Source organism: Anser cygnoides, chromosome 4 (genome assembly GCF_040182565.1).
Source record: "Anser cygnoides isolate HZ-2024a breed goose chromosome 4, Taihu_goose_T2T_genome, whole genome shotgun sequence".
Lineage (NCBI taxonomy): Eukaryota > Metazoa > Chordata > Aves > Anseriformes > Anatidae > Anser > Anser cygnoides.
Genome location: NC_089876.1, coordinates 7,935,694 through 8,006,254, shown reverse-complemented (window position 1 = coordinate 8,006,254; position 70,561 = coordinate 7,935,694). Strand labels below are relative to the sequence as shown.

The following is a 70,561-nucleotide window of genomic DNA, read 5'->3' as shown; positions in this document are numbered from 1 at the left end:
CGGAGGTACGAATTGCAGACCCCAAGCAGACAAACCGACTCCGGGCTCTGCCTTGAATAACTGTTACTCGCAGGGCCTCGGGCACCAGAAAGAAGTTAATAACGCTCCGTGCTCATGTTGAGTCACCCCAAGTATTGAAATGTCACAAGTTTGAGCAATGGGTTTGTCAGTGCCAGCTAAACAAACAGCGGGTGATACAGCACCAGCTGCTGGGGGCTCTGCTATGGGCAGGCTCCTGCCTCGCCCAAAGTCCTAGCATCACCCACCACTTTGAGACTCTTTAAAAGCCTTCATTTTACAGAAAATAGGGGGCCGTTCCCATTTTTGTTTAGAAAAAGCACATTTTTTCCACTACCAGTTGCTCAACCAGTGCTCCACCAGTGCTACCAAGCACTGCCCAGCTTCTCACCCCCACATCCCAGAGCTGCAGGGGATCAGAGATCATCTTGATTAAGCCGAGACTAAATAAAACTGAAGAGCTGCTCACAAGTCAGACCCTCAGCTGAAGTGTATTGGCATATATGGACACCAAGGGTCCTGGCATGATCTTTTCCCACTGAAAGCCTCTCCTCCAGAGCAACCCCATGTGTGTTTCACACAGCTTGCCCTGGGAAAGAGGGACAGGCTGGGGCCAGACTGGGAGAAACACGAACTTTTCCACGGTGCCAGCTGTGAGATGGCTGACAGGGGAGATGTCTGCTGGGCTGGCAGGTTCAGAGGTACCACGATGTACAGCCAGACACTGCTCAGCACCCAGAACAGTTGTCACAGACAACACAAACAGTGCAACAATAAGATTTGCCTTTTTTTTTATTATTAAACATCTGTCACCTCCATTAAATAGTTAAACCCACAGCCAGTGCCCATGTCCTGGATTCCAGGCAGACCAGATCTCAGCTGGAGATTTCAGATTTGAGACCCAGATATAAGTTCCATTGTTTGGAAACAACTGCTGATCAAAACACTGTTTTGGAAAGGATTTTATTTGTTTACAGAAATCTCCATAGAAACTCCAGCAGAGATTTTTCTACCAGATGTGATGCTTCATTGTTAATTAGTTCATTTATCAGAACAACAGCTTTTCTATCACGAGATCTGGGCAGCTAAAATTCGGAGTGCTAGCTCCAGGCTGCCCATCAGACGGAAAATATTAGTAACAGGCTCAGCTTTTGGAACCGAAAACCTCCCAGCGCGTTGTGCAAAGCAGCAGCCCTCGCCACTCTCCAGCTACCACCGTGGAAACAGAGGCAGGGAGGACCAAAGCAGCTTCTCCAAGCACACGCTACGACTCAGCACTTAGATCCCAGCACTCAAATTCAGCTCCCCATCACTTAAACCCCAGCTTTACTGCAAGATCCAACAAAAAAAGTTATTGATTAATGTTATCGATTATATTCGATGACATTCTGCCTCCAAGCTATGGGGGAGGTGGTGAACAGCAGCACTAAACAGGCTAGCAGCAGATGCTGCTGTGGTTGGGAAATAGAAAACAGCCAGCACACCTCCATCTCCTCAGCTTTGCTCAACACTCTTTAGGAGCTAGGCTGAGGATCTATTTTTAGACCAACATTTACCTCTCTTCCAACCCAAACATAATTCTCCCTCATCATACTGACGATGCTTTCAAAGGGAATGACAAGTCGTGGCGCCACGATTATAAATAAAACCATCAGCTGCTGGGCAAAGGCTCCCGCACAGCTCCTCAACACAAGCCAGGGTAACGCTTGCCACTTGCTTCCCAAATGCAGTCCCGGTGGGTTTGCTAACGGAAAGAAAGGCAGGGGCTGGGTGGTTTAGGTGCCAGAGACAGACAAGTGGTGGAACTTGCTGCATGATGGAACTTTGCATAACTAAGTTCCCAAATAACGTTCTCTCTTTTTCCTGCGTCTACCATGCAACGCTTTTTTTTTCTCTCTCCTTAATGGCACCTGTTCACTTAAGCTAGGGACAAATCCATGTCCAGAAATTCATGGAAAACATTTGGATTCCCTTACTGCCTGATGTCCTCCCACCCTGTGGGCTGCACAGCCCATTCCCACTATTTAATATGTAGTGTTTGCTCCCTGAAGCCAGAATCACATTTCTGCAAGTTTTGTTCTCTTCTTGACTAGCTACGAGGGAATAAGAGAAGCAGCTTGAAGAACTGGTACAAAACGAAAAGAGTTAATTGAATTTGAAAAGCCCAACATTTACTTACGGTGGGAGGGAACAATATAGGCTTTTGATTTTGGGGGGAAAAAAGGCAATGCAGAGAAACTATATTTCTTTGTAGATTAAATTGGACAAAAAAATTAAGACATCAAAACAAATTAAAAAGCGAAACTGGCTCGAGGATACAATATAGCTCAGCAAGCTTGCAAGACAAATTGAAGAAAAACATTGAAGGGTTTATTAGACAGCTCCATGCCATCCTACCACTTTTCCTCCAGAAGCATCTGAATTCTACCCTGCTGTTGCACAGGAGGGCTAGCCACCAGATCTGGGACTAGAGCAACACAGTAGCAGAAGGGCTTGAAGATCTTTCCCCCAGTCTTACATTGCAAGTCCAAGTGATTTAAAGAGATGCAGGGAGGAAAATTCACCACATTTGTGTCCCAAACAGCTTTTTTCTTATGCCTAAGGAGGTATATGACATGCGAGCACACTTGGTGATCTGTTGCAACCCATAATATGTTTGCTCCATCAAACTGTCACAGCTGCTTCTGGGACACTGGGATCATACGCAAGCTGGGCTCCAGCTCCATCAGTGCTCTGGCAGGTGACACCAGCCAGGAGCCAGCCTCACAGCCCGGCTTCTCCTCTCTAGCACACCAAGAGTCAGGAAGGACTCCAGGAGACAGATAAAGTTACACCACAACCCTCTTAAAGCCAGCAGGATTTCAACACTGGGAACCTCTATCCCAGCCGACTTAAAAAAAAAATAAATCTAGAGTCTGACAGAATTATGTTCCCAGTCTGCAAATGGCCACAGAGATGTTCAGAGTAAGACATCACTGGCAGAAGCCTGGTGGTAAGTGCTGAAAAGCAAATACCTGATGTAAACTGCTGTTAGTTTTACTGACGCTCGTATCACTAAAAGTAGGAAGAAACTCACAGAAATTCCTTCACTCCTGTGCACTATTTAGTTTGCCAGCACTAGGCATACAGGAAAGGAAAAGACATCTGTAAGAAAGTAAATGCTGTGACCAATCCATTTTACAAGCTCAAAAAAAATCACAGGAATCTTTCAAAACCAAAAAAGAATCAGTTATGCCATGATTGAATGACTTCTGACAAGGCTGAGAGCTCCTCGTTCAGCCAAATACAGCGTGCTGAAGCTAAATGCTTTCTAAGTTTGTTTTCTAATGGAAAAAGAGTATTAATTTCTCTTTTCTGCTTTAAAATATTGTTTACTGGTTCAGGTTGCAAACCTTTCCTCCAAAATGAGGAAAAACATAGATGTTCCATTATTTGTATGGCTTTCTTCTGTGCAATTTAAAGTGTTGGTTTTGGTTGTTTGTTTTTAAATGAGGGACAGAAATGAATTACATCTGCTTTGGAGTTATCAGTTGAAGCCTTAGAAGTGAAGCTGGTACATTTAAGTGTCCACCTGAAGTCACAGCAACTGATTCAGCCTTGCATGGTTCAAGTTTCACACTGAGATGACTCTCCTGAAACTCTCCCGAGACTCTCCCACGTTAAACTACGGCATTTCTTTAAGCCAGAGCAGTGCAAAAAGGACTAGAAAGTCAGAATGAGAAAGTCAGAAAGCAACCCTCCAATTCTGGAATCAGTCTGGAGATATGTATTAAATGCAACAGGGTTTGAGCCATGACTTCAGAACCTATAACAAGACGTGAGACCAAATAGTCTGTACTTGGACCACGAAGAGTGTTCTGCTGAAACCGGGTTATGATGGAACAGGAGCTGAAATGGCTGCAAAGGTGACTTTGGACATGCTAGGCAAGCCTAAGCAGTTACAGTTGCTTTGGAAGCCTAACAGAAAAAGGAGTCCCATCATAAACAAACTGACCAACATCAGTGCAGAGACTGCCTGCACAGTGGCACAGCTGAGAAGAGTCCAAGGGCAGCTGCATGCCCTTAATTAAGACTTCAGTCATATGAAGAACCTGGGAAATGCCATGAAAAGGTGTTAAAAGCCCAGTCCCCTGAAAGACCTTACTACAAACACATGAGTGCAGTTAGCTCACACAAGCAGGTTCAGGACCTTTGATCCACCCTGATCAACTTTGAAATAAAAATATCTCATCCCATATACTTGAACCAGAAACAGGCTGTCTGGAGCAAGAACTGTCACCCTCTGTTTGTGCAGCACCTAGCAATTACTTATATTTATATAAATATATATTACTTTAGTATAAATAAAGAAAAACAAGTGAACACAGAGGCACCAGGCAGTACGCTATTTCCCTATTATCTGCTTGCTGATGATAAATAGCAATAATATAACAAACCAACCAGCTTGATGCCTATCTGAAGGTAGTGTACTCTAATCTCATCCCACTGGAACACACAACTTTAGTACTGTGCATCCAGCCACCTATATTGTATGCTGTAAAGGTGAATTCTTCTGATGGGGACTGTCCAGCATTAGAGGAATTATAGTAAAAAAGAATGATGCTTTGAAATAGGGACAGTGACACTTAAACACTCTTCAACTAGGAATTATGAAATATTAGACTTCTTCTTCCAGCCTGTGAGTGTTAAATTGAAGATATTTTTCTCTGCAGGTGCAATATATAAGTTATCCCTTCTGAGCTGTTTAAAATGCAAAGGTCAAAGCAGCCCATACAAAGCAGCAAAAAAGAAAAAAGCCATGCACAAACTTGACAAGCAAAATGTAGTCATCCAAACTGAAAGTTAAGCAATACTTAGGTGATGAGCTTTGGTAATTCACACATTCAAAAACTCATCCTCTTCAGTGCACAGGCATTCACAGCCATCTCTATTCAAGTGATGGCTGTCACATACAGCCAGTTATCTTGTACGCAGGGAGACAACCAGCAAATAGGAGAGCCTCAGGCAGATTTCACAGCACAGTAGTCACAGATTGCAGTAGGACTGTGGTGTGCTGTCTCTCAACATCTTACTGAAGTGCAGTTTCCATTATGCAATATCAGTAAGCAATGAACAGCCACACGAGATGTGATTCTGGATAATACGCATGATAACGAGACCAAATGAAAGTTTTATCTGGTATGCTGCTCTCTTACTGGACTTGATCTGCATCCACCTCAGTCAGCAGATTGGGAACTAAGGTATATGCAATGCCCTTATATTCAAGGAAGGGAACAAATAAGTTGAGAGGCTCCTCTCCTTTCTCCACTTCACAGCTCTCTTCCCTTTATCCACTGAGATACTGGATCAGAGACAGTCTGCACACGCAGCCCACCCGAAGCCATCCTTGGACATTTCGCCCTGAAGGAACGAAGGAAGGTAAGGAGGGTGCCAGTACTCCCTTGTGCAGCATTTTCCTAAAGGTATACACAAAATGCCTGTAACTCCCCCCATCCCACATCCATAGAGCAGAAGGGCAAAACTAGCAACAGAGACCCTGTCCCACAGCCAACTCTAAAGAACTTGATTATATTAATTGGTGGTATGATACTACTTTGATAGCTGTAGCACTGAAGTTCCAGATAGCATTATCACTATTTATATACAGTCTGTTGGCATACACCACTTTGCAGCTCTTCATCCCTCCCAACAGGAATCTACTAGAACAATTGCCTTATTAGTATTTAGCACAAGTCAAGGACAATCTCTGCTTCTGCAGTGTGCTAACACACAGCCCTGTCAGTATTTGGAAGAGCAGCAGCTACATCTTGTGGGCAGATTTGGCATTGCAAGTTTATTCCTAATAATATGAATTTGTAGAGTTATTAGTTCAAGTTCAGTTTTGCATTAAGCTAGTCAGGGATTCTCCTGAAGTGACCTGTCTTTTTTTTTTTTTACCCCTTTTTGTGCAAGATGTACAAAGTGAATCTTCACAGCACACTGATCCCCTGCAAACCAGTTTCTTCTAATCAAACAGCCTTTTGCCTAGGCCAGTTAGTCCACCTAGATCATCACACCGCAGATGATCCATGATCCAACACCAGAGAGAAAAGGACTACTCTTTGTGGCTGCATGTTTATCTTACCTAACTACAGGCTAACATCAACCTGCAGCCTCAATGTTCACTGAGGACTTCAATAGAAATTAGTCTCCATAATTAAAAATGTGAGCAAGAGTTCACATTCAAACAGAGTTGAGGAATTTGGTACCTGTTAAGTCTGCTACCAAGGGACTCTCCAAGACACAGCTTGAAGTAATCCCCGTTATCTGAAGTTCAGATAGCAAGGCTTTGTTTTTGGACAGTCTGTTCTATGAACTATTTCTTCTCTGCCTCCATTTAGCACTTCCTGAGCAACACATTAACAAAATCTAGCAATTTCTGTGGGAAGTAGGTATTCAACATCATTGCTACTGACTTCACTTTGTAGTTTCAGCACTAACCTGGGAAAGTGAAAGCCAAAGAAAACTCAACACACCATGAGCTTTGAAGTGTTAGTTAACCCTAGAGTGGAACAGGTCTCTAGTATTCCAGCTACATACAGCGTCCTGTAAACATACTGATAATGGTAAGTAGCTACCTAGCCAGAGTATACCCCAGGTTCTATGATCTCTTAAGTACTGCTAGTCGTTTTTCCTCCTGCCCCAAGCAAATTACCCTTAACAAATAAGGGAAGGGCTCCAAGTACAGCTACGAGCACACCCAGCAGCAACAACCCTTCTGAGAGAAAAATGCAGCTACTAGTTCAGCAAGTGAGGGAATGACCTCCCAGTAATATTAAACAAAAAGCTGTAGCTTACCCAATGAGACAATCCTGTAAAAGGTCTGTTAGGTAATAACTTATCTGACATATCTACTACTGCCCTAATTAAAACTGACTTCATTACGACCTGTGACCTGCAGCCTACTACATTCCTCAAAGCCTTTCCATAAGAGTGGCATAGAGCTCTGGATGGCTGACTGGAAAGTCAATAGCATCAGACTAATGACTTGAAAAACATTATGGCAGTAGAGTAGCAAGCAAGTCTGTCCTGTTTTCCAGGCCCTTGGCTGCTTAGCCCATCTGAAAACAAATCACTTCAGCTCAGGTTTGTATTTTTATTTTAATAAAGAAAAGCTGAAGTTGAGATTTTTTTACATCACTAAGTGAAAAAAACATTATCCTACACCTTCCCCCTCCCCCCCCCCCCAAGTCCTGCTTGGAAATGAACAAAGTACAAAACACTCCTTTACAATATTCTGCTCAGTATTCACTTTCAAGATCAGTAATTGGCCTGATTTACTGCAAAAAGTGATCAAGTCTTCTTAAGGTTCACAACTGTCTCTTATAAAGAAGCAACATAAGTCACCACTGACAGGACATGACGCCTAGTCTGCTTAAAACTCCAGTTCTTTCTTTATAGCATTTGCAACAGGTCAAGTTCTGTTACAATCCTTTAACTTTGGAAAGTTTTGACTGAAATGACATAGCAGGAAGTGCAAAATAGAGACATGGCCTATGCTGACCTTCATCAGCAGAGCCAGGTCATCATCGAATCTTGGTGTTCTCACACAGGGAAGAGACTGAGGGTAAGATGATTAAAAGTTTTTCCTTCGAGTGACGTATGTGAAAATATGCAATATATTGATACGTACCAGAAGGGACAATTAAACTTCAGTATTTATAAACATGTCAGTACATTGACATTTCCTACAAGAGACAATAATATACAAGAGGAGTGCAAATCAGAAGTTTTATTTTTTTTCCCCACATACATAATTAAAAGAGTGAATGAACACACGGGACAGGGAGTCAGAGAAACTAGAAATATTTACAAAGACAGTTAAGCTATCCAATTTTTTCCATCTTCAAAATCAAGTCATCACAGATTTTTGTTAGTTCATCATTTTCTTTAGTCTGTTAAAGAAAAAAAGAAGAGTTACAGGTACATGTAAGCTATGCCACAGCCAAGTAGCAAGCTGAGTCACAATAAGTCACGTTTCCCAACACAGAATAAAAAGTCTGTTTATATGCTAGTGACTTACACAAATTTAGTCTAAAGGGACAGCCTACTTTATAGGTCTTATGGTACGCTTAAGAGGCCCAGGAAGTGAACCAGAATTAACTATAGTCTCTCTACTTGGACAGAATTCCATAGATCAATTTATATCTAAAAATTTTGGGAAAATTTGACTTTTCAGACTCGAGGTCATTTTGTTACGTATACTGAAATTCAAGCCGATAGCAACGGTTTGGATTTTAAACTTCACAAGACAACTTCAGACAACTCTGTGGGATGATGCTTTGGTACTTTTACTGACATGTGGCAGTAGTTTCCAGCTTGTGTTAATTGCTTGCGTGGTTAAACCATTTTAATAAGAGTTCCTAATATAAAATACAAGAAAATATAATCTTAACAGGAAAAAAAAATAGTTCTGTGCTAAATGGCTCATCTCGTCTTTCTAGTTACAGGCCTACTGTTTCCTCATTTATTCAAACCTTAGCCATAGCCGTAAAGACATAAATACAGGATTACTTTTTTCTTAACAGCAGGAATGCATCAGCATTATCTGTTTTTGAGTCTTCAGTGTTGGCAGAAGTACAACCACGATGCAGTGGAACTAGGAGCATGCATTTCCAGCAATATAAGTTTTAAACCTCAGAAATACTTCTGTTTATTTGTTCTAACAAAGGAGACTGATGTGGCTTTACAAAGCATTTCAAGACTTCATCCATGAAGTATATTTGATTGCAGTGTTTCATAAAGATTAAGGGCCTGAACAATATTGAAAGAGTTCAGCCAATACAAAACAGCTTGACTAGCGCTAATGGCTTACAAATCGTATGTCTACAAACAAGCTGAATCAGGCAGTTATTCAAGATCATTTCCAGATTCTGCTCTTGGATGTGTTTAAGTTTCAGAACACTAACTTCTTCAGTAGTTCAGAGAGCCTGCTGAGGCAGCAGCCTCGACTGGTCATTTCTGTGACCCACCTACGGGAACAAGCCCTTTTGCTCCAAAAAAAAATCTGTACATACAGATAAGGCACACGTCAATTATGTCAAGACTCAATTTCAGTACTTATTTCCCAACACCTACCTGGACAGCAGTCACCAAAACCAGCACAGTTACTAGGACTATTTCCAGTAGTGGTGCAAGGTATTTCTTCAGCTTGTCTAAGGCAATAGCTTAAAGAGACTCACTCATGGCATTTTGACTAACCTTTTGTTCAAGGCTCCTCTCTAAAGACTGGATCCTCATTTGTTCTTTGCGAAGACTGGCTTGGAGTGCTGCAGTCTCCGATTTTGCTTTGCTTCGTACCTGGGCAATTTCCTCATTTGCTCTGGAATTGAAGCAAAATGAGTTTTTAATATCACCTTCAGACAACACAGCAGAACTGTTCACAGAATCACACTAGATTCTCATACTTGAATATTAACCCCCCCCCAAATCAATACTTTAAGCCAAGTTTTGGCATCAACAAGCCCCATTTTACAGCAACTGGGCAGAACTGCATATTTCACTCCTAGTACTCGGTTTCTTGGCTTGGTACTTACTGATGCAGCTTTTCTTCAGCATGTGCCTTTAGTGCCTGATATCTCTGTTCCTCTCTCTTAATTCTAGCCAGGTATTCTTCAGCACATTTTTTCAAAGCCTCTTCATTCTGTCCCAGGAAGAAGTTTAGTTGGCTTTTTATGTACTAGCTTTGTGCAAAAGTCTTTCCATTTTACAAGTCAGCTACTTAACTACACCAAAGTGACAGTATTTAGCAATTGTTCCTATTATTCTAATTGGTAAGTCCCATAAGCTTTGAAACAAGTGCAAAGCCTCCCTACTAATTCCAGCTCTTGACTTTAGCAACTCACTGTCTCCAGGTGATGCTTTAACTCCGTGCTAAGGAAAGGGCTTTGGAAAGCAGGGTGGAGAGATGGAAAGAATGCAAGATGAAGGAAGTCTTGCATTGGTTTCTGCTGAATAAGTCTAAGCATTTTGTATAAGAAACCATTGTTTATGATCATCATTAGCTTCATTCTTCCGTCTCTGAATGTTTGACTTCACCAGCTTAAGCTAAAGAACATTCAGTAAAGTATATCATTGACTTGTAATAGAAAATCCTCTTCAGCAACCATTCAACGCTACGTAGGGGAAAACAAGCTGCCCTTATGCAACAAATTGCTACAGTAGATTTGTCCCCATAATTAACAGAAAAACCAACATGCATACAATAAGAAACAGCTCATTTTTGTTTGAAAAGACTTCGGCTTCTAACAGAAAGATCATTATCATACTTTAAGCCAGCCACTAAACATAATAGATCATTTTTTAATCTTTAAAGCAGACAACTTGTTTTACAGGCTGTGCCTCTACTAGCTAATTAATGGCTGCTCTAGAAATTCATAACTTATGATCTTCTCTAAGAGAAAAGGAAGCCGTATTTATCTTGGAAGAATATTATTTGCATTATAGCATCTTACTTTACGGTAACCCTCCAGCACTTCTTTCTGTTTTTCAAATCGCTTAAAGAGTTCAGAAAAAGATTTCTCCATAGAATTCAGATCTGAAATAACTTGCTGCTTCTCTTCCACCATCCTCTGGATTTCTTTCTTTGAAAGCTCCTTTTGCTTCTGAGCATCCTCTAAAGAAATTGGAGGTAACAGGGTTACACTCATGATAGTTATTGAATTAGTATAAAGCTAGATCCATAGTATGGACAAATAAGCCCCCAGATAACACTATGAAAAGAGATTTTCATAGTGTAATGTCCCCTCCAAAAAGGATGCTGGAAAGTAGCAATATTCTCTTAGTTTGCTACATATTCTCTTGTACTAACTCCAAGGCCATTAAAGATTGTGATTATCACAATAGTTGAATAACTGGAGAAGACTGGGATAACAAGACAAACTGGCCTGGCAAACCCTTCCAGGACAACTTTTTGCTGGCACACCTGAGCTACATTTCCCATAGGCTTACTTTTAAAAAAGCATACACACACAAAAAAAACGTAGCATACTGTTCAGTTTCCTTAAAGAACTACATTTAAGCAAGGCACAGATTTGGCTAATTCACTTGTCAGCTAGGACAATGTACCTATGTAACAAGAATTTTACTTAATGGTCTTCAAAGTTAGGAAGACAAAATTGATGGAAGCAAATGCCAGATCAGTCCAGCAAGATCTACTGACATCCTATCGCTTAATTAAGGCCAGATAATAAACCGTTAAACAAGCTACAGACATCTGGATCTGCCAATTTTAATAAAGTGGTAGTTCACAGTCCACTGGAGCGTCAGAGGATGTTAGATGTGTTCATGCTTGCCTCCCAATGTCATTATCATCATCTACTAAATCAACACACAGCCATGTCTGTATGAATATTCATTGAAACGTTACCCTCTAAGTACCTTGTCTGAAACCTTATTCACCCTGAAAGCACTTGAAACATTAATGACATCAGAAGTGAAACAGTATTAAGTTCAGTTGGCAACCTTAGGCTAAGCACCGCCCCCAAAATAATTTAAAATGTAAATTCAGAACTTACCCATCATTTGGGTTATTGTACCTTCAAACTCAGCAACTATTTTTCTAAAAACGGAAAACAAAAGTTAAACCATAAGATAGAAGAAGTAGCTGGAGTAAATAAGCAGGCACAGAAGCAATGCTTACCCCATTTCCTTGTATTCCATATGAAGCTTGTCATACTTCTTTTTCCATTCGAGAGTCTCCAACTGTTTATCTTGAACCTTTGAGGGAAAAGTAAACCCGTCTCTTTCTCAGGAAGTGATACAAGATTTGATACTAGGAACTGTCCAAAGGGTAGCTTAGTTATACTTAATTTTCCCCATGTCAAATTCTAACTGCTTAACAGGTTCGAAGTGAAGTGTTTCTTTACAAATTTGAGTCAAGTAAGACGTATGTGAAAACTAGAACTCAAACCACATGATTCCTAGTGTTACCAAATTTTCTCAGCTGGCAAGATCAGAGCCAGCTCAGTCCACCACCTGCCTGCTCTTATTCATCCTACACATAGGTCATTGCTCATGGGCCAGTAATGCTCTGTCAAGGAGTAACACTCTCTCAAGTGACATATATCCCCTTTTTATTTACAAATCAGATAAAGTAAGTCACATCTACTGACCATAACACAGGAAAGACAGCAAATACTGAAAGGCTATGCTGGTCAAGATTAAATTGCTGTTTAGAGTCATGTTTATTCAATAATCCCTCTCCCTACCACATTTCCAAATTTAAGACACCTCAGTCATCTTAAAAATAAACATAACTATTTCACATCAGTTTAATTAAAGCAGAGCTCACAGTAACAGCAAAGAGTGCTTTTACTGCTTTGCTTAATATTAAATACTTTGTGCCAACTCCAGGAATTCAGTTTTGTCCCAGGATTTCTACTAATAGCTATAATGTTGATAGTTGACTGTGCAGTGTGGGAGGCCTTGAACATCGAACAAGGCCCAGAACAGCCCTGAAATTTGAACAGGAGAAGGAAAGAGCACATGATTACTGCTGGCTTCCTCTTAAAGTTGCATGGTACACTGCAGTATACTGGTTTTTTGGCAGTTTTAAGAGTAAATGCATTTTAAGTGTACTGTAATATTTCAGATGGCAGGAAGTGAGCCACAAGTGAAAAAGAATAAAAAATAAGCAGAATCTGAACATTTCAGCTCAGGAGATATGCTTGCAGAAGGCATGAACAATAGTTAAGCTAGAAACAACTGCTAAAACAGCAAAAGCGTGTTAAGATAGAAGCTTTCATTAGCAAACTCAGCTGAAATGGTTCAGCAGACAAAAAAAGCATGCTTTCATGAAACAATGTATTTGCTCAGAAGGAAAATACATTTTCCCTCCTCCTCTCATCAGCTTGAGTTGTTTCACAAAAACAACATCTTAAATTCAATCCATCTTGCTTTCAGGTTAATACAGTAAACACAAGCACTTCTATCCATTTTTAAGTGCCCCAACAGCCGGTGTAACAGTCACATCTGCCTTGCTGCAACTATTTCTACATGTTTAATGGTGCTCTAATCTCTCACTTCAAAGAAGTATGTTCAAAACATTACAAGCTTTACTCCCTGTTCTTATCTAACATCTTTGTTTTAGATCAGTGCACTAAGAGCTGACCCCTGCCAGAGTCACACATTTCTCATTTCGTGTACTAGACAACATACTGGATAAAAAGTTACTCCCAGAAAAGGTAGTATTTTTATACTCCAAAGGGAAAGAAAAAAATGTAAAGCAGCAAGAGGCTGCAGGTCACCTTCACTAAGGGCATTTACTGGTTGCGATATTGTTCACTGGGAATTTAGAATGCTGTTTTCTTCTTTAGTTAATTTTGAAGTGAAAGCTAGCTTTATGGAAACTGATGCTTCAGTCCTGCTCTTACAATATTCAGTATTAGTAAATTCACATAATCCAAAAGCTATAATAAAGTATCCATATTTTTAAAGTGAGGGAATGCACTATTCTTTTGGCATCAGGGAGAAGGTGGGGTTTCAAAAGTGATTTCTGTAGTGATTTAGTTACAGAAGATAATGAGGAAAGTACCCCAGGCATCAATACTTGGCCCAGTCCTGTTTACCATTTTCATTAACAATCTGGATGATGGGGGCACAGCATACGCTCAGTGAATTCACAAACGACACAAAAGGGAATGACCAATTCACCAGAGGGTCATGCTGTCGTCTAGAGGGACCTCAACAGGCTAGAGACGTACAAAGCCCTGCACCTCAGGAGGAACAACTGGCACCAATACGTGCTGGGAGACACCCAACTAGAAAGCAGCTTTGCAGAAAAGGATCTAGGAATCCTGGTAGACACCAATTTGAACATGAACCAGCAACGTGCCCTTGCTCTTAAGAAGGCTAACGATTCTTGGATGCATCAGGCAAAGAGAGGCAATCCTTCCCCTCGCGATCCTTTCCCTCAGCATTGGTGAGGCTGCACCTGGAGTGCTGGGTCTAGTTCTGGATCCCCCAGTACTGGAAAGAGTCCAGCAGAAGTCCACCAAGATGGTGAAAGGACTGGAGCACTTATCCTATGAGGAGAGTTGAGACTATTCAGCCTGGAGAAATAAGCAGCTCATGGAGATTTCATCCATGTCTGTAAATACCTGAAGGGAAGATGCAAAGACCACCGAGCCAGGCTCTTTCCAGCAGCGCCCAGTGACAGGACAAGAGGCAACAGACAGAGGCAACACACAAAGACTGGAACACAAGAGGTTCCCCCCGAATATCAGGAAACAATTCTTTACTCTGCAGGCAACGGAACACTGGCACGGGTTGCCCAGAGAGGTTGTGGAGCTCCCCCCCCTTCAGAGAGCTTGAAAAGCTCCTGTACGTGGTCCTGGGCAGCCTGCTCTGGGTGGCCCTGCCTAAGCAGCCGTCAGACCACACAGCCTCCAGAGGGCCCTTCCAACCTCAGCCATTCTGTGAGTCTGTGTTTAAAATCCCACTGACTCTTTCTGCCCCTCCCAACTAATATTAGTCCAGAGCGAGCTCCAGATCTCCCCACCACTTGTTTTAGTAGCTGGACATACTGACATGCCTCCCTATTCCACAAAGAAGTTATCACCACACTGAATTAACATTACAGATTTATCTTGTTTTACTGAAGTAATTATATGAAAAGCTGCCCCCCTCCTTCCCACTGATAAGAACAGATATTTCCTGGGTAGTTTAATAAGAAGTATTTTTGATAACTGGTATCAAGCCCCAAATCATTTTATCTGATAATGCTTTTTAATATGGATCGGTTCTAAGGCAGAAAAGTGAAGTTTGACGTATTTGCTTAAATATCAGCTCTTCACGGTTCTATACTGATTGCTCCTATCAAGCACACAACAGGCTTTTGGGGATGAGATGTTTATGTCAAGTATGACTGATAGAACTGCCAAGCGTAGAACTCTACAACACATAATCTAAACAAAAGGGATTTTCAAGGCTATGCAAAGACAAATGTCACCATACCTCTCTTTTAACCAGTTCAACAGCTGCATCCATGTCTTTTTGGCTATATTTTAGTACATCTATAATAGCATCCACCGCAGCATCTGTGGAAGCAGCAAAAGGGAGCGGAGAAACGTTGCTAGTGAGGGAGTCTGGGATCAAGGAACCTGTGTCCTGTGAGGAGACAAAAGTTAAGTGATTCTGAATTTTTAATGCAATCATTAGCTGTGTGTAGATTACTCAATGTAAATGAATATATTCCACTAAGCCCCCCCCAAATACATCCATAACTTAAATTACCATAGCTTTCTTATCTTGTAGGTATTTTGTAAAGCTACATAGTTATCTGAGGTGTAACAGAGTGCTAGCCACCAATTATCTGCTGTGTTTCTGATAGTTATGACACCACACTATTCCCTATGAGTAAATAAAACACCTTTTCAGGATGAGATACCCTGTGCAATTCTGTTCATACAAGGGTGTTCATTGCTCTGAAGCTTACACTGTATGACATCAAGTTTAATCAAAAAGTGTTTTTCATCTCAGCAGGGCAATTAAAATACAAGTTTGTCTTATTTTTGTGGGTTCAGCTGCATGAAAAAGATTGGTTGATTAAAGCATTTTTTAAAAACAGCTCAAATTCTCCTAGACTATGTGCAATGTCACCAGTTTCCACAAAAAAGATTTGTAATATAAGAAAACTAAGTCCATCCAGAAGTTCAGCTTTGATATGAATAGTTATCCAACCCTTCTAGGACAACAATTTAAATAAGCCTTATGTATACTGCAATCTTTAGAAGCTGTGAAAGTCTTAACTCCAGATTCTGGCTGACCCCCTCCCCAAAATAACAACATGAAACCTAGCATCACTCCAGACATCCTTACAGAAGTTGTAAATGTTCCTAGAAGATCTAGTCCTTTTGGTTTTTCTTCATTCTGAAGACTCGCTGCAGGCTTTTCAGCTTCCTCAAGCAGTTTGCTTGGATCAGAAACAGGGCTAAAAACAAACACACAACATAATATTCAAGTGCTGCCTTTCCTTGTAACGCTACATACGACAGTCTAGATTAAATCAATACCTACCCACACTGTGGTGGAGCAGTCATGATGCTTGTACTTGTCTCGATGGTGCCAAAAATTGGTTTTCTTGGACTGTCTCTCAACAGAGGGTCAAACTTCAAATACAGCGATTGTTTCCTCAAAGCAGACTCTTTGAACTGAGGGGAAAAGGCATAAACTGGCAGATTTGCTGCTTCATAGAATAACACACACGCAAACCCCCACACAAATAACCCTCTGGAGAGAGGGTGAGCCTATTCTTCTGTGGCCAGAGTATTGTTCTCAGGAGAAAAATACATAAGCTTGTGGGCACTGAGTTCTTAAGTCCTTATGTAACATCAAGTGAACAGTCCTCTGCTCACAGATAGAACCGAAAGGGCAAACTTTTACTAACTATTCAAAACCAGTAAAGATGCTGAAAGATGGTACTGCAAACTGAATGAGCAGTCTTGTCTTTTGTTTTTGTTCACATAACAATAAGGACAAACACAGTATGACTAAAAGACAAATTTAATTTCTGTATATTCACTCTATACTCAAAGCCACTCCCACCCTAGCCCAAAGCAGGAGAAAAAACAACTGAACTGAATTGATTGAAACATGAAATAGCCAATTCAGAGTCAGATTTCCTGAAACTGCCCATGAAACGGAAAGGCTTAAAAGATCTTTTCAAAACAATGATCCTGCACTTTCAAAGCACGCTGTTCTTGCCGTTTGGGCAGAGATGGGAAATGTCATCCATCCAAACTTCACCACTGTAAGGAAAATGGCAAACTCTGCAAACTGGAAGCATAGGACGTCTGATCCTTTGCAGAATTGCTTATAACCATATTCCCCCCTCTCCATCATGCCTTACAGACACATTCCTATGAAATAAACCTGTATTTCTGTAAGCAAGTTCAAAGATACTTCACAAAAACACTTAAGGCTTGACAGCTTCCTTTCCACCCAGCCAGGGAAGCAAACAAAGCATTTCAATACAATACTTACTGATGAAGTTCCAAACTGCTCCAGATAGTCTATTTCATTGCCCATTCCTAGAACTGGAAAAGAAATGATATGACAACGTTGCATCTTTGTTATCTCACAGTGAAGCATCTACAGCTATGCTGGTGTATACAGCCAGTAAGTTTGTGCTCCTATCTTACGAGCTCATTTTCCATCTGCTAAAAGATATTGTACTTTTATCTTAAAAAGAAATAAAATAAAAATCAGGCAAAGATTTCTAAGATAAATGAATTTATTGCCACTATTTTTCCCCAGATACCTGTAAGAATATGCAAAACTTAACACAGTTGAAGAACTTCTGTCGTTCCCTGGTTAAAGTGATAAGCACACCCAGATATTCTACTCTTTTATACAGTGTCCCGTGAAAGAGTAAGACTACCAATCACACCTTTAAAATTAGTATACAGCTCAAAGCTCAACCATGAAGACATAAGCCATTTCGCACACTGATTCCACTCAAGTATTAAGCTGCAGACCGCATTGAAGTCATTTGCTCATCCTTCCACACAATGATCCTACAAGGAATAACCTTTCCAGGTGTTTAACACCAGCTATGTGGTACGTGTTTGAGATGCATGTAAGTGCAGAACGACCACCCACATAGCAAGAAGCAGTGAGTACTCAAGCAGTACTGAGGGCTTGCAGTAACCCTCAAGACTCACAATTACAGGTAGTTGCATAGCTCTAGTGTTCTCCATTTAGAAACCCCTTAATACCAGAAGTGATTTTAAGGCCAGAGGTTTTCTTCTTAAAAAAAAAAAAAGCTGCCACTGAAGCTCCAAATAGATTATTTCTACACAAGCTTAGGTTTCATCTTCACAGGCAGCTGATTGCTGATAGCCAGCTATTTGAGTTTAGTTTAATCCATTATTACAGAAAAAGTCAGAAGCAAGCTCAGGTACATTTCCCACCCTGCTAGTTACTGTGTTGGGCTTTCTTTTCCCCCCCAACAATCCTTCCAGAAGAGCAAAATGGAAGATGATAAAAGCTAAAATCAGTACTAAAACTGAAGAGAAATACATGCACAGAAGTTACTGTAACAATATCTTCCATTTTGCTCTGAAGGAGTATCCTTACCTTCTGCTGACGGTCTGAAGAGCTCTTCAGGTTCAGCGCTTGCTGTCTGCTCATCTGCTGTTATTTCAGTTTTGTGTGAGCTAGGTTTAGTTTCTTCCGCAGACGTTGACCTTTTCCCACTGTCAGCAGAAACTAAATTATCTTGAGATGGAGCATTATCTGGAGACACTTTAGATGGGCTTGTTTGCTTCTCCTGAAGAGAAAAAAACAATCCTTTTTATTGTTTAAAATAAAAATTTAAATGCAATATGAAAATCACAATAATAATAAAATTGGTTTGTCACAAATTAGCTGTGCAACCAGGATAATAAGCCTCAGTAACTCACAGACATAGGAACTAAACAGTACCAACACTAAGTACAGGAGCCACTTTTTAAGAATCCACACCCTTGTGTTTGTCCTTCTATGCAACTGCTGATCAAAAATGATACCACATACCAAGGCACCAATTGTCTGTCTCTGATGTTACCTTCAAAAGACAAGTCGGCACAGTTTACATTCACTCTAGAACTGCTGAAGCTTCATAAAGAAATATTCCTTGGATAAAATATCAAACATGGGTCTGACAAGGCTAAGTTGCAAAGAACTTTGTTCCATGGAACAATTTGGTAAGAGCTGGCTATCTTTTCTATACCTTACCATTGCTGGTGCCTCTGGACATTCAGCTTCTCCCTGAACCCCTGGAGTGTCTTGCATTCTTGGCTTGCCTTCTACCACATTCTGTTTGCCGATTTCCCTTGGTGGGGAGAGGAAAAAAAAAAAAAAGTCAAAATCCCAGTCACAGACAGTTCTGAATTTTATTTATCAGATATACTGAAGCACTGAATAAAATAAGCTTATTTGAGCGCTTCTACTGCCAAGTACAGGAAGCTTCAAGGAAGATGAGGATGTAAATTCTCTGTCTTGCCTAGTCACAACTTAAACGACAAAGCTCTACCTCCATCAGAAGCAGTGCTATCTGGGAAGCAGAAAAATCACAGCAGTATACTTGTTCCTATTCACTTAACACCCTTCTCATTTCCATTTGAGCAGCCCAACATTTTTATTTTCATTTTTAAACTAAAGATAGGCTTTTGTTTAATTAAGAGCAGAATTACAAGCAGACTGCTATTTTTTTCACCAAAGCAATGCTGTCATTCTTGGTGTAAGCCACAGAACTTCATTAGAGAGGTCCAATACTTCAGTTAATGCTGACAGCATAACTTTCCACTTTGGTAAACTGTAGCTGATTACAGTACACTGGGAGCAAGAGCGCAAACATTTCTGTCAAATCAGCATCTCCTGGCAGTCTACTTCAGGTGAGTTCCTGGCTGCCTATTGTAATGCTGACATTTTAATAGTTACACTTCCTAGGAAAAGCAACACAACATCTCCCATTCTCAAGTAGAAGCTTGCTTCATCTGGTGCCAAAAAAAATAGAACTTTCATGACAAGCATTTTTATAGGAGATAGCATTCAGATACCAAGAAAATGCAAGGAAGAAACAGCACCTCAGAGTTCAGCCAAGACACTAAGTATAGAACAGAACTGCCTAGTTCTTCCCTGTAGTACCTGATGTGCAACACTGCCTACTTACCTGTTCACTGAAAGATAATAGTAGTTACCTGATACTTCACATTTTACTTTAATCTTGGAATAGGCAAAGAGCTACTTGACCAAGGCATTAATGCTCTTCCCATGTAAGTCTACCCCCTTCCCTTCCTCCAAATTTAAGGATATCTTTTGCCCAGAGCTAGCCATGGTTTCTCCAATGAAATCTTAGCTGCCGCGACATGTTGTGTTAAAGGTCACCAAGTGCAATAAAAGAAGTGCAACTTCTACTTTCAGTTACACAGATTTACTTACGGACTTCTGGGTTCTTTTCTCTCAAGAATTTCATCAGTAATTGGTCTGTCATCCTGCTCCACTTGAAGAGGCTCCTTTCTTGGTGAGGTGTGATCCTGCTCCTCTTGCAGGTGAGCTTTCTGAGAGCTAGGTTCAGAGCATTCGGGTGAGGTGGAAATTTTAGAGCCTCCTCCAAAGGGATTAAAGTTTGGATCATCAAGTTTGTCCCAGTCAAACTTATAAGATGCTTTTGGAACAGGAATTTCATCTTCCACATTACTTTTATTTTGTACTTCAGTATTCTCTGGCTTTGTTTTGGTAGTCAGAATTTTTTTGGAAGGTGGTTTAATTCCAGGTCTTTTACCTAGTTTCTTTGGAGGTGGTTTTCTAGCACTGGTATTATCAAAGTCAAATTCCAGTTTTACTGGTCCAGCTTTGGGGACACCAGGCTTTTCTGAAGGTTCCCTTTTGGAGACAGCAGGCTCTTCCGGAGGCTTCAACTCTTCTGCAGAAGCTTTTTCTCCTACTGAAACATTCTGAAGCTTTGATTCCCCGGTTTTAGAAGAATCAGTTACATCAGAGCTACTAGGACCCAGATTGCCAGATTTATCAACTTGGTTTACTTCTGTGGAAGTTGACTCCTGCAAAGAGTCACTGATAGCTTGCTTTGGGGACAGCTTGGGTTTGTTAGACTCCAACTCTGTCAAGACAGATTCTTTTCCAGCAAAAAAAGTATTCTCCTCTTCACTTGGATGCTCAGTACTTGCTATAGCTGAAGAAGCTGTACTATCCAGTGGAAGAGAATTACTACTTTTTTCAGAAGTTTTCCCAGGGCTGCTAGATACTCTTACAGGAGACTTTTGCAGATTTCCAGGGGAGTTCTGCAGCTGCATTGAACTCTGAAAGGGATTGATGTCATTTAAGTTATCAAAATCAAGATTGTAGGAACCTCGGCTCTTTACTGGCATCTCATCATCTGGGAAAGCAGCAGCACTGACTTTCTCTGGCATTTGTGTATTTATCTCCGTATTACTTGCTTCAGCTTCAGTCTTTTGAAGACTCAGGCTGCATTAAAAAAAAAAAGTCAAATCACACATGATATAGCTATTTTTTAGATAGCATTTCACATCATCTTTAAAGAGATATTTACACAAGTAGCTTTCTTCAGATAATAAAAATTACTGGTGTAATAAGAGAGCAGCTGAGAGCAAAAGAATACCCTAAAAGCAAAAATTCAGCTGCCACCTAAACAGTCTGAAATCACAAGCTAGCACATACAAGCTACATGAAAAACCAATCTTTGAAGGTACTCTGTATTCTTACGCTCTCAGTTCTACACACAACTACCTTACGCCAGTCACCTCTGATGACCTGTACTCACTACAACATGCAGACATTTCCATGTCACTAAGCAGTATGAAATACACGTTGCTTAGGAAGAGTTATTAACAGCAAGGAGTTTGAGGAAAGGCACAACAAGTTGTACATTTTTGTGTAACTTCATCCATGAGTCATGACCGAGTCACAAGACAAAGACTAAACTAAATTATGATTCAGGTTCTCCCATTCTAGTCAATGCTCCATCTGGTCACCAACAGATTTTTTCCCCCCCTACTGAAAGTATCCACTAGGATATCAACTGCACAGGCCTATATGTCAAAACAGATCCTGCATTTCAGGCACTCTGAACTCAATACAACACAAAAGCTGAAGAGCAAAGCAGTATACAAGAGAATACTTCTCCAGTAAGTAAAACATAAGACTCTCTAGCAGAAGAAACAGGTTAAAGAATGCGTTTGTGTACTCACTACTGTTGGGTATTCTACAAGTCATTGCTCTCCATGTTATTTCCCCAAACTTGACTTAACTTTTGAGGCTTTGCCTCAGACTGCAGAGAGTTAAGCCATTACTTCCTGAAACAGGATTTCCTCCCATTGTTTTGTCCCTGCTCAAAGTAGCTATTTCTATGTGCCATTCATATCTGCTGTAGAGCAGGTCATGATTAAAAGCCCGTCAGTAAAAACACTACTCTGATAAGCCCAAAAGCAAAGGCGGGAGATAGAGTTCAGGAAGTTCTTCTCACCGGGTTGGAGTGCCTCTTCCCTGCGATAGTTCAGCCCCAGACTTGTTCAACTGCTCAGGCCCCTCCCATTCTCCTTCAGTGCTTAACCTAATAAATGCCAGCCCAGAGCAAGACACCTGCTTGAAACTTGGCTTACTTTGTTCAGAGACCAGTCAAAAGTGACCTTCTTCAGCAAGGCCCACTCCTTTAGTTTGTTTGCTACAAACAGATTCTTATATTTTAAATGTAGAAAAGATATGCACGGTAAACGTGCTGTCTTGACACACACTCATGCCCCTAATTAAAGCCAATCAGGTGCTAGCCTTTTTAACTCAGTTGAGCCATGCATGTACCAAATCTTTCTTTAAACAATAGGTTTGAGGCATAAACATAATTAAGTTACTTAAAAATTGAGGTGGCTGGCTCAGATGTACTTTTCTAAACTAGAGTGTATATACAAATTTAAAGCTGAAGCAAACCTAAATACTTAATGAACATGTAAGCATTCAATTTTTCTCCTTTCTCCCTCTACCAAACACAAGAAGTGGGATCAAATGAATACGATAGGGTAGTTGAAAACAAAAGGATGTACTTCCTTACAGAAGACAAAGTTAAGATCTGAGGCTTCTTGCCAGCCACTGGGCACTGTAGATGCCAGATGTTTGCACAAGTTTAAGAAGGGACTGAAAATTCAGTAAGAAAAATACGCATTGAGGCCTGCCTATTTAGATAATATTTTATCATTATACCATTATAGCAATACTTGTAGTAAAAGAGAGGTTGCAAAACCCTAAACTGTAACATTGCAGACACCTTGTGCTCTTCTCTAGACAGTTGCCACCAGCCTCCTTAAGACCCAGACTGCTAGACTGTTCTTACTTGGAATTGACATGATATTCCCTGTGTTATTAGATTTACTTTAATCTTAACACTCCTTGGCTCAAGGTGGCAATTCAAGCTAACCCTCCAGAAGATGTATCCTAAAGGGAAAGCCTAAAGAGATAAAACAGTACCTAACATAAAAAAGATGAAATTTTAAGGCTTGATTAACTTCAGAATAGTCATAGCCCTGCATGAAAACCTTACCGTAGGAAGCAGTTTCACATTCTCTGCCTAAAGTGCTTCTTTTCTCTTAAATTATTTATGCTTACTAGGATAAATATATACACTAAGAAATATATCTTGTTATAGTCATCTCTAGGAAATCAGTTACTAAAGGAATTAAAAATCTAGTTCAATATTCAATATTACAACCACAAGAAGGCTTTCTTAGAAGTAGATACAGTTATCTTTGGAAGAAGTTTGTGTATCAAAGTCAGCATTAATTTTTGCTATTTCCATCTTGTTACAAAATACAATATTACAGTTCAAATATACAGGTTTATAAAGGGGGAAATTAGCTTGCAGATGTCCCCCATTGCTAATGCTGCTAGCAGTGAATACTTACTCAATACTGATGGGTGCAGATAAAAGATCATCCTGCAAGGCTTCACTGCAATCATCGAGTGTGAAAGTAGACTCAAGTTTGTCTGTCATGGTAGGACTCAAGATTTTTCGAGTTTGAGGATCTCTTAGAGGAGTTTGAAAGGTTACCTTTAAGAAAGTGACGGGGGAGGGCAGGGGGAAGGAAAAAAAGAAGAACATGAACACCAGAACATTTTCAAGCTCCAAACAGCATACGCATTCAGTAGTGTAGCTCATAGGAGGAAGAAGAACATAATCAATATGAAAGCAAAACTTTACCTTCATAGCTTTTGCCACACTTTTTGGTGGCAAGTTTTCTTTCTGGGACAGGCGCAGAATGGAAGGTCTTCCTGTAGGTTCCGGTGGTGCAAAGCAAAAACCACAGTCTTCCGCTGCTAGATCATCACTGATGTTTTCTCCATTTTCTCCATTTTCTGCATTTAAAATCTGCAGACTCATTCTAGAATATCAACACATACAACATCACTGCATGAATGAGAGGGTGTGGTCAGCCAGATGCACTTTCAGATAACTGAAGTTGGAAGCCTAGCACTGGCTAGAAAAAAAAAACAGCTTCAAAAGCAGCGTTAAAAGCATTCAAAATCCTGACATGAAAAGGTACCTCGAGACTATGAAAGCATCTAAATGCAGCATTTGTCCGGCCCCTCTGCTTTTGCTAGTGGTCTAGGCAGTTAATTGCTAATATTATGCTTTCCAGTTAACATACTACCCTACTAATTAAGCTGCCCATCCTTTAGAAGGAGGTCTATCATTTGCAAGTTTCTTCATTCCCAACCCCTTAAAACCAGCAGTGACGTGCAGTCACGTCTCTTGTAATAGGGCATCCAGCTAAGCAAAATTACAGCTTTTGCAAGGGGCAGATGACAATCATTCCTCTATTTTATTCACATGGTCTCATTTCTACATTGTATATCAGCAAAAAACAAAACAAATGTGTTTAGTTAGGGTGTGTTTAGGATCAGAGTCCTGAATAAGATTATTCAGCTTTTTCCAGCACTGTCTGAACACATACTGCTTTTGTGAAGCACATATACTTAAGAATCCTTTGTTGTATAGACATTACTAGTATGTAAATCTGAAAAAAAAAAGTAATTAATAGATATTTCTGAAATATTGCTCTTAAATAAGACATGCACAAAGCTTTACTAGACCATACAGGCTTGTCTAATTTTCCTAGTATTTCAAATGTGAAGGACTTGAAACTAAAGCTTCCATCACATCTAAGATCAAAGATCAAAATAACTTAGGAATACAAAAAGAACACTCCAAGTATCCCAGGCAAGCTAACATGTTTTATGTACTTGAACTCAGCCTACTTTTAATTCCCATTGGAGTCTCCTCTGTTTTTAAAAATTAAAGCAACAATTCTCAGTGGTGCTACTGACAACACAAAAAACCAAAAAGAACCAGAACACAAGAGCCACTTTAAGCAAGACCTAGGTATAACCAGTGTCCATCAAGGATGACTCTTGAGAAGCACAGTTATCTGCCAGGCCTCTCGCCAAGTGATTTCTTTCAAAGGAATTAAAATTAGAAGGGATGAGACATGACTTATGCAAGATAACCAGGATCATCAAGTAGAGATGTTGGCTTTCTGCACCGGATAACCATTCCAAATGATCTCAAAAGCTTGATTTGAACCAACAGCTGACCATTAGCTTCTTTTTCCATCCTCCATCATGCAGTCAACAAAATTGGCAGAGGAAGACTCCAAATGATCATTTTAATTTTCATAAAAAGGTAACAAGAACACTCCCACTGAAAGCTTTAAGTCACGTTTTCAATCTCGTTGCCCTTGTATATTCAAATTTCCATATTTAAGTCTCTGCATACATCTCCCCACTCTTACAATAATCCTTATGGGAGAGTCTGCTTCCTACTCTCCACTGAGCTCAGCTGCTTTGTCTGAGAAACTGACAACAGCAGGGTTTTAATCAGCAATAGAATGCAAACAACAGATATGGAAGCAATGCAAAGTAGGCCTCTATTTGTTATTTCTTCATTCTTTCCTTAGCTTTCACCACACTCATACTTTAGCCTAAGTTATTTTACACACAAAATATTTTTACATTAACCTGTAGAACTTGAAATAAAGCACTTCAGTGCAAGCTAAAATTGGGACAACAAATCAACAAATCTTTAGTTATTTTGTGCAACCAATTAGTTTAGAAACAAAGCCTAAGATGTGATGAAGTTGGCAGCACCTTTAAAACAAGCTCCATAAGCATGGGATGCTCACTTGGAGACTTCAGGCTTGTTATTCAGCTACACGTGCACCAGATTCAGATCACTAAAATGGTTAACAAATTGATCCTGTATACATGTATGTATAGTTGTCCAGACTTTTAGATATTAAATCTAGAAGTCAAATTCTGCATTTATTTAAAATATTTAAGTAAAAAAAAAAATACATCTTTGTCTGAGGTGGTCAGTGGCCAATGCATGCAAGTAAGGGTTGTGAAAGACAAGTTTTTCCCCCACTATGACCAAAATGAAGATCCCAAAATGAAACTGCTTCGTGTTTCTGAAGAATATTTATCTATGTACAAGCAGCAGTCTTCCATTCTGTATTTGAGAACATAAGTCTGGTGACACCAAGTGAATCCAATTTATAAATTGAGGGCTTCCTGGCAGCTAACTGTTATTTACTACTGGTCCCAGGTACACAACACCCAATACACCAGTATGGTCTCAAATGCCTGCACTGAACATGCAAAGCAAAAGCAGATTGTTTTTTCCTACTTATTTTTCCTTTTGAAGCCCTCCAGCAGCTAAATACAGAGCACTCACCCCAGACAAAGTAATGCAGTACGACCAACATTCACACCCAGTATTTCAGGCTGGTTTTCACATGTTAACTGCAGCTCACACATAACTAAGTGACCCAAGGCACGTGCTGCTGTGTTTCCCCACAGAGCTGACAGCTATCTTTTCACAGAAGGGTTGAGGTTGGAAGGGACCTCCAGAGATCATTAGTCCAAACCCCCTGCTCAAGCAGCATCACCTAGAGCATGCTGCATAGGACCACATCCAGGCGGGCTCTGAGCATCTCCAAAGAAGGAGACTCCACAACCTCTCTGGGCAGCCTGTTCCAGTGCTCCGTCATGCAAACCGTAAAGAAGTTCTCCCTCATATGGCAATGAAGCCTCCTGCGGTTCAATTTATACCCGTTACCCCCTGTCCTATCACTGGCCACCACTGAGAAGAGTTTGGCCCCATCCTCTTCACATGGTCCCCGCAGGTATTTGTAGAGATTGACGAGGTCCCCTCTCAGTCTCCTCTTCTCTAGGCTAAGCAGGCCCAGCTCACTTAGTTTTTCCTCAAAAAAAAAAGTAAAAAATCTTTCCTTTCTAGCACAAACAGCTCAGCACCAGCGATGACTTTTCCCGTTAACAGCCTCCTCCACAATCATAGCCTGCCCGACTGCAGAGGCCACCCGACTCCCAAACCGTTTGAGGGACGAGAACCCGCAGCAGCCCCAGCACAGAACAGCCGTGGGGGGCAGCAGCCAGCCCCCTCACCCCACTCCCTTGCGGGGGACCAAAAGGCGGCCTCAGCCCTCAGCAGCCGAGCCAGAAACGAGCATCTCCGCTAACCAAGCCCCCCCCCCAGCCCCTGTGGACCCCAGGCTCACAGAGCCAGACCCGTACCCCCCTCCCCTCAACCCCACGCCCCCCCCCCCCCCGAGACCCCCCTACACCGCCCCCAAAACCCAAGGACACCTCAAGCCCTTCCTGAGCCCCCCGCCGCCCCCTGAGCCCTTCCTCTTGGCCCCAACCCCATAAAACCCCTCACAAGACCCCCACACACACCCACAAAACCCTCCCAACCCCCCCCCGACCCCCAAAAACCACAGAGGGGCCCCCAAGCGCCCCCCAAAGCGCAACGAGGACCCCCTCACCCCCCCCGGCCCTACCTGCCGGCAGGACCCGGGACCGAGCCCCCTCAGCGCATCCAGCGGGACCCGACAGGCACCAACCCCCCTCCGCCACTGCCTCAGCCGCCGCCGCCTCAGGATTTCAAATTTCAACGGCGGCTCCAGCCGGCGAATGGGGAGCGTCATTCACAACGCCTTAGCCAATCGGGAAAGCGCGCTGCCAGGTGGGGCGGGGACCGAGGGGCGCCGCGCCAATAGGGCACCGCGGAAGGGGGTATTGCCGCGTGAGGCATGCTGGGAAGTGTAGTTTGCGGCGCTCCGCCGTGGCGCCGCGCTGCGGCCTGTTATGGCTGAATGGCTGAGCGCTGCTTCCCGCTAGGGCATGCACCTGCTGGTTCTGTGGGGAGAAAACTCAGTGTTTGGTGCTCTTCAGGATAAATTTGTGGTGTTACTGACACCCTAAGCTCGGGCCCCACAGGACTGAAGTGTAGTCACTTCACCAGGGCAGAGAGTCGGGTCCGTAAATCCTGTGGTAAATAACTCCACTTTTTGGTGTGACATTTTAGAAAAAGAACATTTTCATTCCCAAAATCCACTTGCAGCAGAAGGAAGTGAGCTAAGAGGGCTGCTGCAAAGTGCTGAAAGCCCATACGGATTTTCATGGACCCAGGCGGGTGCCTGCCTGTGCACATTGGTCTGTGCTACGCCCCCCCGATGTCCACACAAAGCAAAAACGGGTAAAAAATTACAGGTATAGACTAATATTCTCTGTGTAGGTGACTGGAGGAGTCAGGTCTGAGCCAACAGTGGGCTGGCTTTATGAGGGGTCGCTGGAAATAAACCCAGAGCATCCCCTGAGAGAGCTCATGAAATGCTGTTGTGTTTTTTTTTCCCGTTAAGATCCTTTAAAAGAAATGAAACTTGCTGATACAGAAAATAATGCAGGATCAGCTCAGAAGTTGGAAAAGTTTTAGGTCCATGTTTAAATTTTGGTTCTGTTGAGAAATCCGTGTTGGTAAATAAATCCACATGGAACTTCAGGACTTTTGCACAACTGTCCCACATAGCTGCTTTTGCTAGAGTATTTTGCCTCTCCTCCCTCCTCCCGCAGGCACAATAACTTCCACAACATCTCAGCTATTCTGCTTCAACATTCCTCTGACAAAAAAAAAAAAAGGCTTCACAAGCTTATTTTTATTGTTAATCTTCATAGTCCAGCCCACGAATTAAAACGGTTCTTGCAGCTGAGTCATTAGACAGCAACAATGAAATGATTGTTAAAACAATAAACTTTGTAACAACGCTGTCTTTTAGGATGAAATAAGATGCTCGCAATCCAAGTTTAATTGTATTGATGCAGCAATCTTATTCAAGAATCACTAAACAACCACGAATTCCTGATCCCCAACAACATCAGTAACACAGCAACCATCTGCCAGCATAAGATTTCCCATTGTGGGGGCTGCATTTCCTATTTACTTGGTTCCTTCTCAGTAGCAGCTTAAAATGTTGCACAAGGGTTTCTTTTCTGTCCTTCTCCAATTACACAATTTCCCCTTTCTTTATAACAGACAAATGTTGCAGTTCAGGGTTACTACAGGGTGCAGGCAGGGGGGTTGTTGCATTCTGAGAGAAACAGCGGTTCTTGTGGCTATTAGTTATTTATTTTTTCTATTTCAGGAGTAACCAGAAATCAGAGAAGGGATTCTACTGTGTTTTGGAGTGCACAAACGTACCTTTAAATCTGTCTCCCATTAAGGTCTGAACTGATCATCCCCTAAAGAAAATATTACATAAAACACAACAGGAAGCCCAGAGAAAAAGTGGGTGTTTTTTTGTTGTTTTGTTTTTTGTTTGTTTTTTTCTGTGTTGTTTTTTTTTGGAGCCGTAAGTAGAACATTAGCCTAATTCAGAAGGATGTTATCTTCATACGGCACTGTTCTGAGTTTAGAACTCTAATTAATTTCATCCGCCGGGCCTGCGCAGCGTACAATTAAACGTTTATGAACTTCACGAAGCTCAGCACCCCCGCCTTCACGTGCCTGGCTGCCGGGGATGGAGACCGCAGGTGACGCGACAAGATGAGCCTTTGGGTGAGGAGCAACCTCAAGCCCTCCTGGCCCTGCCCAGCCTCCCCACGGCCATCTCCTGAGGCCGTGCCGTGCCGTGCCGTGGCAGCAGAGCTTTGGCGAGCCCGCAGGACTACATCTCCCAGGGAGCCTCGCAAGGCCGAGCCGAGCCGTGGCGAGCTGTGGCTGTGCCCCGGTGGCTCAGCATGGAGAGCCCGGCGGTGACCTTCACGCTGGCTTACGTGGTGTTCGCCGTCTGCTTCGTCTTCCCCCCGGACGAGGTGCGCTCGGCGGGGCTGACGGTGCAGAGCCTGCTGGCCGCCTGGCTGGGCAGCGAGGACGCGGCCTTCGTGCAGTACCACCTGCGGCGCAGCACCGGCACGCTGCTGGCTCACTCCCTGCTGCCCCTCGGTGAGAGACACGGCTTCGGTGGGGCGTAAGGGGCTGGCACCCGCCTCCCACCCTTGGGTGCGGGAAGGTGGGCGAGCTCCCTGACGGCGGGCGGCTTGGGAACGCGGCGCTTCGCTGCGGGAGCTCTCCGGCTTCTGTGGAACGCTAAGCTTTGAAACTACCTGGCTGCATCCGTGCTGTTACAAAAAAGAAAAAAAAAAGAGGTTTTTATTTAATCAGGAAACTTAAATCGGCTTCCTTGAGTGATATATTTCTAGTAAAACTCAGTGACAGGTAAGGGTACGAAGTATGAAATTGCTTAGGACGACAGATACCATCCTACAGCTGTCCTGGGGGTGAGCTCACTGGCTAGATTAACTGTAAGATCCAGGGGTGTGTCTTTACGTGCGTACTTAACTGCTTCCTCTTCCTTGCAGGTTATTACCTTGGTATGTGCTTTGCTGCACCTGAAAAACACCTTTATTTTTTCTACCTGGCTTCAAGTGGATGGAAAACTTTCTTGTTTTTCGCCGTTCTCTTTCCAGCGGTGGCTGGTGCCCTGGCATATTACTGGTCACGGAAGGGTTGGAATAACCATCCGTTAGCCCGGACGCTCGCTGTTCATGCTCTCCCACAGTCAGGATGGAGGGCAGTGGCTTCTTCCATCAATACAGAATTTAGGAGAATTGACAAATTTGCTACTGGAGCCCCAGGAGCGAGGGTGATCGTTACGGACACATGGGTGATCAAGGTGACCACCTACTGTTTACATGTTGCCCAGCAGCAGGACATTCATTTGACAGTGACAGACTCCAGACAGCATGAGCTCACCCCAGACTCAAATATGCCTGTGCAGTTCCTCACCATCCGTGTTGCCAGTATTAATCCCTACGTGAAGGCGTTTGATATTCGGTAAAACAAAATATACTACCCTGTTATGTTATATATATATGGTGTTTGATGGTGCTAATGGAGCGTGTTTGTGGCAGATCTGAAGTCTCCTTGCTCCCTGCCTGGTGTTGAGAGATGCTGCGAGCACAGTTCTACCACACAGTGTGTCGAAGAAAGATTGTTTAGAAAGATTCATGTACTTAAAATAATAAATGCACAACGGTTAAACAGAGGGACTGCCCCGTTTGGTCCTCTCTTAGGAAAAGGGTTGTTCTGGATGCAGAAAGAAGTAACTGGAAAAACTTAGGTGAAAGGTGAAGAATAGGAAAGAAAGGGAGAATCTCTGAATCTTTGGTCTCGCAAATTTTGGGAGTGAAGAAATATTGATTTGTCTAAAACTGGCTGTTGTTCACCTGTGTCTTTTTTCCCCCTTCTGCTGAAGGCTTGTAGCTTTGTCACTGGACAAAAGAGATCTCACTGAGCAAGCCAACTATCCTTAAAGCAAGGAAATAATTTTGGTCCATTTATGATTTATGCATTCTCATAGCAGTAAATCATAGTAAATGTTCTGTGAACTGTTATGGATTGTTTTCCCAGGGCCTGTGCTATTTTTTAGCAGTCTGTCTGCGTAGCTGGGCAAAAGTACAAGATCTGCAGAAACCTGTAACACTGATTAGAACGGTGCTAAAGTCTTTGTTGTTCTTGTGTCATTAAAAGGAGTGCACAAAGCCATGTTTGTGCTCCTGCAACTACATATTTGAAAAGGTATTTGAATGCCTGTTTGCTGTAAATTTGTAAGTCAGCAGCATGTGTTTACCAGGTAACTAAAAGTAGACATTACCAGACGTTTAGGTGAACAGAGGGGTCCTGGCAAGCATGAGGGAGGCATGAGATGATTGTATTAGACATCCAGGTGAACGGCTCAAACTTAGAGGTTAGCTTAGGTGAGCATGACAGAATCCAGTGAAAAGAGGATGCTTCTACAGGCCTGTGAGAGTGGTGACCAAATAAGTATTAAACAACTAAATGATCTTCTTCTATAAGTGCTTCAGTGTCAGCATGATAAAACTACGTCCCCTGCTGAGAAAAGTGTGACTTCCTTGGCAATTCCTTTTAGGGGAAAAAAATTCCAAAAACCCAAATTCTGTGGCTGAACAGAACGGCACCAAGAAGACTGTTTAGAATTTCTTGTAATAAGACATGTCAAAAAGAGCAAATCAGTTAGACTGCAGTCATACAGTATTTAAGAAGAGTGCCATAGGACAAGAATCCCTTTTTTAAGGATATAGGATCATTGTATATATGCAGAATCAGAAGTAGATACAGTGGGATGTTTCTGAAAGAAAAATGCTTTTGTGTAGGCAGGCCATGTTTCTCTGCGTGTTCAGTGTGAGTTCATTCTCTGGATACAAAGGTCTCTGTTATTTGCACAGACACTGTAGTCAGCAAACTACGTTATCCTACAGCAGTTAAAACAATGGAGACCACCAGGAACGAAAGCTAAACTGGCCTTGCATTGCTCTGCGCTGCAGGAACCGAGCTAGTGGCAGAATGACCGAGGAATTTCAGGGCGATGTTCCCAGGGTTCCTTCATGAAAGCTGTTTAATGAGTGGAAACACTGAGATGGGGACTTCTGAATCTACAGTTCAGAGCTGTTACATTTAAAAGGGTAACGACAGTAACGTGTCACTACAGGATCTGTACAAGGTCTGGTGCCACGTAAGGCCTGTGCAACTCTCTTAGGGAGACTTATTTTACTAGAGGCAACCTAGTGTGAAACACAGCCTGCTGCTGCCTTAAATCAGAGCATGTCACATTCAGCAGCCGTTTGTAGCCTTGTGAAATTACAGTTTTAATCTATAATTGTGTCACAAAGTCACAGACACTGATACCAATTGACATTCTTCTGATACTTACATGTACTGTTTCGGTATGTGATACATGCCTCATCATATAATAATTGTAATTTCTGTCCTCAGGAGTTAATGAACTCTAGGGAACTATATATATTATTATAATGAACTTGTTCTATTGTATAAGTAAATAGGCATTAAAAAGATGGACAGAAACTGTGCATGCAGTATTTTCTAGTTAAAGTATGATTTATGTACCAGTATTACTTTTATTCATGCGAATGACTTCAAAAGCCTTCCTTTTATGATGTTTTAGCTGATCTCTGGAATATCCTGTTGGCAATCTGATAAGGGTATGATGAAGAACCGGCTGGACATGAAGCCTGAACTTACTTACATATGCAGGTTGGGATCCAGGCAGGATGACATCATGTTTCAAGTTGTATCAGAAACAAACAAACAAACAAACAGCAAAATAAAATAAAATAATTGCTGTCATATTTATTCTGACCAGTATGTACCAACCTACATGGCTTTTCTGCGTATTCACTAGTCTGATGTTAATCTCTGCACTGTACTATCAAGGTATTTGAATGGATAACCAAGGTAACATTTTGTTCCATCTTTTCTTCTTCAGGCTGAACTCCACAGAGTATGGGGAGCTCCGAGAAAAGCTCCGTGCTCCCATCATCAATGCAGCTAATGTTGTGATCCGTCAAAGCCTCAGTGATTTATTTCTAGAAACCTTTACTTCTCTGGTGGAAATTAACCAGCCTTATTCTGTTCCAAGCACTCAGGTGAGACCTTCTATCTGTGTGAGACTGTAATAATTATATTTTTGAATATAGGTGAGCCTGTGATTACTGTAATTGGTAACTCTGTTTACTTAGGGCTCACCTGTTTCAGTAAACATTTATTATGTAGATCCGGCTGCTGCTTCTGTTCCTTCTACTAAGAAATGAACTGTATTGTGAACATTATATTTTTGAGACATGAGAAATAGCACAGTAGAAGAAAGTCCCCTATAATAATTTCCATAAAACTTTTACTTGAAAACATTTGGGTATGGTGAGGTTGTATTTTCAGAAGGTTTACAGAGACCTAGAATAACAGCTGTTGTTACTGTGCTTTAGGCAGTTTGCTCTATTACAGCTTGCTTTTCGAGACAGCCAGGTTTTGCTGGATCTTCTCCTCTAATAAATTAAAGATACTTAACTGGGGCTTGCTTTAATTGTAAATAAGGCCATGGAGTCCTTCCTTCAGTAGCATTTGTGGAGACCTGGTTATTATTATACTTGTGCTGTAATCATAAGCGTGACTAAAGCACTGTTCAGTGTAACAGAGGCAACTGATTGAACTAGCTCTGGTGACCTTGCAGTGAGACTGTGGCAGATGTGCCAGCTAGTGGAGTGAGTACTTGATATCGTGGGCAGTATCATGCAGCTTATATTATCTGCACTGCATGGTTACGTGCAGTAGGTAAAATAAAGCCGGATCAGACATGTCTGCACATGGTGAGGTTGTGCATTCTGATTGCAGTGCCAGCAAACAGTGTGAAGACATAAAAAAGAAAAGATACTATTTATTTGATAGAGTTGCTTTCTTTCAGGGCTTTTAATTTGTGACATATTTAAGTGTCAACTGAGCTACTGAATTTTGGTTTGACATTGATTAAAAAATGTAACAAAATAATATGATGCAGACATTAAAAATACGTGTGATTTTTCCCTACTCTAAAGCTCCATGAACGTATTGAAAAAGTTAATTAATCTTTCTGCACTGGAGTTTTTCCTGCCCAAAAACTAAGATAAACTCTAATTTCTCAAGCTAAAACCTTATATAGCCCCTGAAAGAAGCAGTCCTGCATCCTACACTCTTCCTTTCTCCATGTTGACACAAGACTGTCAGCAGTGAACCTGACTGAGGGAAATGACTGAGGTGTAAAGAGGCTAAGAAAGATGACTAGTTTTTGTCTGGATCTGTTCCACAATCAAACTGCCTGTGTGGTTAAAGGAAAATGTGCTTTGGAAGTGGTAGCCAGAGACCACAAAACAGAGCTGCTTTTTGTTATATCAGTGCTATTTTACATCAATAGTATGGCTTTACCCTGCTGTGAGGATAGTTTTGTAAATGCTGGTAAGCACTTCAAAGTTTTTTCATTTATGCCATTAAAAAACTTTTAAAAGGTAAGTGATGGATAAGTATTTCCATTTTTTTAATATAAATACAAAGTTAGGTGTTAAGATGCCTTTCTCAGAACTTTATAAATCCATGATAGCAGTATGAACAGGATTCACATCTCCTTGCCCGTTCAGTGTGCTGTCTTTTGAACTTCATCAAGTTCTTGGAGAGCTTTAGCTGGAAGACACAAGGGAAATGCTTATTATTGTTTATCAATTAATTAGTGGCAGAGGGGTTGGAATTAGATGATCTTTAAGGTCCCTTCCAACCCAAACCGTTCTATGATTCTAATTGCTAAAACACTTCAGAGCAAGATGATCTCCGTATGCAACTGCAGGCTCATGTGGCATAACTAACTGTGGGGAAATATCAATCATTCTAATATTTTCCAAGAAAAATTAAGTAAATTTCTGGTTCCTCAAGACCAGTGCCTGTTGATTTCAGGAGACCCCATATTTCCTGTTATTCATGTCTTTTATTTACAAACATGGAATATAGGAACCACTTGATGTAACAAGTGGTGAGAACTGTTTGCTTTGCTTATTTTCCTAACTGTGTATTTCTGTGTTATTTGAAAAAGAGCATGTCCGAATGATAAAGATGGCTGCTTGTTTACCTTAATGTGCCTGCTGTATTCTGGAAACAGGTGGAGATCTTCAGAGACCTGAAGAAAGTCTGTTTTCAGTCACTTGTGCTTAATCAGTTTCACGCAGCAGTTCTGGAATTTCTGTCTATAGAGTAAATTTGTTCTCATTCAATAGTTTGTGTTCTCATGGAAGCTCTGGAGACTGGAAGCACATGCCATCTTCTGATGAGGCAGTTCTGCCTTGAGGCTCTGCCCAGCTCAGGTTCCTGCTGTGCTTGTATGCAGATAATTTTCAGAAAGCCTTCTGAAGAGCAATAGCAAGCCTTTGTGTGCAGTTCATAGTTTTGACATTATTCTCCTTCAGGAGCTGGAGCCATGCATAGGGTGTATGCAGACTATTGCAAACATCAAGCTCATCAAGAACTGCCAGGAGCCAAATGAAGGGGAATGTCAGCAATGCTACTGTCGTCCTATGTGGTGCCTCACTTGCATGGGCAAATGGTTTGCTAGCCGACAGGATCAGCAGCACCCAGAGACCTGGCTGTCGAGCCGCGTGCCTTGTCCAACTTGCCGAGCCAAGTTCTGCATTTTAGATGTTTGCATAATACGTTGAATAATACTTGGATATGCTTTAACTTTTTAAATCTGAAGGTATTTCATAGTGGTTTTGGTCAAACGGCCTGTTGGAATTTTCTTACACTTCACATTCTACAGGAATTCAAACTCCAGAGCTTTCTTTTACAGCCTTTAAAATGGATGTTGATCTTTTCAGTTCCTTTCCATTTTTACCTGTGTCTTTGTTTTTTTATTCATCAGATGTCAGTTTCTGGAACTGCAATATTTTGTTTATGTCGTGGATGGAATAAGGTTATCCCATCCATGTTTGCAGTAGGATTCTCTTTTTAACATAGGTATTTCTGATTCTTTCATAAAGGGCTAACTGAAAAAAAATGACTTTGGTTAGTCTTCATTGATACCTTTGTTTTTATTTAATCTGTTTGTCAAGTTATTATTAATCTTGGCAAGTGTTCACCAAGCAAGTATTCCAGTTGAGTTCCTTCTGCGGGTCCCCTCCATTTGTAAAGGGGATGGGTTTCTGTAAACTCAGGAATTGAATTCCTGAAGATATGCAATTCCCACAGGCACTTTTTATTCCAACTGCCTCTAGTTTATTTTTTGATGGACATATTTATTTCAAACAACATAAGGATTCAGAACCGTACCCTGCTTACTTACACTGCTAATGCTGTGCGTCATTAAATCTGTTGGTTTCCAGGAGCTACATTGCTTAGGGTTTCAGTGTTTTCTAGATGATGGATTTTTTTCTACATTTGAAAGGAGCACAGCAAATATCCAAACCATCAAATTACTCTGAAAGAGTGCTCAGCTTTTTCAAAGCCTTTAAGTTTTGAAAGGTAACCTTTTCCCTGAAAGAGATGCCGGGATCACAGAGGTATAAGTTGCCATGCTAGATGCCCCAAGAAAGACCATCATTCATTTCACTAATCAGAATTTTTCAGGTGTGCACTTTCAAGACTGCTCATAAGCAGTATTCAGTGTTTTAACATTCAGAGGGTACTGATGCACACTTCGGGATACGGTCTGCACCAGGATAATTTGCAAATTTAAATCAAAGCATTTTCCATAAATTTAAGAGAGTCCTTCTCCTGGACCTAAATGCCATGCTTACTGTTTTGTATGTCCATCAGACCCTTCAATGAACAATTGCTTGTCACAATGCTTGGTGAAAAGCTTCAAGGTGCTGGAGAACGTGTGTTTGAGTTCTCACACTGATCTGTGCACTGCAGTGGCTGAGATGCAGGTATTTGCTTATCCAGGTAGTCCATCTTAGAGGGGCAGTAACCTCTGGCAGACAGGTGGGGCAAATGGTGAGAGAAAGAAGTCATTTAATGCTTTGGTCTAGGAGAATGAAAGCCCTAATGCTTCCCTTATATAGTGTGTAATCAGAAGGTTCTGTGAATCAGAAGCACAGGTAACATGCCAGTGGCTAACTGAAAAAGTCTTGATGTCCTTGAGAAGCAAGACTGCTCTGAGAAGGAATAGGTAGCAGGGTGTTAAAAATGGTACAAGTACTGGAAGTGCAGCCTCAAAAGATTTTGCTAGTATCAGCCTAGCCATAGGATGTATGCTGAATGCACCAAACTCCAATTAAAGTAATGTGGTCAGGAAATGGTTATGTATGTGGCTTTAAGCTGTGTTTTGGAGAGCGAAAAGGAATTGAAAACAGATTTGACAGCATCATTTGAGATCTGACATACTATATTGTATTGCTGGTGGAGGAGCTTTTTTTTCTTGTTTGTTTGTTTGTTTTTAAATTTGCACTTATAAAAGACCAAACTTGAGTTTAAGGACACTAACTGAGTATATCTCAGTTGTTACATATACAACTTTTACTACACAGTTATCTGTACTGCCTATCAATAAGAGTGTTTTTTCTGGTTTTCATAACCTGTTGTTTTGGATCATAAAGAGTAAAAATTTAACACTGAGACTGGCAGTATGATTTTATCTTAAATGGCATGTGCCATCTGAATAGCATAAAATTGAGTTTCGTTTTTGTTGTCAAGTCTGAAAATTAGTAGAAAATCAAGGAGCTGATGAGTGAATTTTCCAGTACTTTTGTAGAAAAGTTATTTGGAAGTATGAAGTAGTCTCTCTGCAGGACTTTTTTAACCTTTGGAAGAGTTCTACAGGGCCAGCCAGGTGGTATCACCTGACATGCACCTTCTTACTATACAGTAGACTTTATAAATAAGCATTTTGAACCATTTACTTAACGGTAAGTTTGCATAATATGGCACAGATATAAGGGATATGGTCCTTGAAATAGTTGCAGAAGGGAAGGTAGGATTCTGGACTCTCTCACTGACAGTCAATTCCTACATCTCTTTTCCTGATTGGAATAAAAATATTTATTGTAATGATGTATGAAGTTAAAATCATAAAGGCCTTGAGAACTTTAGACAATAAGCACATGTAGTTGCAGATATTTATCAAAAAAAAAAAAAGTCAATTGCCAGTAATATCTCATGTAGTAAAAGCTCTAGTCTCCCAATTGCTTGTGCAGTAGTGTTTTTCTTTAGGTAACTCTATCTTCTTTGTATCGATTGAAAGTTTTCCTTTCCGTGGAACTTTGATTTTACCCATCTTATTTCTTTTGCCAGTATGACAATATAGCAAAGTAATAGTCATAAATGTATAATACTGTTGCATCTTTTTTATGGTAGTGTTCTGTCCACAGAAGTGCCTCTAAGAAAACTTTGTAACAATTACAAAAATAAAATAATGATTTATGTTAATAATACTGCCTGTCTTAAATTCCTTAAAACAAGCGTTTTTTCAAGTTTAAATTCTTGTAGTAATCTGGCATGTCTCCAAAGCTGGTAAGCTTCTTAAAGGCTATGTTACAGAACTAACTTGTTAAAAATCTGTATGACATTTTCTTCTAAGAGATCGTAGAAGGAAAAACCATGACAGGTTTCTTAACACAGGTCTTCTGATAATCTTATTTGTCTTGCATAATTCACTGAACATGAAATTTATATAGCACAAAAATAGGAATTTGTCTTCGTGATAGCTTCAGGTCCTCATTCTGCTTGCAGTAAAAAAATAAATACATTGCCTCTCACCCAACCATGATATGCTTCTTGAACGTAGGGGTAGGGTTTAGAATTGTTTTTTTTTTTTTTACAGCAATTTTCTGAGAGAAAAATGAACTGAGTAATGTTATGGGCTAAAATATTTACTTTAAGAATAAAAACTTCTTGAATTAGGAGTGACTTAGAGTTCCTTTTTCAGCTGCGTGTATGTTCTTCCACATCACTAACCTGTAGGTAGGTAATGTTAGTAAACTGCAGGTACATTATGTAATGTCATTACAGTAAGACAACCTATATGTGGCTGCATAGTGTTGGTGTAAATACCACATGTATGTAGACATATATAGCCCAGATTTCCATATGCACTGCAGCTGAACAGGTGTTTCTGAGAACATGGGCAGTGGCTACATGTATTATTTATTTCCACAGTTGTGATTTGTTTGTTTTTCTGTGATTGTAACATTCCAGATAATATTGACAAAATGTTTGTTAGTGACAAGCATGATTCGGTAACCCACAAAAGGCACGTTGTCTAAGCAGGATATAGCTGGAATCCATGCTATAAATGCAGTTGTTTACCAGGAGGCTTGCCAAAACCTGCAACAAGAATACCTGATTATTATGTGATCACTTCCAATTGAGTATTTTTGTTGTGCTGAAGTGTTGTAGACTGCAGCTATGTAGCATTCCAGTCAGCCTAAACTTACGTGAGCAATCGATGAGTGACATTTCTTAAGAAATTTTGACTTTGAGTCATTTGAGGAGGTGAGATATGAACATTCAAGCTCTGACATGCACTATGAGACATTTTCTTCCAAAGATATATCACAAGGTTTGTTATTTGTGTTGCTTTTTTATCCAGTGTATCTATTTTAAAACAGAGTTATTGAATGGCCTTTAAGTTAAAGGCTTAACGACTACAGGTAGTTCATTTTAAAACTTTGTGAAGAGATGAATAAAAATACAGTCGATTTTATGCAAGACAGACTATTGTTTTTCATTTTTAAGTTATGTTTAGCAGTTAAAAACTGCGTGTGGGTGGAAAGCAGACCGATTTATTGGTGTGGTTTTAGCTCAGAATGTGACAGTGGAATAAGGGCTAACATTCTGAAGGACCACTTGATAAATCCTTCTTTTATACATTTCCCTAGTATAGTATGAATGAGGAAGGCTGCATAAAATAAGTCAAGCGAACGCGGCCCGCTCCCCGTCTCCCCTCAAGCCGCCATTACCGCGGCTGCGCGGTGCGCCAGGCCGGCAGCCATGTTCGGCGGCGGCGGCGGGGCTCGCCTCAGCCATGTCGGGCGGGCGGCGGGGGCTGCCGCGCCGCACTGGCGGCGGGGGGCCCGGCGGGCTGCACAGGTGGGAGCCCCCGCGGAGGGCCGGGGAGGGCTGGGGGTGAGGATGTCTCCTTCAAGGCGGCTTCTGGGGGGGAGCTGGGGTTGTGTGGGGGGCTCGGTTCGTGGTCGTGAGGAGGAAAGGTGCTGCTTTGCCTTGGTGGTGTGTTTTGGGGTCAGCGCTGAGGGGCGCGGGGGTTTGGTTGGGGTTTGTATGCTGCTTGTTTCAGGTGTTTTAATTGGGTAGTCATTGTCACGGGTGACTAGGGAGGCGTTTTGTCTTTTAACCATCTTTGTGAAAAGGAATGTGTCGAAAGCGTCCTTTTGCCTGGATTCACGATGAGGAGTAAATGTGGTGTGCGAGTGACTTTGAGCCCTCTGGGAGCCGGGACCTGCCACAGCGAGTCTGGGTGGAGGAAGAATGCCTAGGCTGTTAATCCAGGATTACAATTACAAAACCCTTTTCCTCGCCGCTTTCACTTTTTGACTTAAAAAGGTGCAGTTACCTTACGGGGACAGGGTCTGTGTGCCCGGAGTGTGGAGCCGGCAGCACGGGCTCATCCTCTCAGGGAGGTGCTGGCAGACCTGATGGTTCTTACCCCAGCAGCCAGGGCTGTGAAGCTGTTTTATTTAGTAACCTATCATTTAAGATGTCAAAGCCGCCAGAACTGAGGAGGAAGGCAAGGAAAAATTAGGTAACTTAATCCTTCAGCAGTCCTCGGCTGTCCTTTCAGTCTGTTACAAGTGCCCCACGCTACCTCCTTCTGTGCTTGTGAGGACCCCAAGGCAGTGTCTGGTAAACTATTTCCTGTGTAAAAGTGTTTCCATGTCAACGTTTGACGTAGTTCTCTTTAAACGTGCTGTTTCCTGTGTTGAAGCGATAATTCTGTATGTTTGGCTCTTCCGAGAGTTAAATGATGAATAGAATAGTATATAAATGTAAAGTGATGTGTTGCAGACTGTCTGTGAATTTTGGCACATGTCAGCAGTTCTATAAACACATATTCAAGGTCTTCAGTTGTGTTTTCCCCCTATTTTATTGCAAACAGAGAAAGGGTACTTCTGCTTTTCTAAAAATGAACAGTCTATTTTAAAATTCAGCTGTCATAACTGCAATAGTAAAAGACCCTTTTCTCAGTAATTGCATTGTCTAACACACTAAGTTAGCATCGCTTGAATGAATAATTTGGCACAAATTGCATATCTCTGTGCCAAAGTAATCAGCATTTTGTAACTATAAATGATGATACTGTGTTTTACGTAGTCAGTGTTCAGTGACTCCCTGTGACTTGATGAAAATTCTTATTTTCTAGTTATATGCAAGATCCAGACTGCTGGCAACGAGAACAGAAATGTAGAAGCTGGAATGGTTCAGATTCTTTGGGGACTGGTGAATATCATTGCAGACATTTAGACCACTGGCTGGAGGGGTAAGGAATACATGTCAAGTTTGTTTAAATACTCACTTGGCACACTTGTCTTAAGCAATTTGACGAAGCTTGGGATGTGATTGAATTAAATGTTTTCTTATAATGCCATAGCACAGAGTTAGCAAACTATATCTGCGACAGTAGACCATTCAGTTTGGCTGATTGAAATACATGCCATCACATCAGCAAGTAATGCTTATGAAAGAAAGAAATGGTATATACTGAGGCAGTAGCTTAAGCTCTTTATTATTGATGTTTTCAGTGTTAGTATAAAAATCCATGGAAGCTATGTGCTGTTAATTTTTATGCTTAGCTTGTTTGTACATATTTATGTGAGTGGGGCAAACAATGATGGAGTCTCTTCTCTTGACAGCGCATTCAGCTTTACTGCAATTTTTAGTAAATAACGATTTCCTTTGCAGTCTAGTGTTGGTAATAACTTGATGAAATTAAATATTATGGGTAGGTAGTTCCATGAGTATTTTGCTTTGCTTCTTGGATATTCTAGACTAAAGACCTCAGGCAGAACAACTGATTGCAATTGGTGTCTTAATGTCTGACAGGAAGTATGAGAAGTGGTGAATGCTTGGGTACCTGCAGAATACTGCATAGAACGTAAGTTAGGAGAGGTTAAATATTTTACTGAAGATACATGACGACTTCTGTGTCCTTTGTACATCTCTGAGTACTGCATTATACGAAGGTGGCTCATATAATTTCCGATTGTATGTTTGATATTGTTTCAGTTAATAAATAAATCATTTGAAGAGGTTAGGAAAAATAATCTTACCTTCAGGAGTGTTTCCTATGTCTCTGACGCTGTCATAAAAAAAAATAATAATAATTGCATGTTATGATTGTGAATCAAAACAGATGTGTTAGCAATATTTTAGGTTTTTTTAGTTGAGTAGGTAAGTTGAAGAAAAAGTTCTTTTTAGTTGAGTAGGCTGGATCTTCATGCCATGTAGTGTTAAAATTATTTTAACAGCATCGATGGTAATTTCAACTCTTGATGCAAAACAGTTCAGGGAAGTTAGACTGTAAACTAAATCTACTTTATGTTAAAAGTTGAGGCATTAGTGCTGAAAGAAGTGGACAGACTTCAGTGTGAAAGGAAAAGTTCTGACCGCTTTAGAATATTGCTTCATTATCCAGTTTTCAGTGTTTCCAGTTTTCATTATCCAGTTGTACTGTGTTTTTTAACTGTAACTGGTGTGTGTCACTTCACTCAGAAAATATAAATCCACTAGTTATTAAGCAGCTTCCTGTCTCCCTTCTTGTCCTCATGTAGCAGAGTTTACATTTTTGAAATGGTGTGCCAGAAAAGTATGAGATGTTACAGGTATCTGTCAGGATCTTAGTTCTGCTTGGGTGATGGACATATTTCTAATCTACTCCATTTCTCCTGTGCTTTATGGAGTCCTTTGCCAATGAAAGATATTTGACCTTACATAATTTCATTTATTGTTCTGTTTGATGGAACTGCAGTAGAGAACTACTTGCAGTAGCTAAGCTGGGAATGTTTTAAGAGATTAAGGTCTATGTTTTGATATAAAGTTTTGACTGTTTTCTTTTCCTGAAAAGTTAAGCCAATTATTTTACATCGCCACAGAAGGTGACAAGCTGAGATGTTTTAATTTGTTTGACTTTGAACTGAAATGGAGTAGGAGCACTCTCGTGGTATCACAGTTAGGGAGGAAGCTGTGTTTGTCCACCGCTGAAGGTTCTGTCACTTAAATACATTTGAGCAACAAATGTTCATATAGAGTTCTGATTTTACAGCTCTATGACAGCAGGAAATTCTCAGCCTCTTTATAATTGCCCCGACTGGGAAGATGGAATTGAAGAAGGCAAAGCAATGAGAACGTCGGCTAGGAAAATGACAAAGTAAGTATTGAATAATTACTAAATTACTGTTGTGTGGTTTTAGCAATAACCATCTGATGATTTTCAACTACTTCACATGCATTAACGAAGACTTGAAATACGGACAGGCTTTTTCATATCAAGCCTGAAGGAAACCTTAAGTAGAGAGTAGCCTGGAGAATTCAGAAGCTGTTTGTGTGATCATTGCAAGTTCTCTTCCTTTTCAGGTTAAATTTCGTATTCATTACAATTGTCTGTACAAGAAAATAGAGATAGTGAGGTGGGAAAATGAAAACCAATTTTCTAGGCTTAAAGAAATGGCTATGAGGTCATTCAAGCCTTTATATTATCCATCTTGTTTTACTGGGTTGAAGATTTTTAATATATACTAGGAGGTTGTTACACATGTATGCAATAATCATGCACAACTTGATTTCCTTGTTGTGGGACTAGCCGTAAGCTTGTTGTAAGGCAGCTCTGGCACTAAGTAGCATTAAGTATATGTCTGCTTATTACAAACCCGAGCAATTGCATTAACCTAGGAAACATTAGTCAGTTTGTTCTAGTGGCTGCTTTGGTTAGTCCAACTTTTAGCTCTGTAAACTAGAGAAGTAAGAGTTGTGCCCGCTGTCTGTCATTGCAGTTGCGGAGTATATGTTTATGTGACTTGAAAAGCACCTTAATAGCTCTACAACAGTCTCATTCTAACTTTTATTTTTAAGTTCTGTTTCAAATGATTCTGCTAATCCATCTGAAAGGGAAACAGATGAAGTGGTTCTGAGGAGAAGACAAAAACAGATCAATTTTGGAAAGAACACACTTGCATATGACAGATATATTAAAGAAGTTCCGAAGTAAGTTGTACCGTGTTGCACATTTCCAAATACTTTGTTTTTTTTTTCCTGACATGTAGGTCAGCACACAGCTTTAGTTTGCTTGAAGTAATAGGAATGATAAGTGAAGAAAACTTGAATCAATTCTTTTCCCTATAGAGAAGCCAGGTATTTTTTGTATAGGAGCAAGATTAGTTAGTGAAGATTTAAAGCTAAATATTGGATTTGTGTATTGCTGTTGGTATAATGGCAATCATGCTTGAAAAAAAAATCTGCATTAATCGGATTTTTAATGAGACCTTTCTGGTGACTGTTGGTAGGCCATTATGAAGTTAATTGATACCAGGAAATGCTGTCTTTGAGGAATGAATGAAGCCTTGAGTTTAAGTATTGGTAAGAGCAACCAATCTTCAATGATTTGTCAGTAACTAACTGAAACCAAAACTTGGATTTCTTGTCTCCTTTGTCATTCCACTTAGAGCTTTTTTATATGAATTGTGGAAGTTGAAGTCTTTTTAGCTAGTCCCCTCTGCTTACTGCAGACCTATCAGGATACAGAAACTACTCTGCAGTAACATGTGGATGTGCATCTGTGTTCTTGGTTTTTAGTTTTGGGGGTTGTTATGTAGAGTTTTTGGTTTTAATGTGACTTGATACTTAGAGTTGCATTCTCTCGATTCTGCCTTGAAGAGTCTATGGTGAAAATTGCCAGTGCAGTGAGTGCAGCAAGCTTTCTGTTGAACAAAATATTAAAAACTTGATTAAATATCAACAACAGATGTCATAAATGATCACAGATATTCCACAATATCATGATCGCATCTTCAGTAAAGTTCTTTCTTCAGCGTTGCAGACTGCCTTCTGAATTGTGGTTTTGCTTGTCTCTGTGTCATCAGTGATAGGACTGCAGCCAGTCTTACAATGGTGCCTGGCTGCTGTGTAGCTGTGCTGTGATCAGTTAAATTGTAGGTGGAAAATAGGAAAAGGTGAGAACAACATTGAGGAGGGGAAAAAAAATGGGTGAACTATTTTAAAAGTTTTCTGAGTGGCATTTTAACAGGGCAGTTAATAATACTGTTCTTAAGCAGGGATCTGTTTATCTTACAAAATGATAGCAAAACTGCTGTGGATGATTATATTCATCTGTGAAGGTGGTAGGGAGAACTACTTGAGGTAAAGGTGCTTTGTGTCATTTAAAGCATGATTGCGTTTTTGTTCCTATGAACAGTATTTTGTACTGGAGCCAGGGTTTGAGTGAACTTACCAGTGGTGGTCAGGGTCTGGGTTGGAGGCACCATCTGAGAAATACTGCCTCCGGTCACTGGTTGATCCCAGCATTGTTACAGCATCTGCCCAGTGGTGATTCAGGAAGGGCACACCATTTGTGTATTACCTGGAGCGTGTTGGTACACGGCTCTCCACGCTCCCAAAGGAAAAATGTTATTTAGAAGTAGAGCAATCCACCTTGTAATAATGCATGGAAAACAGTGGAAGAAGTGTTCAGTGAAGACACTTGTGGGTTGACCCCTGGCAGCCACATACCCACACAGCTCCTTGCTCACTGCCCCTTTCCCAGTGGCATGGAGAGGGAACAGGGGGAGCAAAATTAAGAAAACTCATGGATTGAGATCAGGGAAATTTAATAGGTGATGGAAAGGAGGAGGGGGAAACTTGGTGGATGCAAAGGCCATCACTTACTGCCTCCCACAAGAACACTGATAGTCTGCTGGTCTCTGAGAAGCAGCCACTTTGGAAGACACGTCCTCTTCTTCCTCTACCCCAGTTTTTGTTGCTGAGCTGGATGTTATATAATATGGAATACTGCTTTGGGCAATTTGAGTCAGCTGTGACAGCTGTTTTCCCCTCTTCTTGCCTGCTCCCAGCTTACTGGCTGCAGGACGGAGCTGGGCAGATTAGGGAAAAAAAGAGTCAAAATATTAGTAGTCAAAATAGTAGTTTCTTATCAACATTGTTTAGCCGTAAATCTACAACGCAGCACAGAGGGGTTCCTATGAAGAAAGCTACCTCCATCCCAGCTATGCCTAGTACAATAGTGAGTACAAAGAACCTGGACGAGATTCACAAAGTTTGAGATAAAAATATCCAGAGGCTAGGATGCTATTGAGGTATGTTTCTTTGGTTTCATGTTTGTGTGCAGCCAGTAGGCAGCTGCCTTGTTGTATTGCTGGACTGGATGAACCTCTGGTCTGATTCAGTGTTTTGTTGTTGGTTGTGCAGTCTGTTGTCAGCAATGCTTTAGAATATACCTATCTCAGTGTAAGTGTTTAGAAATAGGAAAGCTATTAGACTACTGCTGCTTGCTTTATCTGATGGACAGGACTTTTTTGAAGAACAAAAATAATATCCTGAAGTACAAACATTACTGTTCACAGGAATCAACGAATACCAGGAGTGCATCCTAGAACACCCAACAAATTTAAGAAGTACAGCCGTAGATCCTGGGACCAGCAGATCAGGCTGTGGAAGATAGCACTGCACGCGTGGGATCCTCCTAGTGAAGAGACCTGGGATCTGCAGCCAGTGTATGTATTGGTGAATTGGTCATCACGCCTACTGCTTCACAGGAAGACTCTGTGTTTCCATCAGTGTTCCTAACTGGGAGCAGGAGAAGAAATGAGTCTCAGACTCAGGAATGGGAGCCTACTTGAAAACCTTGTTTTAATTTTTGAGTTCTGTTAATCTTCAAGTCCATTTTATTTAGTCTAAATTCATCTCCAGTGAATTTCTTTCCACTTGAAGGAAGAACGCGTTTGGTCTCTTTGCGGTAGTACACACTATTCCCCTGTGTATTTACACCAGTCATCACAAGACAAAATTATCTTAGAAAAGGATAAGCATAAGTAGAAATCTGGTCGTTACTGTTCCTTGACCTTGACAAGCTTTCCATCTTTCCTTTTTCTGTTGTCAGCAGAATGACTGTCCTGTGATAATGATACATGAGAGATTTCAAGACTTCTGTGAAGATTAGAGAGAGTTTTGTGCTCTTTGCTGGAGAGTGGCAACTGTGTTCAAGATGGAAAATTATTTTTTTTCATACCTTTGAATTTTTGTAACAAGGCTAGCTTCATTCACTCACACCAGTTAACATTTTACAAGTTTTGGACTAGTAAAGTGGGAGTAGAAGAATGAATGTACTTTTGTAAGCACTGTAACTGCAGTGTGTAAATAGTTTTTAGCTGTGTTGTGATTAACCTGCAGTGGTTTGCACCGTTTGGGTGTTGTATCAGATGAGCCATTGACCACTTCTTAGGTGTCGTCTTCTTGGAGCAGTAAGCTAGTTGGGTAGTATTTTAAATCCACATTTTTTCTTTGTTCTGTTTTTAGTAATACAGAACCCTCAGGCAGCTCTCAGGAATGGTTTTGTGGAGATCATGATGATTCTGTTTTCCCCATATTTGATGAAAAACTGAAGAGAAATGAGTGTGGAAACCAACACAGACAGACAGACTATGCACCGGAGAGGTATGAAGTAAAACTTCTTTGATCAGCTTACTGAGATAGCAGCAATGTGTATTTAGTTGTTAGTTTTTTTTTGTAGGAAATGTTTTGTGAGAGAGCAGTTGATGCTGGGACTGAGCTTCACATTTACACTGCTGAATGTAGGCCATCTCTGGTACAGAGCATTGAATGTGGAAAAACTACCAGCATTACAGAATTGTATGATGAACGGCAGAAGAGCAGCGTTCTTTCTGCTTCTGTGTTTTAGCAGTACTGTGCTTGTCAGCAGAACAGCAGGGAGTGTAAAACTGAAGCACCTCATGCACTTACCTCTCTTCTACTGAAGTACGTTGATTGGGGGTTGTGTGTGCTGAAAATGGTTCCACTTCCAAGCTCACTGGAGTTTCTTGGGCAATTCCGACTGGGTTCAGTTTTCAGAATACAATGGAGTGATTACCAAATTTGAGCCATTTTCTTCTTCGGTATTCCTCTGTTATGACTGAAGGATCACACCACGAAGAAAAAAAATCTTCCCGTGTGTCACATGCCGTTACTTTGCAAAACTGATAAACGTTTAAACACAGATGAAAAATACTGTGTAAAAATCCACATCTTATTTTTGTAGTTCCTGCTCTCCTGATTGTTCTCCAGTATGGAAACGCAGAAAACGAAACAATCCTGACCCTTCTGTGGTTTCAAAGGGCAAAAGCCATTATATGCATATGTACCATGCACTGGAAAGGTATGAAATGATTCTCCATGTGGTGATGCATTCATATTACAAACAGACTTTTGGAATATAACTGGAATTTATCCTTCCATTTGCTAATAGCTCTAATTTTATGTAAACATGTGCAATTTAATGAGGACAGGAAATCATTCCAGAATAATTATGCTGTATAATTGGAGATACATACAGTGTTCTATTGCAAAGTTGAAGAAAACATCAGGAGATACAGCACAGGTTATTTTGGGGCAGGTGTTCTCTTGTGTATATGTTTAGGTGACATTAATGTCTTGCTCTTGATTCCACGTGGAATGTGGTTTCTGCTTCAGTGGTTGTAATTTTGAAATTATTGTGGCTCTGCAGTAGTTACTTCCTGTACGTGTTACATGCGCTGCATTCTACCTTTTGGCATGCAGAAGTTTGGCTATATAGAAGTTAATGAATGTTATAGTGAAGGAATGGAATGCACAAAATGCATTCCTAAGTCTGTAAGCAAATATTGAAACTTGCTGCCTATTAATTTACTACCCTGTTACATTTACTACAGATATTATAGAGAAATTTTGTTTATGAAAAGTTCTCTTTTCGTATCCTTTCTGTATTTTGATTAAGTTTTTCCCTGCTTATGAAAGGTAGCATGAGAAAAAAGTGCTTCTGGAACAACAGAATTGGTGACCCAGCCTGGGACTAGGACAGAGTCAGTTTAATGTTCAAAAATGCCTAACAGAAAGGTAGAGTTTTTCAGGCTAACACCTTTTTTGTTTTAAGTTGCTCAGGAATTAAATTTCTACTCTAGTGGTTGGTTTTGGTCTTATTTCTTCTTACCCCTTTGTAGTTTTGGTGTAAAAGTCTTCCAAGAAAGTAAGTTAATAAAGGAGAGTGTGGTTTAGCTCTATATAAAGTTGTGTCAGAACCACAAAAAAATGGAGCAATGATTTAAGGTGGGGGGGGGAGGTAGTTTTTTTCCCCACACCTTAGGAAAAATACTTATACGGTTGTGTTTTTTCTCTGCTTAGCACTTATCCTGTGAAGAATTAGGAGGAACTATGATATAAAGCTCTATGGTGTCAGACCTTTTCGTTTTATTTTCAGTTTTACTGAAACAGGACATCAGAAGGCTTTTTCGAATTGTTCAGAGTGGGAGACCTTAGGCAACAATGATGAAGTAATGACAGTACAACATGGTATAGAAATAAGGTAAATACTATAATGATGATCTCTGTTAATTGTTTATGCTCTGAAGGTGTTCATGGCTTTTTTTTTAATCTTGCTTTTCCATCCCTGTTTAATACTGCTTTTTTCTCCTTCCTGCAACACATAGTTAATTTTGTTCTTTGAATTTACTTGGCTTTTCCTAGTCTAACTCCCCGCCTACTGCTTTCTGCAGTTAGGAAATGCTGTAAGATGCTGACAATCTTTCCCCGGTTGTCTTATGGAAAGCAATGGCAATTTGTAGAATTGGTCCCTGTGGTTGTTACCAGCCTGCTAAGCCTAGGAGCTGAAAAGTTGCTTCTCCTCAGAGGTGAAGCTGCTCTACAGCTGATAACAATGACAGTTCCTTGTTTTTATGCAGTGACCTGATTCCAGCGAGTTGTTCCTCGGGATGGAACGATCAGAAACAGAAAAACACAAGCATCTTTCTGCCTGACAGCAAAACTTTCAGAGATTCAGACTGCAGGCTGGAGAGGTATAAAATGCAGCTTATCAATTGTTTTTTTTTCCCACGTATTAAGTTAGAAGCAAGCTTGCATTATTACTATATTCCAATCCAAGCTTTCATGATATTTTTTTTATTATTGGTTTTAGGGATGTGTTGTGTGGTAAAATTCTATCCTTACTGTTCTCTTGTGATAGTCTATTAGCTTAAGTAGGAGGTTGTCGCTGTTCTTAGTAGAAAAAGGTTACTGTAGTAAAGCCACCTAATCATTTTGAATTGAAAAAGGGATACAGAAGGAAAATATGTGGATTTTTATTTGTAGGCTTAAGCTTTGTAGCAGTTTACTGGAAGGACATCAGTCAGAATACTCTGAAAAGGGATGGGGAAGCACTGAAGAGAGAATAATGACAAAAAGAATTTAAATACCAAGGTGAGGTCATGGTGACTGCTTATTTTACCTATTCTGTTTCATTAGCCCATATGCAGCATTGTTCAACAGAATCCAACTGTTCAGCTCAAGCTGATCGGTTTCTTTTTTTATTCCTTTATGATAAGTATTTTGTCTCATCCTCCTGTATTTAATGCATTACCTTGAAAGTTCTAATACTTCAAACTTTATCAATTGACATATTTATCTGTTTGGTTAGAGAAGATGTCTTATTACCCAATTGCCATTTTTTTGAAAACTATTTTAATAGCAGATTTTCTGCCCTTAGTATTTTGTGATGAAATCAACTCTGCATTTGCATCAATAGGTTTCAATGAAAGCTTTTTCTTTTGAACTGTAGATCCTTTTGATGCGTTAATAGGATGGTTTGTATCTTGAGTCAGTTTTATGAACATAGTATTTTATGTAATTTGATCTACGCTTAAGGAAGACTGAAATACGGAATAGGATACAGATGTCTTTAACAGTCATTATCATGAAATATATTGCATAATAAAATCATTAAAATATCGCCTCATTAAAAATATGCCATGTAACTAGTTTTACACTACTTAGATTTTGCATTCCCCTAGGAATACGAGGAAAAGGCAGGTAGCACCCTAATAAAAAAGCTGCTCTACTAGCATTTTTTTTTGCTGTTGTCTCAATTGATTTTAAGTTAAATTCTTTCAGCATGACTAAAACCTAATGTGTTATTTTTTCTGAAGTGCTAATTCAGTATTTGTAAATATTTAGTCTGTCTTTGTATATAGAACTATCGAAGAAGGACTTTCCTCCTGTGACAGAATGATTTGAAGAATAGGATATAGCATGAGATCAGCAGATCAAGACTTGGAAGACTGGTAAACTCTCATAAATTCTGCGCTGAAAGAAGACATTTACAGTCAGCGTATGTGCAATCAGCACAAGGTGAAATGAGCAGGTGAAAAAAGCATGCATCTGTAATCAGAGTTGGGAGCTTTTCTGGTCTTCTGGGTAGTCACTTGATACTTACCTGCTTTGCGGTTGTCTTGGTTTTAAACAAGGCTATAATGATTGTTTATGCTCAGTGGGTTTGTAATCACTCATTCTAATTGAAAAGCTATCTTTGTGACACACAAAATACGGAAAGTGAATTAAATAGATTCTCTGAGATAACACTTAGATTGCCTGGGATACAAAGATCAATATTCAGAGAGAGACAATACCTTTTACAATAGTTTTCAGGAGTGATGAGCTCTAGCTCTCAAATGGCAGGAGCTTTCTGACTTATGTGTGGAAAGCGAATGTTGCTTTAAAACCAGCTTGTGAGTTATGAAGGAGAACCCCACTCCGCCCCATTTTTTAAAATTTCTACTTGGAGTTTTAGTCTCGGGAAAAAAAAATAAATGGAGCTGTTCTGAGCCCCGTTACATGGCTATAATTTTGAATGCATCTGGTTGATTTTTAAAGAGAAAGAAAAAAATAATTTGGACACATCAGGAGTGTGTTGATTAGAATTGAGAGAAATGTATTTTGTGAATTAGTAAATATTTAGGTGAAGATGGTGTAAGGGGTTGGGATATAGGCTCACTTCATTTTCTTATTGGTGAATAGTTTAGTTGTATCAGGTATGTGTTCTTTTTACGGTAAGTTACGTTCTCAAAGTGTTCATGCAGCCTGTAACACTTCCTTTAGTATGGGAAGTATGGCTTTGTGTTTTACACTGTGCTTTAAGTTCACCCTGGGCAACGCTCTGATCCATTTCTTAGTACTGTAATACCACAGCTTAAGAGAGTAAATGTTTTACTGTTAATTACTAGATATATTGTATTTATAAAACTATCTGCCTTTTGTTTAGGTTTCTCCATATCTTTAAGGATAGATTGTCTTCTGCGAGCTCTGCCTCAAGTGTAAAACCTCAAATTTCATTAAGCTTTGCTAAGATGATGATGGATGTTCCTTAAAGTTTGAGAGACTGTTTCTTCTTGACCTGCACTGACAGATGACTTGCATCATACTGTAAAGGCTACTTCAGTTGATGGCTCTTGCTGTTGCTATTTGGAGACGATGCTTAAAGTGAACTGTTTTGCTGGTGAATTGGTCCAATATTGAGTCAGAACGAAGAATGCTTCCTGTTAAACCAAGGACTTAAACCCTCTTTCTTCTACTGGACCAGAATTGTACATGCAACCTGGAGAACTGCTTCAAAAGAATGTAGATAATTCCAGCCTTTCTTCAGTTGCTAAAAACAGACTGCTTTTAACTTTTGGTGATCATCTCTTCAGCATATTTTCCGTTCTCTGAGATAAAACATGTTAAGCTAGCATCTGCCTAAGTGAGAGGAGAGAAAGGGAAAGGTAGATGGTTTATTTGAATCAGCTCTGTCTCTTTGAGGGGATGAGTGATTGTCTGAATACCTGGATTTCACTTTCATGTGTGTTGCAGCATGTCCTAAAAAAACAATCTGCTGAAAGTGGATGAGGTCAGTGGTATTGTTGTTACAGGAAATGGAGGAGAGCCAGCAGTACTTGGCAGGTTTGGGGCTGCTCTTGGACATGGGGTGTCCTGGCTAAACTCCACGATGGTGCTGACTCTCCCTTGCTCTACCTTTTTTATCACTGTGCTGAAAACCTCAAAAGCGAGGGCTGTGGCTCCAGTGGAGTTTAGACCAGAACTATGTTTCAATTAGAAGAATTTTTTACAGACCTTGTGACTTATGTAGCATGTATTGAGGTACAAGTGTCTCTTAGAGCTGGGAATTCTCTTTGCAGTAGCTCAGCTTTGCTGTTGCGGCCCTTCGTAAGGCCTCTGCAGAAACTGTGGCCTATGGATGGTGCACGGTAGCTTTGTTGTGGGGCTTGCCATGTACCCGAGGGCCAGAAACCAGCTGTTCTGCTAAAGCAGAAGTAAGCTGCTTCCTCAGGAACTACTTCCAGTCCCTTCCAAAACCATATTTCCAGTTGTTGCTAAGATCTTTTCCAGGCGAGTTTTTGCAGAATTTCTGTGCTTTTCTGGGATTTTCGGACACATTTCTGATCTGTCCAGTGCATCAGGAAAACCTGACTGCAAACTGCATTGTTGCAGTGGGCTGGAGCATTAGCTTGCCTTTGCTAAGGCGTGCCAAATGTGTAGAAATTTGCTACAGTGTTTTTTTTAACACGAGTTTGACAGTTCCCAGCAAAGAACAAACTTTGATTACGCAGGGGAATATGTGCTGCTGCTTTAACAGGTGTATGTTAGGACTGGTCACAGCTACTGCTCAGTGGTAAGGATGTCCTTTTGGCTCTGTGCTGTTCCCAAACACAGGAAGAGGCTGAGGCCTTTGCTACCTAGAAAAAAAAAATTACTTAACCTCTCACCATTGTGGGGTGGAGGGAAGCTGCCTGTGGGTTGGTGAGTTTTGTCCTGTACAGTTCCTGTGGCTGTTGGGATTCTGCCATCTGTGCTTAGGCACGGGGTTTGGTAGTATCCCAGCACAAGGTGGCTCAGTCACATACTGCAGAGCATGGGGTGTGTATACGGGGTACAAATCTGTACAGCACCTTTTAAAGTAATATTTAGAGCATCGTTGTTCCAGTGTGCATGTTTCCACGTGCTTTATGATTGTAAATATGAGAATGTTATGTTTTTGGCATATTTATGCAGAAGAAATAAAGACTTTAAAAATCTGTTAGTTGTTTTTCCGTGTTGGATTTGTTGGTGCTTCATTATAAAAGGAGTGTGTGGGTTCAGTAGTCTTTTTGTTTGCTTTAGGGTGGTTTTTTTTTGGATGGGGGTCTAGTTCTTGCTGAAATGGGAGGGAAGAAAATTTGCAGTACGTTTGGATTGGGTCCAACTCCTCAGTTTGTATTTTGACATCTTGTCATGAGCTTGCATTTAATGCATTGTAACTTGGTGGTAAGGGGGCAGCTGAGGTTCCAGAATCTATTCTACCTGGAGAAAGGTGTCCTTGTGGAGCAGGTAGAGCTGTCACTTGGGGGTAATAGGCTATCATGAAATGTTTTAGCTCGTCTGTCAGAGCCCTTAAGCTTTTGTCTGTGATAGGTGGGGTCTGCAGCTGATCTATAGACAAAAATCCATAGGATTTGTAATTAGTAAGTCCTTAATGTGTATTTCTTGGTTGAAGATACTAAAACTAGGAATAGAATAACCAATCTGCCTGTGGCAGTTACATTTTGGACAGGCTTCTTCCCTAATCCAGGTTCCACACAGTTGGACGAGCTATGATAGCATAATGAAGGGAGTGATACTGAGCAGATAAGGTTTGAGCTCTACTAAAGTCATCTCCTGCAGTGCTGCCACTGGATATAGAACCATTTTAACACCTTTTAATTAGCAACACCATCAGTCTAAATAGAGCAGTTTAAACTTGAATGCAATCCATCCATTTGCTTGTTTATCTATCCGAAGCTATTTGACATAAGGATTTATAACTCAGGCAAGCAAAGCTGAAATGTAGTATTCCACCCTCAGTTTCTAGTTGATAGTTTTCCATTACTTTTACCTCTTTTAATTAAATGCAGTTTGCGTAAATCTGTGCTCAATTTGTAATTATGCCAAAATAAATTCCTAACTTCAGTCAGGTTTAAATTTCTTTCAAGAAGTGACACATATCTTCCACTGGGAGCATTACCTTACAGATGATATGTTATCTGTGTTTGTAGAAACAGTCCTTCACTACCAGTTCTGAAATGCCACTGTGTCTTTTTTTTTTTTTAAACTGCTCCTTCACGGTCACAGTGATGAAGACATCTCCTCATTCCTTTAAGAGTCCCATTGTAGTGTGAGAGTTCTTCTCGGAATAATTTTCTTTGCTGGAAAGGACAGAAAAGATGCAAGGCAGCTGTAATCCCTAATCTGTGTTCCAGCACATAGTTTTGCTTGGTAAACTGAACGCAGTGCTATGCTAACAGCACTGTGCATCTTCTAGGCTGGAACCGTTCTCTGTCGGGCAGCTTGGATGAGTTCAGATAAACATGCCATTTTTGTTCAGGTAAACAAGTCAACTTATCTCAGAGCAAGGCTGGAGGAAATGGGTTGGTTTGCATCTGCTTTGAACCTCTGCTGAGCTGCAAGAGTGTCCTTGGTCCAGGAACACAGTTCTGGTATCTGTAGTAGGGTGTGGGAAAGGAGCAGTGCTAGTGCAGCAGAAACATTCCTGTGTGAGCACAGATATTTATACAAATGCTGCACAAGAGATGTGGGCAAAGGGGAAGGAACTTCCAAGATGGGTACATCACTTAAATTGTACTGCTTTCACGTCTTAGCGTTTTACTGAGCAGAGAGCCAGCCTGATTGTTACCCTACACAGATGGGCAACTTGGAGACATCCTGCAACAGGTCTTGCAGAGGAGAAAAGTGCAGGACCTGTGTGCAAATTTTGAGGGGGGGAGAAAAGCATGAGGTGATGGAAAGTGAACTCAGTTTTCCCTTACATGTTCCCTAAATACGTCTTCCCTAAATACGTCTTCCCTCAATACTATCGATTTCAGCCAGGAGCATGGTGTATGTAGACACTACCCAAAGGGCATTATGAAACAGCTAAAAACACTTCTAAATGCATACGTAGCAGGAGTCTCTGGGGTGTGTGTGTGTATATATATATATATAATGAGAATGCAGATTAATTTTCTACAAGTGAAAGAATTAACTTCAGTGCATTCTCAATGTGTGTTTTTTCCATTTGTGAAATCAAAATAATACAAAAAAATACAAAAAAAAAAAACTCAAAGCAAGCCAGCTACCTGCCGAGACTTCAAACGTTCAATTTCTAAAAGCTCTTGCAAACTATTGGCTGAAGATTCTTGGTCTGGCCTGGTGCAGCTCAACAAGGGCAGGCAGTGAGCACTTTCAGTTTGAAGCTGTTCATTTTGCTGGGAAGTTTGTGGCAATGTCTTTATTCATCCATCCATTGTCTGGCCCAGCTTTGCAAAAGAAAGTTTAGCCAAGTGCTTAAATAGTGTTTGGGCCTTTTGGGGGAAATTAATAGTGTGAGTTTCTCCCGCTACAGGAAGACAAGAGACAACGAGCTCTGTAAATCACCATGAAGAGGATGTTTACCACATCAGGGCAATGCTAAGCTTCGCAGAGCTGGTAGGTTCCTCCTATTGGCCTTCAAGACCACATAATGTAATCCTGCAGTGATCCCCGGCAGAATATTACTGTGCTGATCTGAGACCTTTATATCTGACCTCTTCCTTTTGCTCTTATGCCCAGAGACACCTCATGGGTTTTTTTCCTCAAAGTTTGTAGGCAGGTCCTGTGCTTTTTCTCTTGGAGATCTGTTGTAGGAAGTCTCCAAAATGCTGTTGTTCTGTGATAACAGGCTGGCTCCATGCTCAGTAAAACACTAAGATCTGAAAGCAGGACATATAAGATGTATTTACCCTCAAAGTTAGCTGCTATACGGTGGTAATATTTTTTAATTTAATTAAAAGACATGATGAAGACATGGATAGTGAAAATAAGTTATCCCATGCTGCAGGTAGGAACCAAATGCCCCTAACGGAGAGGCCACCTGGGTCAGTGCGAGACTGTCGGGTTCGTGATGCAGGACACTGCATGCTTAGAATTAATGCGAAATTGTGCCAGCTTCTACAGCCAGAGTGCTGCTACGGCCATAGGTGATAACAGTTCTTAAAAAGCTTACAGTTCCTGAGAAGTAACCCCTTGATAGCACTAAATTTACAACCAGAAGTCTAGCATGACTATTATGTGTTATCTTTATCTAAACATCCCATTCTTGTTTCCACCTTGCCACTTTTTGAACGCTGACAGAATCTGCAGAAATCTGGCCGTTATTACATTCCAAAAAAAAAAAAAAAAATCTAATGACTTTTTTAAATAAAACAACACCTCTTTGTAGAGATAAAATTCCTTTAGGTAGAGGCCTTTACTACTGCTCCTGCAATAGCTACATCCATTGTCCAGCAAGAAAACACTGCCTGGTTTCTATGCATCTTTCCCAAAGCATGTCATCAACCTTTAGTCCATTAGACTAAATGCAGAGATATGATATTTAAAGGTGTGCTTGTGTTTTCCTGGGGGTGTTTTCCAGACAGTTTCTGGGTTATTGGTAAATGTCAGCATGCAGCAGATCTCACAGGTGGATGGGAACTCATGATGCCTGTGTTTGAAGTTATAGTAACCCAAAAAACTCCACTTATTTGGAAGCTTAGTGACCTTATGGCCTAAGCGATATTATTCAATACCGATCTTAATTATTATTTAAGGTTATGTCTCTTTATAAGATATAAATTTATACTGTAGCTCTTGAGTGTGGGCTTGAACGGGCTGTTTAAATACCCTTCTCTTCCTCCTGGTTTATTGAGCCGTCCTGATGCCTCCAGGCCTTAACCTTTAAATCCCGGCCAACCTCCCCATTCCCTTTTTCGCCCTTTTTTTTGGGGGGGTTTGGTGCCGAGGGGGAGGTGCCTCAGCCATGGCGCTCCGGGGGGCCGCGCTCGGCTCTCCCGCCAACACGCCCCGGGCCGGGCCCAACCATGGCGGCGGGGGGGACGGGGAGGGAGCCGGGAGCGTCCTGACACCTCCCGTTCCTCCGTGAACCACCGAGGAGCCCTCTTGGTTCTCGGCGAGGCTCGGCGGAGGCTCGGCGGGCGCGTTTCCCCCCTCCTCGGCCCTTCCACACGCCCGCGTGTCCCCCCCGGGGCGCCGCGGTGGAGGGGCCGGCGGGGAGGCGGGCTCGGCGGGGAGGCGGGCTCGGCACGGCGGCGGCGGGAGATGCGAAGCGGGGCCGGCTGCGCTCCCTGCCGCCCCACGCCATGGCTGCCCGGCAGCGGAGCCCTCACGGCGCCGAGACCGCCAGGTAGGAGCCAGCGGGGAGCCTGGAGGTCCCCCCTCGGCCAGCTCCCTTCACCCGTTCCTCCCCGCTTCCCTCCCTCGCTTCCCCTCAGCGAGGCCGCCTCGTGTGGGGGGCGCCGCCGCCGCCGCCATGTTGCGAGCCGCCGGCCCCTCGCTGAGGGGACGCCGCTTCGTTGCGGGGAGTGAAGGCGGCAAGTCGTTTTTTTATTATTATTATTTATTTACTTAATTATTTTTAATAGAGATGGAAATAACGGCTTTGTCTTGTCTGCCGGCAGCCCGCAGTCTGCCCCTCGGTGGTGCCAGGGGAGGAAGCGCGGCGCGGATGGGAAGCGGCGGAGGCAGAGCCAAGACGGCGGCGCGGCGAGGGACGAGAGCTCCGGCAGGGCTGCCGACGGCAGGCCGGGCAGGTAGGTCGTGGGCTGCTCCCCTCAGAAAACACCCCGCTGGAATACGGCACCTGCAGGGGAACACGAAGTCATCGAGCCCCCAGCTGCCTCACGGCAAACCAAAAGTTAAAGCACGATGCTGAGGGCATCATCCAGATGCCTTCCGAGCACCGACGGGCGCGGGGCACCAGCCACCTCTCCAGGAACATGTCCCAGGGTCTTACTGCCTGCACAGCAAGGCAATTTTTCCTCGCACCCACTATGATCCTCCCCTGACACAGCTCTGTGCTGTTCCAACACGCACACTAAATACTTGGTCCAGAAGAAATTAATCTGGCGCGGTGTTTTTGTCTCAGAGTTGCTCCTTGAGAAATAAGGCTCTTTGATCTTTTAACCTCGTCAATGCGTATAGATATCTGAGGGGAGAGCGTCAAGAGGATGGAGCTGTGCTCTTTTCAGTTGTGCCCAACGACAGGATGAGAGGCAACGGGCACAAACTGAAGCACAGGAGGTTCCGACTGAATATGAGGGGACATTTCTTTGCTGTGAGGGTGACAGAGCACTGCAACAGGTTGTGGAATCTCCTCTGGATATACTCAAAACCCACCAGGAGGCCATCCTGCACAATGTGCTCTAGGAGATCCTGTTCAGCAGAGGGGTTGGAGTAGATGATCTCTAGACATTCTGTGATTAATTCTCATGATTTGCACTATTTTTCTTCATTTTTTTTATGCTTGCACTTTATGCTCGTTTACTGCTGTTTACCATGAAGTGCTAACAGCACAAAAAAAACTCTGCATCTTTGTGGGTACAGGCTGTGCTTACTGTTAGGGTCAAAAAAACCAAGTTGACTAATGAAACATGCAAGTCTGCAAAGTAATCTGCACTTATTTTTCTGAAGCCTTACTTCTGAGAATGCTACATCATCCCAAAAAGTTGTTTCTAAATATGTGAGCAAATGTGGGAGGGGGGTCCACTTCTGAGGTCAGTCATTCTGTTCGTAGTGCTGCCATTTGCCTTCCTTACCATTTCCCCAGCACAGGAAATGACAATTTAGTGAACGTATCTTATTTTATAGCACCGTTTACATCTGAGCTATAAATACCAGGGTCCCTTTTGTTCCTCTCATCAGTGGATCGGAGTTGCAGCCTACAGCCCTGTTGATTGAACCTAGGCTTCTGATCCAGAATGAGATGGGTTGTACCCTAGAATTAAACGGTTTTTTTTTGCTGATGGTAAGCCCAGAAGACACCGGTCAACAGCTCAAAGGCTGGTATCAAAAATAAATTACTAAATTAATTTCAGGAAGCATGCTTGAATTGTTTACTTTGGGATAGTCAGCAGTGCACCTTTTTCTTCCGTGGGGGAGCAGTAATCAAATGTGGCCTGCTTTTTCAGTTAGAGATGGATTTAAGTAAATGATAGAAATCATTTTTGGATGAACAGACATTTGCGAAGGGACCTGTGCTGTTTGGTACAGATTTTTAAACTTTTCTGAGTTGGTAACTGAGGTTCATCTAAAAAGGACTTCCACTATGAATTTAACAAAAACATCAAAGTAGTGCAAGCCCATTTCTGAGCTGGGAGCAGGGAGGGATTTGGAGTTGGTTTTAGTGCAGATGGGTCAAATTCCCTGACTTCAAGAGACTTCTCTGGGCAGAACCTTCGTAACTCTCCAGAGAATTTCCAGATCTAATGAGAAAACTCTGGTCTGTAGGACGCGGTTTTGGTTTTGTACTTTAGAAAGATAAATCATCAGGACAGGAGGTGGTCTGGAAAACATATTTAATAATCTGAATGTGGGCAGCTGTCAGCTGGGAAAGGTTATGCTCGTGATGTTAATGGGCTGCAATAAAGTTGTTAAATGCTGTTAGCAAGGTCAGAGCAAATCTCAGGTTACCAACTGAAAACTGAGTCTTTTCTTTAATGATCTGTATAATGTAATTACATGTTCTAACTTTTGTCTTATAGCTCAGGAGTCTGCAATCATGAAAGGGTAAATATTTGATACATTGTTCAGTGGAGTGAAAATACAGAAGTGAGTAAATGAGTGAAGATGATAGTTCACATACCATATTCTGAAGGAAACCAACTTAAACTTACTGAAGTGTAGGCTAGGTAACTTGTTACAGTGGTTAGTTTCTACAGATATCTACGTAAACTTCTTAACAAAAACAAAACAAAACCAGACAACCTCAGAATGGAACTATCAATTTTTTAGTTTTAAAATGCTACCATTTTCATAGAACTATAGAAGATCTTCAGAATTATTGTGACTACTATACATGAGTATGTCAAATAGCTATCAAGCTGTGAATGGGGGAGATGGTAGGAGAGGGATGAAATACAATAAAACAAATCTGTAATTTTTTTCTTCTTCAGTTTTACAACACCAGAAGGCCCTGGCCCCCTTTCCCGGTGTTCAGACTGGGGAACTGCAGTGGAAGAAGATGAAATGAGAACCAACGTTAACAAAGAAATTGCAAGGTACCCGTGGGTTTTTAACGTGTGGAGAAGGGAGGGAAAATGGCAGTTTTCCTGTAGAATCTGCATTGACTTGTATTTTTAACTTAAATGCTGTAGTAAAATCAGACCAGCCTTGGCCTGAGAGCCAGAGGTAGCAAGTTCTGCTTTAGGCCAGCTGTGGCTTAAGTCCTGTAGCAGGGACATAGCACACTGGTAGTCACTAAACCTCTCCCTTTTGGACAAAACCCCTCCTGTGTCTCCAGATTTAAATCATCTCCTTTGAATATCCTTTTGGTATTTACTGTTTTGGCATATCATTACCATAGGAAGGTTTTTTAGACAGAAGACTCAGGAAGTGAAAGTCCTTTGGAGTTTTTTTTTTTTTTAGGGAAAAAACTGAAGCAACCATTCCATAGTGGGAAGGTACTTAGGTTGACTTATTCAAGGCTACTGCTTAACTGAGAAGTAAAATTAACTGTGAGCTGGGACAGTGCAGCGTTGTCTGTTCTCTTTGTGTATATTCTTAATACTGACTTGAACTCTTACAGATACAGAAGAAAACTCCTCATAAATGAGTTTTCAAGGGAAAGGAGGTCCTCTTCTGGAAGGTAGGTTTCTAACTTAGCTGACAAACAATAGGTTTGAATTTTCAAATGTACTGTGTTGCTTCTGAAAACTGTTCAAGTAGTTCATTGGAGGTCTCCCCTGATATTATAATTCAGTAACATTCTCAGCATCCATTTGAAAATTTTTAATGTTTCTTTTTAATTTTCGGCATGCAAGTTTGCTCTAGGCGTATCACTTGTTTTCTGGTACCCCCATTTTATATTACTTTTTTCTTAGTTCTGATTCAAAGGAGTCCACTGCAACAGTAGAACTTGAGACGGATGAAGTGGTTTTGATGAGAAGACAAAAACAGATAAACTATGGAAAAAATACAATTGCGTACGATAGATACATTAAAGAAGTTCCTAGGTAAGTTGCTCGAGTTTCTGGAAAACTAAACATTCAAATAGAGGTCATACCTGTTCTTTGTAAGCATGTGAACGTACTAAACTTGATATCTGAGGTATCTACAAATGAAACTAAGGCTTTTTTTTTTTTTTACCAGATAAGCGAAATGAACAAATTAAATGTGTCTTGGATTTTTGTTTATTTTAAAACTACTCTGTACGTGAGGCCTTTTTAACTTTTTCATGCTGCAGAAATGAAAGTGTAAGTTCTTTTGCTGTGCTTGTCAGTTAGGGGAAATGAAACTGCTTTTTTTGCAGCCAGTTTTCTCGTTAGTAAACTGACAGGCAAAATGGACTATGGTTGCTCTTAAACTTGGTATATATGTTATATGCAGAAACTGCACAATTAAGTTTTCAGATCTAACATTGATTTTTTTTTTCCCCACTTGACCCAAAAATGGAAGAACTAAAATGTTCATGTGTAGATGCCAGCCTTTCACTTGAGTACTGGAATTGTGCAGTAGTCTTTGTTGTTGTTTTTTTTTTCCCCAGAAAAATCACTTAGAATTTGCTGGGTTGTAATGAGCATGGACAGCAGGCAGTCTTAACTTTTACAGCTATCTGATATCTCTGTGTGAAAAGCATCAATAATTTTTTTCATGTCTAATATAGATGCCATCGTATACCAGGAGTTCACCCCAGAACTCCAAATAAATTTAAGAAGTACAGCCGTAGGTCATGGGACCAGCAAATAAAACTGTGGAAAGTTGCACTGCATTCCTGGGATCCACCTACTGAAGAAGGATGTGATCTGCAAGAAATGTATGTATAGAATCTTAAAGATAGATGTATATATTAAAAAACAGCAACACCTTATGTTCAAAAAAATAAAGAATTGTAGCCATTTGTGAGACAAGTCAGCGATTACTGAACGTTTTCATTAGTTACTTGTCCGCAGTTAGTGTTCTTGAGAGCTACTCAGTTCCTTCTCAGAGTATGTAACAGCTTTCTGGACCTAATTGGTGAGACTGGACTTGTAAGGGCATATCTATATATCCCCCATTTCTTGTAATGTATTTCCACTGGATGAGATCAGAGTTCATGCTGCAGTGCTTTATAGTGGGAAATATCACACCAGCAAGGCAGAATGTTCTTTCAGGCCAGCGTAGATTAATTAAGCTGTGGTAGAAGCAGTGCTGGAGAGTTCAGACTGACAGATCTCATGAATATTGAGCTCAGAACAGAATAATGCAAATAGTTATTTTTCTCTACAGAAAGCAATAAAACTGGTCAGGGAATATCCAAAAGAAAACGGTGGGATTACAGAATGAAGGGATGCAGACGTAACTAATTCCTCAGGAAACAGATTTGTGGTGACAGACTACTTTATCACCTCCCTTGGCACCCCCCCAAACATTGGTGATGATTTTAAAATCAGTGTGGAGCAGTGGGATATAAAAAGCAGTGGCTTACTTTAGCTTTCTTTTACTTGTAATCAACAAGAAGGGAGTTAAGTGGTGTTTCATCCTGAAGCCTGCGGCATCTGTTGGTGTTGAAATGCTAGCCTGTCTTCAAATACTAGTGCCCGGTTCTGTGTATTGTGGCTGTTAAATCTTGAGTGGAAAACAAATTAATGAAAACCTTGTCCAGGGAAATAAAAATTGTTTGCTCTTTCCGTAACCGTTGTCCTCTATATTGAGGCATTGCTTGCGCGTTGGGTGGTTTTAGTTGCAGTACTCAATCTCAAGGCTTTAACGTAGTCTTCAGCCATTTTGGCTGTGTAAGTTAACCTGCTGTTCTGTTTTGTCTCAGCACTTTTGTCACCTCTGTATAACCTCTGTAGGTCTCGTTGCTCTTGTTCTGACATTGCTTTCCGGTCTGCGCCCATGAACTACAATAAACCTCCTATTAAAAAATGTAATTGGTTCTAAGGTATATGCTTTTAAATTATTTACAGTAGTCCTGTTGACCTTGGTGAGATGGAGACAGAATCCGTAGCAAGCCATTCTACAGAATCTCAAACGAGCTGTCAAGATAATGATGTAAGAATGCCTGTCATTTGCATAAATATTTGTTTAGTAATTGGTCTGTTGATTAGAATTGTAACCAGAGTAGCCTGAATACACGAGAGGCTCCACAGTCAGCTGTGTTTAGGGGCTGCAATTATTAAATTCAGACACTTTCACAGCTGTAATCAATGTCTGTCTGTAGTCTGAATTTAGAGAATTAGAACTTAACTGTCATCTGAGATGGTCACTTCCCTAATTTTTTATAGCTGGCAGAAGAGAATACACCTGTTCAAAATATGTCACTTGTGAACTGTGATGTAAAGAGGAAATACTACTTTACATTGAAATATCTGATTTTAAAACAGAAAACAATTGGTACAGTTTTCTGGGCATGAGTGGACATTTTGGATGCTCTTTTTATACCTAGAAAACACTTAGCACAGCTGAGCAGTGCCCTGTTCTAAAGATGTAGTGATGTTTTTCTTGCTGTTTTCTTAATACATCTCTCATGATGAATATTGAATCTGTATAAGGTTTTGGTGTACGCATACACCGATCCTTAAGATGTATGTAAGAAACCTTAGGAAGTGGTTGTATGGCCTTCACTTGAATCTCTTCAGATTTGAGACTAGCCTAATGTTTTTGTATGGCCTTTAAAAAAAAGTGTTTGTAAGCCTCTGCTATAGAGTGGTTTAAATGAATTGAAGAAGTTACATGAATTGTTGCCTAAGCAAACCTGTATTTAACTGCTTATTTTTAATGTTTTTTGTATTCCAGGATACCTGTTCTGGCACTCCCACCAAAGTTAGACACATTGACTATCAAGCAGAAGGTGAATTTGACTTGGAAGCGTGTTTGAGTGAGCCACTTAAAGATTTCAATACTGTGAGTTAAATAGTCTTATGCCAATTGTTTTAGGGGAAGTTTCTTTTTAAATTTGAGAGGTTAGCTTGATTCATAAACTGGGTGTTTTCTACCTTTTAATAGTGAGAAGGGTTAAGCAAAGTTAAAGACTGTTCTCTAAGTTGTGGTTGGTCTACATATTCTCTGGACCAAATTTATGTAAAAAGTAGAATTAAGTTTTGTGACTTCTTTTTAATTTTTAATTTATGTATCTCAGATTTTTTTATAAAACCTTCCAATAGAAAAAACAGCCGAAGGCAGTGCTATTCTCAAGTGATTATAAAGTTCATCAAGATCTTACCATCTTTTTTCCCCCATTGTGTCCCTAATTTCAGTTGTCCACCTGCAGATCAAGAGCAAAATAGGGAAAAGTTTTTCAGCAGCTGTATGTCATTTTGCTTTTCCATCTGTCTCTACAAAGATCCGTCTGGAAGTAATGCAGGCGGTAGCTGAAGCATACTGCTGATTAGTACTAGTATACTTGTCTGTTGCAGTCACTAAAGTTTAAACTGCCTTACCTTTTAAAAACAAAAAAAAAACAGATTCTTTTTATTTGCAAAAATGTTTCTGAAACAACTGGAGAAGAATTACTCAAGAAATTAGTCAATATTGTAAAGACTAGGTAGCAGTAATATTGTTTTAAGAAGCAGTAGGCTGAATTTGAAATCTGTAAATATTAATGAGTTGTTTGTTAATACAGTCAAGAAAACAAAATGTTTAGGGAAAATAATAGATGCTTTTTAATTTGCCGATTTTAAATGTAAAACTTGTAAATGATAACACTGTACAGACTTTCTGCTGAAAGCAGTTAATGTTTCTATTGCTTTTGTATGGGATGTTGCTGGAAAATAAATGGATGTGAATTTATTTACGACTCTTCATTTCCTACTACTGGTGTTCCGTGGATAACAAAATGCAGAGAAAATACTGAAAGCCATATATCTGAGGCTGATACTAATAAGCTAGGGTATAATATGGGTTTTGGAGGAAGACCTAGAATCTAGTTGTGTGAGGCCACCGTGGTGAATTTAAGACTGGTTTGTAATGGGTGAGCCTTTTGCAGTCCCCTTCAAAGCAGTTCGGATTAGTAGTTCTCCGTGAGCTGGTTACAAGGTTGTGTTCTCTAGAACTGCTGCTGGAAAAGCTAGGTGGGCACTTGAAGCTCTGTTAACTGGACTTCACCTGATTTGATCTCTAACCTGGAATTTCTGGGTGTTGCTGTTAGAACACTCTCAGGCTCAAAGGAGACACAAACTTCTCAACTCTCCGGTGAGTATCCTACCTATAAGGACTATTACTAGTTATCAAGTTTGTCAGGCACTCTTATAATTCTGTAGCTTTTGTCTTGATCTGATGGGGAAACATCCAAGAGGAAGCTGTGGTGCGGAGATAAGGTGGTCTTAAGGTCAAGCCAAGATCTCCCATGTCACACTGGAGGCATTTGATGCCTTTACCTAAGGCTTCATCGTGCTAAATGGCCTTAAAACCAGACTTCCTGGGCAGCACAGTAACTGTTATGAGCATCAAGGTTTTTAACTCGGGTGATAGGGCTGACAGGCAATTGCACATGAAGTTCCCTGGGAACACTATTCCAAATCACAACTACCTACTATTATGTATTTTTGTTTGTTTGTTTTAATGGTTAGCGCATCTAACCATCAACCACTTAAAAATGTAGTTCTGCCACTGTGCCATTCACTGTTGGCAACTGGTGGTACTAAATATTTTCATAATTTTTTGTTTGTTTGTTTTGTTGCACTTTTAAATATTTTGAAGGTTCGTAATGAGTCACGTGAAGTCAAGAACAAAACTATTCATATCGTAAATAAGCAACCGATAGTACACACTTGAGCATCGGTCAAGAATAAAGAACTAATGTTAGATGAGGTGGTGTCTTTACCCAATGTGAACTAGTACAGCAGGGTTTCTGGAGAGAACTACACATTGCAGAGCTGCAAATTAATTCTTCGTTTCATCTTGATTCTGTATTCATAATCCTGAAGTGCTTGATTCTGCGTAACCGTAGGGTGGTAGTTGACACGGAGCTGTTGTCTCGATTTGCATGTTTTCAGGAGATACCAGGTGCTCGTGCTGCTCGTACACTTGCTGTAGCGGGTAGAAATAGTCGAGCTGTCTACTTTGCTGTTGTTTTACTGAAAGGACTGTGCAAGGAATTAGATGGTCAGTGAATTGGCTTCTCCATGTTATTCATAATACCATGCTATATCTAAACTTCCCATGCATAGCGTGGCAAAACTTGTCAAGGTGTTGTGGTTTAACCCGACCCAGCCTGGGCCCGCTGCCCTGCCTCTGTCCCCTCCCAGCCCCTGGTGCGCCCTGGCGGGCTGGCACGAGAAGCTGAAAAGGCTTTGACTCAGTGTAAGTAAGCACCGCTCCGCAACAACTAGAACATCGGCGCGTTATCAGCATTATTCTCATCCTAAATCCAAAACACAGCACCCTGCCAGCTACGAGGAAGAAAGTTAACTATCCCAGCTGAAACCAGGACGCGAGGTTATATTATACCCAGGCTGTTCAGGTTGTTTTGAATAAAATTAAGTCCAGAGATGCTAGCAGATACATCCAGTCTGGTCTCCTGGGTAACACGGGTCATACAATATCACCTTAATCCTGTAGTGAGTAATTTTAAGCCTCGTGTGGAGAACCAGGATGAGGCAGTACTGGAGTCAAGAGAAGCAATTCGACTTTTTAAAGGGGGGATGGTAGATCTAACACCCGATTTAACACCCATAGGCAGCTAAGCATCGCACACCTGCTCGCTCACTCCCCCCAGTGGAATGAGGGAGAGAATCAGAAAGGTAAAAGAAAACTCGTGGGTTGAGTTTTTACAGCCTTTTTTAAAGGCTGTTTAATAAGTAAAGCAAAAGGTGCATGGTAAAAATTTCAGGCCTGGGGGAAAAAGGGGAAAACTTCACGAAGAACCATAGTTCCTATGCAGAATAGGAAGATGTCAGGCAAAGAGTGGAGACTGCTTTTCTGTTATAACAAAACGTATAAAATATTTCTCCTTTGGCAAGCATCTTGGGACACTTAAGTTTCTACAGAGAAACTTCTCAGGGGTTTATCCGTAAGCTTAGATAATTTATTTCTCCTGGCTTGCTTAAAAGCAACCGTTAGATGCAGGTCTGGGGTGTTCAGCATGCGTTCTTACCCAGGCACTGATACTTGTTGGTAAACTGTATCAGCTTAGAAGTCTGCACGATGTTCAGTGTCTGTGAAACAGGCTCAGATTTTGAGTTTGTCCTGAAACAACAGGGCATCCGTGGTATTGGTTTTAATCCTATGAGTTATTCCCCTTCACTTCAACTATTTAGAGAACTTCGTGTTTATGGACTGCATCTAGGTAGGGGTTTAAAGAGAGAACCCATGTTTTCTGAGATGTTTTTTCACTAAATAATGAGCAGGAAATATATATTTTTTTCGCTGAATGCAAAATTGAATGAATCATAGAGTGATTTAGGTTGGAATTGACCTTAATGTCCATCCATTTCCAGTCCCCTGCCGTGGGCAGGGACACCTCCCACCAGCCCAGGCTGCCCCCAGCCCCATCCAGCCTGGCCTTGGGCACTTCCAGGGATGGGGCACCCACAGCTTCTCTGGGCAGCCTGTTCAGTGCCTCACCACCTTTTGAGTGAAGAATTTCTTAAAATATCTAATCTAAATCTTCACTTTTTTAGTTTAAAACCATTCCCCCTTGTCCTGTCACTGCACCCCCTGACAAAGAGTCCCTCCCCAGCTTTCCTGCAGCCCCCTTTAGGTACTGGCAGGCCGTTGTAAGGTCTCCCCAGAGCCTTCTCTGCTCCATGCTGAACAACCCCATTTCCTTCAGCCTGTCTCTATCCGATCCAACAGCTCCATGTCCTTGTGCTGGGGGCCCCAGAGCTGAACGCAGGGCTCCAGGTGGGGTCTCACAAGAGCAGAGCAGAGGGGGACAATCCCCTCCCTCGCCCTGCTGCCACCCTGCTTTTGTTGCAGCCCAGGACACGGCTGGCTTTCTGGGCTGCTGGCACACATTGCTGGCTCATGTGGAGCTTCTCATCAGCCAACGTCCCCAGGTCCTTCTCCTCAGGGCTGCTCTCAGTGAAGTCCTCTGGTGGTTAAATGTGGGATAACATCATTTGTTTAAGTTAATGTCTGGTTAATAAAATAATATTACGTAGAATAAAATCTTTTTTTTTTTCAATTGTGCATAATTGCCTACGATGGACTTTGCTTCAGACGGAGAACTGGTGAGTCAAACAGCGGAGTTAATAGGTTAAAGCCCTTTAAAAATGTGCAGGTTGTTACATGGGCAGCAGAATCTGTCAGCCTTGCTTTTTATAGATCTGAGCCTTCTGTTTTATGTTTCTCTTACTCCCTTCATAGCAAGAGCCTTGTGTCCTCTTTCAGCATCCTTCATACCATGCCTAGCAAACTGACTGTAGTCTTGGCTCTGGCTAATTCAAAGCTCCATCTTTTTTGACTGGATATTTGGTAACGTGCTGAGCATGTAGGAGCTAAGCTGTCCCAACTCTTCCTTCACTTGTGCATTAACTGGGCCTTCCTTCACTACTTAGCTGGTGTCACATAAAGCTTACAGGAAGGTATGTACCCTTTTGTTAAATACAGAGGAAAATGGAAAGCTAGTTTAAAAATTAGAAAGGGTGGGACAGATGTTCTGAAAAAGACTTGACAATGCAATGATTTAAGCCTCTTTAAGGAAGCCAAGCTAAAGCCAGCTTTGTTCCATGAATCCATTTTTAAGTCAAAAATACCCATTCAAACAACATTTTGTTCATGCGTGTATTTACTAAAGTTATTTTCAGGATTATCTGCTTTGTTGTGTTGCTAATGCACATAAGATCCCTGGTACAAAGGCAAGGTTTTTGTAATTACATTTGAATGTGGATCTGTGGGGAAGTCTACTGGGGGCTTTTTTTTTAATCAAAACTGGATTGGTAAAAGAGCTCTTTTGAAAGAAATTTGAACTTAGTGGAAGTTCCCATTCTTCTGTTTTCTTCTTCTATATGGCTTCTCAAAACGTGAGAAGGTTGGTTAATAACTATTTGGGAATTCCTTCCTGAGAGCTTCATGACAAATAGGGATAATTTTGGCAAAATACAACATGACTGGCAAAGAGATTGAAGTTACTTTGGGAAGGGTCAAAATCCATTTTAGTTTCAAAGAACCCAGTGTAGTTAGGAAGTAGTATATGTAAGAAATCAGGAGAGAAAGCAGTATTGAAGGGCAGAATTTATTCAATACATGTGGTATTTAATTTTGCAGCATCCACTACCTAAATACAAGATGTGCAAGGAATCAAGGTCC

General features: G+C 41.0%; 3 protein-coding genes across 12 annotated transcripts; 2 read left to right on the top strand and 1 right to left on the bottom strand.

The window, feature by feature from the left end:
- Nucleotides 1-7,774: 7,774 nt before the first annotated feature.
- On the bottom strand, nt 7,775-27,577 carry TACC3 (transforming acidic coiled-coil containing protein 3). Of its 2 annotated transcripts, XM_048081130.2 has the most exons (16): nt 27,423-27,577; nt 23,765-23,945; nt 23,469-23,614; nt 19,981-21,024; nt 18,775-18,871; nt 18,136-18,328; nt 17,041-17,093; nt 16,075-16,208; nt 15,877-15,988; nt 15,013-15,165; nt 11,699-11,775; nt 11,574-11,617; nt 10,512-10,672; nt 9,594-9,700; nt 9,259-9,379; nt 7,775-7,952 (listed from the first exon to the last, which is right to left on the bottom strand). In XM_048081130.2, the coding sequence occupies exons 2-16, from the start codon at nt 23,942-23,944 to the stop codon at nt 7,884-7,886; spliced, it is 2,691 nt and encodes an 896-aa protein (XP_047937087.2). In that variant the 5' UTR covers nt 23,945; nt 27,423-27,577; the 3' UTR covers nt 7,775-7,883. The 2 variants fall into 2 exon arrangements, with proteins under 2 accessions (XP_047937087.2, XP_047937094.2); XM_048081137.2 differs by lacking the exons at nt 23,469-23,614; nt 23,765-23,945; nt 27,423-27,577 and adding an exon at nt 21,768-21,987.
- A 1,231-nt stretch (nt 27,578-28,808) lies between these two features.
- TMEM129 (transmembrane protein 129, E3 ubiquitin ligase) lies at nt 28,809-54,361 on the top strand. 9 transcript variants are annotated; one of them, XR_010830935.1, is made up of 12 exons: nt 33,229-33,384; nt 41,625-41,741; nt 43,524-43,628; nt 44,330-44,461; nt 46,834-46,983; nt 47,786-47,923; nt 48,525-48,641; nt 49,719-49,823; nt 50,200-50,313; nt 50,606-50,713; nt 51,467-51,653; nt 52,551-54,361. XR_010830935.1 is itself a non-coding variant. In XM_048081190.2 (4 exons), exons 1-4 carry the CDS (start codon nt 29,659-29,661, stop codon nt 35,508-35,510), a joined length of 936 nt encoding a protein of 311 aa, XP_047937147.2. In that variant the 5' UTR covers nt 28,809-29,658; the 3' UTR covers nt 35,511-35,712. The 9 variants fall into 9 exon arrangements, 2 of the variants coding, with proteins under 2 accessions (XP_047937147.2, XP_013033831.3); XR_010830934.1 differs by lacking the exon at nt 33,229-33,384 and adding an exon at nt 40,188-40,336 and having other exon boundaries at nt 51,484-51,653; XR_010830933.1 differs by lacking the exon at nt 33,229-33,384 and adding an exon at nt 40,188-40,336 and having other exon boundaries at nt 51,467-51,640.
- A 3,835-nt stretch (nt 54,362-58,196) lies between these two features.
- On the top strand, nt 58,197-66,100 carry SLBP (stem-loop histone mRNA binding protein). The gene is made up of 9 exons (XM_048081210.2): nt 58,197-58,517; nt 58,792-58,923; nt 61,285-61,389; nt 61,917-61,976; nt 62,212-62,343; nt 62,994-63,143; nt 64,279-64,363; nt 65,108-65,215; nt 65,569-66,100. The coding sequence occupies exons 1-9, from the start codon at nt 58,474-58,476 to the stop codon at nt 65,596-65,598; spliced, it is 846 nt and encodes a 281-aa protein (XP_047937167.1). The 5' UTR covers nt 58,197-58,473; the 3' UTR covers nt 65,599-66,100.
- The last annotated feature ends 4,461 nt before the right edge of the window (nt 66,101-70,561 follow it).

Coding starts and splice junctions, on each gene's coding strand:
- SLBP (XM_048081210.2), top strand. CDS start 58,474: ATGGCTGCCCGGCAGCGGAGCCCTCACGGCGCCGAGACCGCCAG. Junction 61,977..62,211: donor AGGAGGTCCTCTTCTGGAAG/GTAGGTTTCTAA, acceptor CTTTTTTCTTAG/TTCTGATTCAAAGGAGTCCA. Junction 62,344..62,993: donor TACATTAAAGAAGTTCCTAG/GTAAGTTGCTCG, acceptor TGTCTAATATAG/ATGCCATCGTATACCAGGAG.
- TACC3 (XM_048081130.2), bottom strand. CDS start 23,944: ATGAGTCTGCAGATTTTAAATGCAGAAAATGGAGAAAATGGAGAAAAC. Junction 18,872..19,980: donor AGAAAAGAACCCAGAAGTCC/GTAAGTAAATCT, acceptor CTCCCCACCAAG/GGAAATCGGCAAACAGAATG. Junction 7,953..9,258: donor AGAGGAGCCTTGAACAAAAG/GTTAGTCAAAAT, acceptor TTTCTTTAACAG/ACTAAAGAAAATGATGAACT.
- TMEM129 (XM_013178377.3), top strand. CDS start 29,659: ATGGAGAGCCCGGCGGTGACCTTCACGCTGGCTTACGTGGTGTTCGCC. Junction 30,755..33,224: donor GTGAAGGCGTTTGATATTCG/GTAAAACAAAAT, acceptor TTTCTTCTTCAG/GCTGAACTCCACAGAGTATG. Junction 33,385..35,718: donor ATTCTGTTCCAAGCACTCAG/GTGAGACCTTCT, acceptor ATTCTCCTTCAG/GAGCTGGAGCCATGCATAGG.